At 38.8% G+C, this 69,582-nt stretch overlaps 1 protein-coding gene across 1 annotated transcript; it reads left to right on the forward strand.

Annotated features, from left to right (window-relative positions):
* Positions 1 to 2,628: 2,628 nt before the first annotated feature.
* bdg (sodium-dependent transporter bedraggled) lies at positions 2,629 to 21,363 on the forward strand. The gene is made up of 10 exons (XM_088260091.1): positions 2,629 to 3,121; positions 8,796 to 10,116; positions 15,107 to 15,501; positions 15,813 to 16,021; positions 17,822 to 17,956; positions 18,031 to 18,247; positions 18,354 to 18,892; positions 20,332 to 20,538; positions 20,618 to 20,886; positions 20,972 to 21,363. Exons 2-10 carry the CDS (start codon positions 8,822 to 8,824, stop codon positions 21,132 to 21,134), a joined length of 3,429 nt encoding a protein of 1,142 aa, XP_088116217.1. The 5' UTR covers positions 2,629 to 3,121; positions 8,796 to 8,821; the 3' UTR covers positions 21,135 to 21,363.
* The last annotated feature ends 48,219 nt before the right edge of the window (positions 21,364 to 69,582 follow it).

Consider the following 69,582-nt stretch of genomic DNA (forward strand, 5'->3'; position numbering starts at 1 on the left):
TTCTTCCTCAGACGAGTTGTTTACTTGAAATGACTGGATTCAATCTCTATTTGTGTTTGATCTGGGAGTTTTCCTGCTAAAGTCTTCTGTACTCCTTGTTGCATGCTTCTTGGGCTTCTTCTGAGAGTTACCCTAATGGCAAAATACATGCTTTAATGATATCTTTCGCATGATACAAAATGTTGTGCAGCCCACCAGCATGGGCATACAGTACCACAAATAACCCTTTAGGTACAGAGCTCTCGTTTCTCTTGCAAACAATGAAAGTTTTTCTGCATCAGTTTTGAATTCACTTGACAATGCCTCTAAAGTGACACGTAAATGTCAAATTAACTCTACGTTGTTAATACCTGTGATTTCAGCCAAGAGGGTGGTATTTCTAAAAAATCGTCTGGCTGTATTGCTGTCATTCTTATTAACCGATCCTTGTTTGAGCATATCTATTAAAATAAAGAATATTGTGCTGTCTTTCAATTCTACCTTCCTTATCATTACTGTCGTAGGATAGTAAGCAGGCAGCTGCGGATTGCTGGTTATTCCTTAACCCTTTGGTGACTAGGACTTTTGGTTTTACTATTCCAGAAAAACAACGATTTAAACATAAATAATTGAAATATAAAATGTGTTCGATAATTTATAAATACTCAGCGCCATTGTTTTATATATCAAACTAACTCTTTGATTTCCTTTGACTAAATGTATGCAACCTTATAAAAAAAATCACTAACTAAATGGCCAACAAGTAAACGCTGCTCGCTTAATGTCCACCTTATTTTAACGCCGTACGCATAACTATGCAGATAAAACCACGCCGACATCCGGTATTGAAAGGGGTATGAGTCATTTACAATTTATTTTAATTTTTTAGCTATGCAATGTATGTATTATATTTGTATCAATTTATTGCATATTGTTTATTAACCTTGACACGTAAAAATGTATCTTTTTGAATAATATAATATCACAGATTTATACAACTTACTTTTTACGGAAACTAAATTGGTTTAATGTGCTTTGTTTTTATCGTTTCTCTTTAAGTATTGTTGTAATATTACGACTAATTATAAGATATTAATGATAATTTTCGAAGTATAACTTATTGAAAAAAACATAAGTAGAATTGCCGAATTTGGAGTGGAGAAAACCCAGAAGCCTCTGTGGAGAGGGATTTAAACCATTAAGTCACTGTTTGGTGTGCTTTATGTGCAGGTGTAATCATTGGTCCATATTTTTACACAGATGGTGCCGGCCAGAATGTTATGGTCGATGGAGAGCGCTACAGAACCATATTTACTGACTTCTTCGTACCTCAGTTGAATGGCATTGATGTGACAGAGCTGTGGTTTCAACAAGATGGAGCAACTCGTCACACGGCGGGTGCCACTATCAATTTATAGCGGAAAATTTTAATTTGTATTCATCTAAAAAAAATATATACTTACGTAAAAGTATAAGTATAACAACAACAAAAAACGCTCTCATCTATGAAGCGTGAGGTGTACTGCATACCGGTATTGCTGGCGGTCAGCAACGCCAGGCTGGGCTGTGAGGGAGGGGAGGGGGAGGGGCTCTGCCAGGGGAGATGTAGCAAAGGGAAGCTATTCCAATTTTTTTTTTTCTGACAATTTTACTAAATAATTCCGATAATTCTGCTCGATCTACGAGTATGTTTGCGTAACAATCAACTTCTTCCAAGAAAAGGGTATTTTTCTCAGTCATTATATTGAAAATTTGCATCACAGTGGGTTGAAAATTATTAAGTACTACCTAACTAACTAAGCGTCACGCCGCTTCCCCGCAGGGGTAGGCAGAGAGAATAGATTGCCATACCACTCTGTCTTACGAATATTATTCGCCTCTTCCACATTCATGCATCTCCTCATACATACCCGCCGATTATTTCGACTCGCCTCAAAAATTTGTTTTGCCGATCTTTCCTCACTCATTCGTTCCACATGTCTAAATCATCTCAACATTCTTAAACTTCAACTTTTAAATACACTTTTTAAAAAAATAATGTAAACGAACGTCTCGTCACGACGTGAAGCGTTCATCAAAAAAACATAATACTGTAAATAATTAAAATACAGTGTTGTAAAAAAAGATAAAATAAATAAATTAATTTTAAAAAAAACACACCTTTCTTAATTTTACCGACAGTGCTGATCTCAGTCTTGCATTATTTTATTATTTTATCATTCGAACATCTATTGTACATTGTTTTGCCGCACAGTCGTCTGAGGGATCGCATTTCGTCTGCATTCAGTTTACTATCAACCTTTTTTTGCCGACTCCGTGCTTCGCTCCTATGCATTAGGGTTGGAATCAGGACTCCGCTGTGTACTGCCCAGTTTAGTTATCTATAAGGTATTATAAAACATTTATGTCGTCAAAAAAATATCGGCTTAAATATTTAAAGACTGGAACTTTGTAATTCAATGATAATCATAGTATACATGCGTGTATACTATGTGTTATACCATAAACAAAATTATTGCGAAACAATTTACGTTACGATATGATTATTGTATGGCAATGTTCATTATTGAACAGGCTTGAATACACCTGTCCCCCTCTCCGCCGGCAGGACGCGCCGCTCGGCCGCTCGGAACTGGTTGCCACAACAGTAGAGCCGTGCAGCGTACAGCGTACAGCGCCAGCGGTCACGGCGGCTGCCCCCGCGACTCGAGCGCCACTCTGCACCGCACTCCCTCGGCCGTGCGACGAGTCCGGGTGCTCCGTAGTCCACAGGCTGCCCGAGTCCCGTTGCAACGCGCCAGTTACCTGCCTACGCGCACAAGCTGCTCTATTGCACCGACAGTTGGCGACTCGCCTAGTCACCTCGCGGTTAGCACCTCTCGCCGGAGGCTGAACTGATTCGCGTCATCCTCCGAATAACAGTTATTCGATAATTATTTGTTATTGCGAAAAGTGTCGACCGGTTATGCGCACGTAGCGTCGCGGAGACTCGGAGACCAGGTCCGGGCTCCGGGAGCCACGTGGTGCCTTCCGTCCAGTCCGCCAGGAGCCGCCCAGCCGCCCAGCCGCCCTCGCGCGGCCGAGCACGGAGCAGAGCGCGCTCGAAGGGTACTGGACTCGGGACACCGGAAGCCTCAAACATGTATATTATATTTTTAGTCTCTCCCAAAGTTACACTTACTTATCATTGCGCAATAAATGGTGTTTATAACATTTGCATATTTTATGTTCGAAATCTCCTACGAGTATATATTCTTTTCGTTCTCTCGGGCTTGTGATTTTTTTTCTAGATGAATTACCCCAATACGGTAGTATTTTTTAAAAATATATCTTTATTTGAATTATGGTGTTCAAAATGGACCAGGCCGCCCCTGTTTGCGGATGTTTTGCAAATAATATGGCCATCTACAGTTGCATATATGGTATGTAAGAATTTCTTATTATCCCTTTTATAAGAAATGTTCCAATTATTCCTATGAACACAGTATTCAGTATTATGGTATATAAAATACAAAAAAAAACTACACAGAACATAGCTACACAGAACATAGTACTATCTATCAATAATAAAAAAGTCCTTGGATTTTGCGAATATTATCTATATGCATACAAAGCGCAAAAACCTCCCTAGTAAATTCATTTAAAAAATTGGATCATAAACATATTTTTTTAGATGCTTCCTTTTTATTTCCTCTTTTAATATTCCTGCAATAATTTCTGTGCGATACAAAATGTTTCGTTTGTGTTAATTTTCTTTTACCTCTTATTTACACTTTTTGTTAGATGATCAAATACAACAAATTAATAATTGCCGAAAAAGTATGCATGTTGTAAAAATCATCGGTAGGTTTGACAAAAAAGCTCACGCCTGTGTTCTTCAAGGCTTTATTTGCTCAATCGGCGTTACACCGCTGATAAACAAATCTAAATTCAATAAATTGTCGGTCGGTAGCGCAATCAAGGATTTGTGATTAGTAGTAACGATGAACATCAAGTATGCTGCGTTACGACGGTACTAGATGCTCGACACTACCCAGGTACTGCGTATTAGCACTCCGGTGACTGATGCTCCAATGCATACATAGGTTCTCAGCCTTATTTTGCCAACCGCCCACTTTAATATTTTTTCTAAAGCCTCTCTCCCCATTTTTTTACTCATCATCTGTTGCGAATCTTAAACAGCTATTGCCACAATTATATTTAAACGTGTAAGTATGTGCGCTGTACACTGCCTTCCTGAAAGTCTTGAACGCCCACCTTGAGAACCCATGTAGGTTCTAATGTGTCTATTCTATGAAAGTGAATAAAGATTACGTTTTTAACGTAACGAAAACAAACAAAATAACGTACCTTTCACGGTACTGTGGCATAAGCCACAGTCAAACTGACTTTTCTTTAAAAAAAAATTTTTTATAAATATTTACTTATTTTCTTTAGAAATATCGCTAAACAAACAATTGTATCGCATTTATATACGAGTATATTTATATTTATTAAGTATACGGGTACTAAGCGCCGATGAATGGTAGCGAGTATCAAGACAAATTATGGTGTTTGAATGGATGTGGGTATGATACAGGGGGTGATGATCCACGCAATGTATTTTGTGGTCTTTTCTTTGCAATGCCATTTGAAACGTTTTGTGAGTTAGAGCATAAATATATATTTTTTTATCGGTTAGTTATGCATTACATATAAATACTAGAACAAATACCAACATAATACTAGTGACTAATAATTGTCAAGCTGTGATCACATCACATATTCCTCTGGCATAATAATATTGCAGATGTTGTTCATTGTAAACACATTGTAGAGTATGTAAATGTACACATTTTCTCGCATATGCAGGGCCGTTCCCAGGGAAAACGGGGCCTGGTGCGAGGCTGAAAAATAAAAATATATAAAAGCATATTTCACGATAGATAATCGATAAACGATAACAGTCAATCCAAATGAATGAATGTAATCGTTTTTTTCTCAACGTCTCAGTTTTTCATTCAAAAGTTTGCAACGAATATTTTTTAACCGTCACCACAATCGCTCGGACCTTTTTACGTTTTTGGGGCTTCCCCGTCTGATGTCGTCCCTAAGCAAGAGGTCTTGCTCAGTTTGGGGCTTCCCCGTTTGATGTCTTCCCTAAGCAAGAGGTCCTGCTCAGTTTGCGGCTTCCCCGTCTGATGTCTTCCCTAAGCAAGAGGTCCTGCTCAGTTTGGGGCTTCCCCGTCTGATGTCTTCCCTAAGCAAGAGGTCCTGCTCAGTTTGGGGCTTCTCCGTTTGATGTCTTCCCTAAGCAAGAGGTCCTGCCCAGTTTGGGGCTTCTTCTCCGTCTGACGTCGTCCCTAAGCAAGAGGTCCTGCTCAGTTTGGGGCTTCCCCGTCTGATGTCTTCCCTAAGCAAGAGGTCCTGCTCAGTTTGGGGCTTCTCCTCCGTCTGATGTCGTACCTTAGCGAGGACGGTCCCTGCGTACGATACTGTTATGACTATATTGATTTTGGCAGGTATTTTGATGAAAGAAAAATTAGCATCGACTATTTTTCATATTTACGAACACACATTTTAATATTGTTTTCCGAGTTTTCGGTATGATAAAATAGTATTGGTTTTATAGAAAACTAGCAGATAATAATAACCGTCGTATGGTTATCACGCCAGGTTATCATGCCTGCATTGATAGTCTTTTTGGGCCAATCTCTATAATCCCTTAGGGCTTCCGTTGGTTAGTCGTATATATAGGTCAGCATTGGTTGATTCTTCAATTGGTTTGACCATTGCGCCTCTGTTGATATTTTGTCAGGCCGGCATTAATTGTCGCCTTGGGTCCAATTAACAGTTCAGGTGAATTGAGCATATTTTAGGTCGAACCTCAGAATAAAATACATAGTTTTGATTTTTGGCATAAGGGTTCCTTAGGACCCTAGAAGTGTCCCTTCGTAACTAATATAAAATTATTATATGTGCAATTATAGATAAACATATAATCGTTATAATTGAACTAGCTGTATATTTTTAATACTGGATAGTGAAGGTTAAATGCTTAAGTTTTGTAATATATAAACATCTATGATTTGTGTAAATCTCAAAACATTACCTGATTGTTTTTTCTTTGTCCGTCTACGTAGAGGTAGTGGTAAGGATGCTTGATACGCAATATTATATACCTTATAACTACTGGGACCTCAATGCAAATAAACATTTTTAGGTAAGTAACGATACGATCATATATTTACCAAGAAAGCATTAGCATCTCCAAATTCATGTATGTTTAAACATGATGACCCGTGGAAGTGTCCACACAGTTGCATTAGAGCCAGGCACATACCCATTCATATCCATTGCGCAAATTATATTGCAGTTCCAAGGCACTAAGCCACTTATGAAACGGCAAATGAAGAAACAAAAGTAGCTATTGATAAATGATACTTCTTACACGCTCCGGTGTGGACTAAAACAGATAAATTCCTTTGAAAATGTAAGGCAAATATATCCATAGCGCTAAAAGGTCTTCTTTTATCATCGACTGGGTAGTCAAAACGCTAATTCTAAAGAGAATGATCGCAGATTGTCAAAAAATAATCCCACATGGCACTTGAAGGGCGCGGCATATTTAAGAATAAGAAATACCACTTCCCGAGAGCTCAGCACCTTCCGTTCGCGTGTTGTCTAGTATGTCTGTCGCACGGATGGAACACGCGTGTAGTTGCCGTTATATTATATTATAGTCACTAAACAAACGAGTTTTATCAAAACTATAATTATGTATATATGGTATGTAGGACATTTTTTTGGCTCAAATGCTCTTGGTTGGGAATTGGAGTGCAGGACAGATAACCTTGCTTTCGTGTAGTTTACTATCAAGCTCACACTGCATCAATTCAGTCCAGTGCCCTATACTTATATTTAGTCCGAAGAAGGGTTAGAAGGATACACATTACCATTTTTTTATTGCGTAGTCGTGTCTAACCGTTTACAACGGGTTTTAAGTCGTTGGATTTAGTTTTGACATGAATGTTTTTTTTTTACAATTATAGTCAGGACCAAGAAACTTTTTATACTTACTTATAGAATATAAAGAAAAAATGTTACCTATTACTTAGAAAGAACTTGATGTAAATACCCTTTTGTTATAACATGTCTTTGTTAATCAAAAATGGAGGTTGGGTTCCGGGTAATCGCAAAGAGAAAGGAACCTTGAAGTTATTAGTCATCTCGTATCAAGTACCCGCTGCCTACTGCCTGCTGCAAGCACCGCGCACCGTAGTGCTACATCCTACAGCTCTCGTCATTCTTAGTCACTGCGGAATGCCAAGTTTATTCCTATTCGGCAGACCTCTGACCTGTGACCGGTGACCTGTAACCTGTGACCTGTCATTTGATGAGTGGTGCAGTGAACGTTCCAATGTTTTGGCCGTAAAGACTAGTGTCGAGTTCTCGATGAGTTCTGTATAAATGTGTGAAGACTGGAAGCTGAGGGATAAGAAGGGGATATTATGCCTTCTAACATGCATTTACGCAAGAAAAGTGATTTAATCGAATACCATACGTGCGTCACAGGATGAAAACAATGAAAACTTTGCTACAATAGAAGCAGATACCAGAAATAGTGATACGCGCGGGTCTGTGCAGGTTGAGTAATAAATATTATCTAGTTTGTTTATTTTCAGGCTTACAATGTTAGAATAGATATTAAATATCAATGTCACCGAGCGCAGCTGAGCGAAGTCAGAAAAGGGAAGATTTTCATTGTTGATAAACCGACATTGTGGCCTTTCTTTCATCTTCGGTTGCCGACTTGTGTCCGATTATTTATCGTAACACTCCTCTTCCATTGGTCCGTGCATTTCGCAGTTCGAACAGCACCCACGAGTCCTTGACCCGGGCGTTTATCGATTTGGGGGGTATACATTTTTCCTTCCACATTTCTAGTTAGCACCAATCTTTTTTGTCATTAATCAATTTTGATTTTCGAAATATAGGCCATTTATCCGACATTTATTTTCTTGTATTCCTTAGAATGATAATGGATTAACAATAGGCGATTCTCCATTCTTCCGTAGAGATTACTATCGAGTGCGTAGGTTGAGTGCAGCTCGCATCTGGTTATTTTCGCTAACTCGTTCCTTATCTGAGCACATACCCATTCGTATCTCCAAAATCTACAATTACAAACAAATATCCGTAACGCTTAGAAACACTTTTTTATCTCGTTTTTATGCAAACTCAATTCTTTCGGTTCCTTTATCCGAAGGTGTAGAACCAGACAATTAATAGGGTCAAGGGCGATATTTATGATAGTTTTACCTAAATAATGTAAACATAACGAAACTGTAGAGTCGTAAGACGCACTATCCCTTCTTTTCCTTTCACGTGACGGCTTTCATCTCCTTGTTAGGTCATTTCTGACCGACAATTCAGCAGAGGCGAATCGGATCAATATGATTTGAATTTTCTTATTACCGTATTTTCAAAAAGAAAAGCTTAAGGCTTTACTCGCAATAGTATATGGTAATTCATTACGCGTCCAGTTGCGCGGAGAGCCGGTCGCCAGCTCACGCCCGATTTATTATTTAGAATATATATATAACTTGGATTTTTGTTTTTGTTTTTAGCGTAAAATTTATTGAAAAAATCTATATTTTTTAACTTCTTACCCACCTCCATTATGATGAAATATGTATATAAATAAATCATACTAAAGTTCCCTATTTAAGTATCTGCGTGGGTAGATACAACATACGTACTTCAACTTTTTTTAAATTTATATATTTTACAATACATAAGTATATTTTTTTAAAGGTTATAAAATAAAATTTCAGATGCAAACCTCCCACTATCGCCCAGGATGCCGTGTGCCCCCCTCGCGGAGGGCTCGGAGCCTCCCTCGGCTGGCGCCCCCGTCCCGTCCGAGAGCACCTACGTCTTCCCCCCGCTCCCGGAAGACGCCCAGACAAGTCGGGAAGCCGGGCCCCCGCCCCCGCCCCCGCACGCGGACCATGGCTCTGATGACGAGCAAGAATGTAACGCGACTGAATTTTGCGAAGAGCGCGCATTTGAACAGAAATCTCCTACAAAAATGAGTGTTGTAGATTTTAATTTCGATAGCAATAATGACAGTAATATTAGTATTAACGAGTTCCGTGACACGATAGGTTTTTGTAAAGTTAGATTGAGTCGCGACAGTGAAACGCCATTTGAAAATGTAGATCCCGATGAACTATGTACGAATAAATACGGACCGTTGCCGATTTTGAACGTCACATCTGCGGAATGCGGAGAGTCGGGATCTCGAGATAGCGGGAGGTCGTTCGTATCCCTGAACAGTCAAATCATGGACATATTAACAGATTTGGATATCGTACTAGATATGTCCCTAGAAACGGCGACCCGCGAAACGGAAGATATACCCTTATTGACCGCCAGCGACCCTTCAGCGTCCAGTGCGGACACGAACGCGGAGATTACGGAACTGACTTCCGCTCAGAATAGTAAAATAGTCGAAACGGATTTGCACGAATTGAAGCGCGAGTTAATCGAAGTAAAAACTGATTTGGCGGATATCAGACAGGATTTGGCAGAAGTGAGAAACGATTCGACGACGACGGACAGTGAAAGTGGCGAGCAAAACGGGGTTCCGGATGTCGCGATCGTCTACTCGTCGAACGACAGCGACCCGTGCCGGAGTTCATCCGAAGAAAACATCGCTTCGTCTATGGAGACAGTCTCCGCGCGAGAGACGCGAGTCGATGGAACGGTGCCGGAAAGTTATATCGAAATACGGATCGAAGACTTCAAATCCGCGCCGACTTCTGAACCGGTGTCTACGAGAGCCGACAGGAGGGCTTCGATGAGACTTCTCCGGCCGCTGGAGGAGGCCAGCGCGCCGCCTCTGTCGGCGCCCCCTTCCCCCGAGCTGTCTCTGTCGGCGCAGCTGTTCCTGCAGAGCCAGGAGCCTGGGCGGGCGCTGCGCCCGCACAGCGCGGGGCCCGCGGGGGCCACGCCGGCGCGCCGCGGCCGGCGCGCGGAGCCGGCGCGTCGCTGCGCGTCCCTGCGCGTGCTCCCCTCGCCCGCCGCCCCGGCGCGCCGCCCCGCGCCGCCCGCCGACAGGGTGCCCCCCCCCGCGGCCGCGGACACCGACAGGTATGGCAAATAACTACATATATACATTTTATAAACATATTATAAACAATATTATAAACATATTTCGTGAAATAATAGACGCCACATGCGAAACTCACGTTTTGTATAGTTGTCGCCAGATAACCTTTCCAAACTCTCAAGAGTGACCATGGTGAAAAAATATAAATACAAATACATATAAGAATTAATTTTTTTAATTATTTACTCCCAAGTTTTCAAGTAAATAATGTTATGTAATTTCGTAAGAAATAATGAATATATAAAATAATAACCACATAATATAAAATAACTACAACAATTGAAAATATTTACTACTCATCACAATCCAATGTGTTATCACTTCGTCATCAGACACGTTAAAAAACAAAGAACCGCGAAATCATCATATACACCCCGTTCCCAAAATTCATCTGTATTTTTATTATTATTGATATTTATTCCCTGAAAAGGGTCATATTATTGTTGTAATATATTAGTATGAAAATGTTTACATATTAATATATTACAACAGTCACGTGACTGTTTTTGGTTTAATCGATACAGAAAGCCGTAACACATCATTAATTCCTTCTGTGTCCAAACGGCCAGACTATGGAATGAATTACCTCTCCATGTAAAAAATGCACCTTCTCTAATAATTTTTATGAAACGTCCGAGACATTACTATTTATCATTAGAATCCTAACTGTCCATCAATCCTCCTCCCTTAGTTTTTCCCTCTACCTCCTTGCTTAAACTCCTTTTTTCCTTTGCCCTCCTAATTATCATCTTTTGTAATTTATGTTTTTTTTTGTTAATTTGGAATTTATGTTTTTTGTAATGTTCAAGTACTATCTACCCTCTGATTGCAAACAGCTATATATGGTATCAAACGTTTTGATCAATATCACTAGTCTGTTTTTGGTTGGTTGGAAGATATTGCTTTTTAGCAATAAGCCCGCCAATGTACTTATTTTTATTATGTACATGAAGTTTAAATAAATAAATAAAGCAACATTGTCCATTAGAGAAATAAAAATAAACAACGAATACCTCAATATTAAGTATTAAAAAATATATTAAATTAACATTTAACAAATATTTGTATTACTCTATATATTTGAAAATATGTATTTTTACGTCGTTAACTTTTATTCTGAATTTATAAACATTTAAAACGACTTCCTCGGTTTGTCCAGACAAAGGCCTTCCTTGTCCCGATTTCGAAACCTCAGACATGGTCACTGTATTATTTATCAAACAAATAAACGTGCAGCCAATCGAATCTCGTGATTTTACTACCACATTAGCATGTTTGTTTCTCCGCGGGTAACGAGCCGGTACGGAGGGCGGCGGCGCACAGTGTTTCAGAATGCGATATTACGAGCTACTTATGGTGAAAAACCCAATGACATGGAAATGGTTAATTATGAGTGATTAGGGAAGAACATTAGTCATCCAGTTAAAACTGTAAATTTGAGGCCGATTCCTTGAAATTTTGACCCCTAAATTACCTACCAAAGTGCATGTTACAACAAAACCGATTCAGTCGCATTGTTTCGCCGCTAACCTCCACACATCTTTACGCTAGTCCTACAAGTGCATTATTATTATAATCGTTGTAATTTTTGGTTCATCATGGCTTCTATTTCCACAGGTAAGATACAATATGTGAAAATAGTCATATATTATTTATTTCATTCGAAAAAAAATAAAACACAAGTTCGAAAAACCATCACAGATTTTGCATAAAGTCATCAAGTTTCATAGAGTAGAACTTTTTCCCGGCACTCTGTTACATGCCTATAATTTCTATTATTTTTACTTGTTTATTAAGCTTTCAAACGAATCTAATTTTAACCCTCGACAAGCCTCGATTTTTTAGTGATATTTTTTTTGTCCCCAGGTGTCACACAGAAAATAACACATCTTCACCTTTTCGATCTCCTTTATCGTGATCATATTGTCAACCAAGCAAATAAGGGAACATCCATTGCCTGCATGATGAATTATGTTTCGTTTAAAATGCTTGGACTTTCAGCAGAGGTCATCTTTAATAAACTTAAGGCGTTTGCTGCTGCTCTGAAGAGAAAATGGAATTCAATTCGGAACAAAGATTTTTTCCTTGTAAAGTACAAGGACTGGCTGCAAGAAGAGCTCTGGCCAGCGCAAAAACAAGGTGCTAATCTTACATCTGTACAACCTGGTGGTACACTTCATTGACCTGTAGCACGACGAAAAAAACATTTCGTGGAGCTAAATTCATCGGGGGAGCTTGTTTATGCTACTCAAACGAGCTATACAAAAACTTGCAAGCGAAATCTGGCTTCAATCATAAAAACTGCAACAGAATCATCTCCTCGTTCTCTTCGAATAATTAAACAAAGAGCAAAATAAAAACCATTTACGACCATACACTCCCGAAGAAGCACTAGCCCATACGGTGAATGCGAAATTAAGCATAAATCAGTATAAGCAGCTTCGCATAGGTGCTAAGGAGAGAGAATTTGATATGTATCCTGCAAGCTCGAAAAGAGTGCTACCCCGAGGAGATTTCGTTAACCGAGACGAAAGCAGAAGTTAAGCTTCAAAGTTTGCTTGACCATACGACTCAAAGATTGGCTAAAGTACAACAAGAAGTGATTGCTCGTGTTACGAAATTGGAAACAACATTTTTTTTAAACAACAATTGGAAACGACAAAGTTTACTCAATAACGAACAATTCACCTTTACATCATATTTAAAAAAAAATAAACAACATTATCCGGTTACCTATAATTTTGTATTAAATATATATACAAAAAATTGTCTTATATAATATTTTTATAGTATTAAAATAAAACTTACTCTCAATAAATTCTTGTATGTACATAATTGTTATGAATATTGTATTAATTTTAAAGCCATAAAAATTGTTTTCATTGTATCCTAATTGACATTTAACTACATTGCTTATCTTTACTTTCATATAAATCCACATTACCCACCGAAATACCCACCATTATATGTACCCCTAGACTTAATAATAACAATAATTGTTAGTATATAAGCACATTTTGTAAATATTTTTAGTCATTGTTTGATAATGTCTTGATAAGATGAAACGTGTCACATTTTATCATATATATGTAAATAAAAGTACAATTCAATCCAATAACCGTGTTTAATTTTGGATAATTACCAAACAAAGCGAATAGTTATTATCACGGTTAATATATTATGTATTATTTTTAAGTACCTATGTTTATTAAAAAAGTCTAATAAATAAAGATTTTTTAACTTTTATTGCCGCTACCTATGAATTTAATATTCAACATTAAAATAAATACTGGTTTTCTATCTATATAGTCGAGTTCGAGCTGCAAAGGGCCTTTAACGGTCTTTAAAAATACGATACTCTATTCAAATACCTATTTTATGTGAAGACAAACAGACAGATATGTGTGTTTTTATCGTAGAAGTCAACAGACATATAAATTTTTTAAGAATAAAGATTTTAAAATAATAATTTTACAGAATGATTCAAAGTAGCTCGTAATATTGCGTTCTGAAACACTGTGCGGCGGCGGCGGCGGCGGCGCTAAGGAAGGCGGATTGTTAACAACATTGGAATATCGATAGGAAATCGCCAACTTACTCGTATGTAATGCCTTTACGATAAGCGAGTTGAGATGGAACGATTGTCGCCTTTCTTTCTAGTAACGAGAGTTTGTTTCGTTTTTATGGCCGTTTATATTGGTTCTTTCGAACCAATTTTTAATCAAATTACGCGTTTTTAGTTTTCGGTAAATGTTCACGAAAAGGATCACGATTATTACGCGTGATATAATGTTATTATATATTCAAGTGTACACTATTAAACTTGTACTCACCTTTACAACGTACTATTAAAAAATGTCGTTTGAAGAAAAATAAAAGATACCCAAACCAATTTGGTATAACATAATATTTGGAATAAATTTTTATATAAAATATAAAACTCTCGTACTATTTACCACGTGGTGTCACCATAAAGCTCCGCTCTTTGGGAAATCGTCAGTACTTCAATATCAAGGGTATTTGTAAAAATCGCCTTGTCCGGGGCGGTCCGAGGCCGGCGGCCGCCCGGAGCACCGCGCGGAGCACCGCGCGGCACCGACCGTGTTTACCGTCGCTTAGTATTAGAACGGTCACACCTGGACTCACTCTCCAGTCCAGGTCGTATGTTACGATTGTGATTGATTTTATGATTATAAACATTTTTCTGTTTGTTCGGCATACCAGCCGCCACATCTTGGCGGCTAAGAATGTTTCACATTCGCATATCAGCCGCGGTTTGAGCCACACGTCCGTCCGTGGGTAGTTCGTATTATAAAGATACTTTCGTGTGATATCTACAAATCGGCGAAGAAAACTTTTGGCAATGCGTTATATTCTTATTATTTTTATAAAAAAAATATTAACGGAGCTGGACCAAATATGTTCCTGCAATGATAAAATTATCCTTTTAATTAAAATATCAACTCATTCAAAACTTTGCATCCCGGGCGCAATGTTTTACCGAGTTACTTTTTCAAGTTTTCTTGTCAATTTATCACGTTTCTGATCTAGACACTCGATAAAAATACATACGTGCGTAATAGTTACACCTATCATATTTATTGGTAAAACAGTAATAATAATAATAATTTTACGAGACAGTTTATTTTTATAACTCGGTTGAATTTGAACGCCTTTGACGCTTCAGAAGTATGAGCCACACGTGAGCTCTATGATTTGTTGGACTGATTTATACCACAAAAATCAATCTGTTTAGTGCGTGCTACCTTTTTCTGCATTTAAAGATTATTTTTCTGTTTGTTCTCGTTATCAGGTGTAAAACATTAACGCGACACTGTTTCGAACCATGTCACCTCCCCTCCGTTAAAAAAAACTACTATGAATAATTATAAAATGTAACTTTGTAAAATGTGTCCTCGGCACGGGAAAACTCAGTGCGGGCGCATTACCGTAATCTGTATTTATTTGTAGTTCTGGCGGGCGCGCGAGTCGCAAGGCCGCCGAGTCGGGCTGGCCGTGGCGGGGCGGCGAGGCGCTCGCGCTGCTCGGCTGCTGCGTGGGCCCCGCGGGGCTGTGCCGCTTCGCGCTGCTGGCGCTGCACTTCGGGGCCAACTTCGTGCTGCAGTGGCTGCTGCTGTCCGCGCTGCTGGGCGCGCCGCTGCTGGCGCTGGGCGCGGGGCTGGGCGCCGCCGTGCGCGCGGGGCCGTGGCGCGCGTGGCGCGTGGCGCCCGTGCTGCGCGGCGTGGGCGCGGCGCTGCTGGCGGCGCAGGCGCTGGCCGCCGCCTCGTCCGCGCTGCCGCTCGCCTGGCTGCTGGCCTACTTCCGCGACTCCTTCGTGCCGGCGCACGGCCGCTTCCGGTGGGCAGGTAACCCAAACCACCCATCTTTTCGATATTTCTTCTCCCGACGGTTCGCACGCCGTGTGATCATCCTTCGTGCATCATCCTGGGACACTCGACCCCCTCGTTACACTGTGGAGGCGGATAACCATATAAATCGGGCTTGTCAAACTCGCGGCTTTCAAAACTTCTTGATTAAAATCATTTTTTTGTACGGGAACGTATGATATTCCTTTACAAAATTTTGTTAAACATGTAAAAAACCTCGATTTAAAAAACTTTAGTTGTGTTATTCTATATACTCGTGAGTATGTAAAGTGGTATATTGCGAATAACAGAAAATGCTGCCGGGAACAGTTCGGCGCCGCTGTCCGTGCTAGTGACCCGCTACTGGAGCTCCGTGGTGCTGCAGGAGGGCGCCGCGGGGCCGCAGGAGCTCGGGGCGGCGGGGCTCGGCGCGCTGCACTTCCAGCCCACCTTCCACCTGGCGCTCGTGTGGGCGGTCGCGGCGCTCCTGGTGGCCGGGGGGCTGCGCTCCTACGGGAAGGTGCTTTGACTTATTTTGCTCTGTTCTAAATTAAATTAAATTTGCTCTAAGATGGTAACACGTGTGCGTTATAAATTTATTTTGGGTATTTTCATTGTGTAATATTTGCGTATTACCCATTTGTATTAGTATTCTTAATTACTAATCGCACTGTACGGCCAACCCCATGGTAGACGACTCCCGGGCAGACCACCAAAGAGATGGGTCGATAGCTGGGAATCGACGTCGCAGGAGGCTAATCCCTCTTAAAAACAGGCCGCAAGGCCTATAATAAGAAGAAGAAGAGAATATTTTTAATTGCTGCTTACAAATGAGGTGGAGCTACGCTGATGTGTATCTTTGTGATCAAAGCCAACGCATAGGAAGCCTTTGTTATAATTTTATCTCATTTGTAAAAAAAAAAGTAATTTGTTATCGTGGTATACATCTAATCCCGCAGGCATAAAAAACGTAGGAGTTTTTGGCCCTTTAACATGTAGTTTATTGATAATGTTTTGGGTTTGGAACTGTGTAAATGAAATAACAAAAAAAAAATTAAGTATTAAGGTCCAAGCAGTCATAGGTATAGTATTCTTACAAATCAGGATCTGACTGCAGATAAGATATATATACATATGCTTGTGTTATTGTAGTTGTTTAAAAATCTGCAAAAAATAGCAGCTGAATCGAGAAAAACATATATATGTATGACGTTATGAAATGCAAAGGTCCCAGACGGGACCCTTGTGGTACTCCGCTGGGCGCCAATACCCAAATGGAAATAAAGTTGTTAATCACCACTGATTTTGTGATGCTGTCTTTATAATATGAAAACCATCCGAGCAGGTCGCCCCCAACACCAAATTTCATCTATTATTTATCATTTTAATGAGGCTTATGGTAAATTCTTCCGAAGTATTTGCCATAATTTGTGTGCATGACGTTAACCAGACGGCTGTCATCAATTGAATCTGTCATGTATTTTTTGGAGAAATTCAGAATTAAAGTAACTTGTTTGTTTAAAAATTGGACTACATGACTCCCTAGTATGCAGATTTTGTATGGAGGATAACAAATCATCAATCTGCATTCTCCATAATTGCGACGCACTCGCTCGTAAACAAAGTCACATTCTTGGAGGACCACACTGGACTACTCCGAGAACGTGAAGCTCTTACCACCAAGACAGGTTGTGAGGTACATGACTCGTGTAGGCCTCGAGAGTGAGCTTTGATACAGAGGGAGGTCAAAATAGGCCTAATATGGTCGCAGTGACATAAGGGATGGAAGATCCCTTAACCTCATAATAAAATAAAATAAACTCGAGTGTTTTCTTCTTCTTTATCAGCCGTCTCTCCACTGCTGGATGTAGGCCTTTTCTAACAACTTCCAAACTTCTCTATTTTAGACTTTATCCACCCATTTTTTACCCGCGAAGGGGATAATGTTATCGGCCCATCTTTTTTAGGGCCAGCCTATTTTTCTCTTCATATCCCATGGTCTCCACTGCAGGACATAGCGTCTAACCCAGAATGGGTGGCTATACGCAGTGTCTGTTTTCCATGTTAGGGGCTGCTAAAAAAAGTTTCTGATGCCTATGTCAAGGGTGGCTGAAATTGAAATCACCAACTTGTTTAGAAAGCGTGGTGTTTAAATGCTAAAAATCTTCTAGATAACAAATTGTTTTAAAATAACAAACATATGTATATTAAAGAAATAAAATGAAAGTAATACTAAAGAGAATCTTACAGTCCTCAATGTATAAAACGTACAAATATAAACCCGAGATTATTTACTAAACAACTAAACTAAACTAAACAGGTGGTCGGTGGCATGACGCTCCTGCCGGGCGTAGGACTATTAGCGCTGACTGCTCGCTTGCTGTCGCTAGATGCCGACACCCTGGGCGCCTCGCTACCGCGGGTCTCCTGGCCCGACTTCTTTATAGACAGCAAGGTAGATACATAGAGTACCGGATATGGGAGACGGGAGACCGTTCGGGTATACTGACGTATTGTCCATATCCGCAGAGCTGGTCTGCCGCATCCCAGGAGACGTTCCTCACTTGGGGGACGCTCATGCCGGCCGCGTGGGCCATGTGCGGCGCACGCGGGCGCTCGGGGAGGCCTTCGCTGCTACCGGTGCTGCTGGGTGCTCCGCTACTTCTCGTGCTGAGCGCCCTTCTCGGAGGCGCGTGCCGCCGCGTGCTTTGGCAGCACGGCTACTACTACACCTCCATTGGCCAAGGTATTTAAAGTTAATGGACTTGAACGTTGAAAGTATCTCATAAATAATATCTTGACAGACAAACGGGTAATCCGAGAGTTGATCATTTTCCCACTAAATTGTGCAGACTTCTTATCCCGGGAGACGGTGAGCGTGCGCCACTTGTGGCATCACTCGTCGCAGCTCGGAGTGCGCGTGGGAGCCGCGACCGAGGGACAGCCGTTGCGTCTCGCCACGCAGCTACTCCCCGCGGCACTGGCCTTGCTGGGCACGGGCCGTCTATCCTCTTTCTGGGCGGCCCTGTTCTACCTCAGTCTGCTGGTGCTCGGGCTGGCGCAGCTCGGGGCCCTACTGCTGGCACTGCAGCTGGCGGCGCGGAGGGCGCGCGCACCGCTCTTGGCGCTGGCGCTGGGCGCCACGGGCCTGCTGCTCACTCTACCGCTGGTGTGCGAGCGCGGCATGGCACCCGCGCGCCTGTTGGCCTACGCGTGCTCGGCTGCGTGGTGGCAGGGTCTGCTGCAGGTGGCGGCACTGCTGGGCATGTTCCTGCTGCGCGGCCGCCCGTACACCGGTGACACCGTAGCTGCCTCCCTCTTGGGGCCCTCAGCCGCACTCGGCCCACTGCTCGGCTTTACTTGGAATGTCGTCCTGCCGGTGGCTATCGTGGTGAGTGCAGTTGATCGAAAAAATCTTATATCTGTCACTGACAGATCTACGTGAATATGACAAAATACATCCGATTTTACAAAAATATCATGTATGTATTTTTTTTGAAGTTTTAAAAACTGCAGATTCATTAGGCTGGACTGCGGTTGTATGAAGAAAAAAAATGTCCGTTTTCTATCAGGCACTTTTTTTGGTGTATTTTCTTGTAATTTATGTGAAGAACTATAACTAATTAATCCTGGCAAAAATTCTTCTTGCTTTTGAATTTCTTGGCTTTTCGATATTTTGTTGGGGTTTTTATAAAGCTTTCTTTTAATTGAACCTTCCGTTACGGTATTCACTGCCCTTTTAACTGTTTGGGTGTAACGTACGAGATGCAAAAACAACTGTTTTCCACCTCCTTTTGTGCGACAAATTGTTATATATCAAATATCAATATAACTGGTTGTGTTACACTTTCTCACCAGTCAATAAAATCAGTATAAGATGATGCGTCATTCGAAGCGTAATTAATGTTGTGAATTTTCAAAATCCAACAGGTTCTAATTCACTAATGGGTAGTTTAGAGCAATGCATGAGAAGTAACTATTTCATTGAGTTATCAAATATATTTTGGTTATCAGTTCTGTTAAAAGATTTTGTTTTCCGTCTTTACACGGAGAATGCATTTTAAAATAATACTACATTGAAGGATAAACACTAACAATATACTTTGCAGGAACTCAGAATTATTCAGAAACAGATTCCATTGAAACATTCAAACTTAGAATTTGATTGGCAGGAGTTAGCCATTGGTTGTGAGATATTTAGTTATTAGTTTCATATATCATTTAGAAATATTTATACAAAAATTGTCACTACTCTTCTTTATTTCTTAAGTATTTCTAGTACATATTGATCTTGAGTGGAACACTTAAAATTTGTAAAAACCGAATAACGGGCTTTTTTTCTAACATTTTGAAATAATTACCAACTGTCTCTAAAAATGTCATATAAACTGTTAAGGTGCCAATAAACTGTCCAAAGGATATTTTTTTTAGAAATAATTTGCTGTATAACGAATGAAATGTCAAACAATAATTTACTAATGTGGCAAAACTTTCCTAAATTCTTCTAAGTATTGTAGAGTGTAATTTTTACAGTATTTTCTTTTATATTTGATTCTTTTTCACTTGTTTATGTTTAATAGTAGGAATAGAAGCTTCAAACTATTTTGTTAAATTTTAGACACGATAATATCTTTTATTTCGTTAAACGTGGTTTAATTGTTAATTTCATAAGGATGTTTCACCTTATATCGGTTCCATACGGGTAATTTAATTACCTCTTCGGAGTTTAATAATAAATGGTATTTAATATCACATAATCGAAAACAAATTAAAATGGCCAGCATAATTACATGTAAGAGACTTAATAAATACGTATGTTGTTTTTTTAAGACACTTTGTGTGGTGGACTGGCGCGTAGGGCGCTACCGCCAGCTGCTGTACGGGGGTTCCGGCGGGGCCGGGAGCCCCCCGGAGTGGGGCGAGGGGGCGCGCCGCGCGGGAGCATGCATCCAGTTGCTGCCGCTGCTGCTCGTGCCGCTGCTCGCGCTCGTGCAAACCTACCGTTACCTGTCCTCCGGACCGCCGGATATTCTCGACGTCAGTTTTCTTTTCCACCATTCAGTGGGATACTTGGACATTACGGCTGAATGATTTGCAATACCGATATGTTTTACAGCGAATTCAGTCATTGTACCGGCCTCGACTGGACTCCGAGGGAATGGTGGTGCGCCCCCGCGGGTCGCCACCCGCGCCCGAGCCTCCTGCGCCCCTCGCGCCCCCCGCCCCGCCCGCCGCGCCTCCGCCGGCCCCTGCTGACGCGGCTCCCCCGCCGGACCCGCCGCCCAAGTACACCCCGCCGCCCTCCTACTCCACGGCTACGGGGGCGCGTATCGCCAAAATGCTCCGGTCGTCCATACGCAGAAGTATCCGCCACGTGCGCCGCAGGTGAGTGGTACACGGCCGCCGCACGCGATGTGCGTGTGTGTACGTAGTCGTGGTCGTTGTCGCTCATCTTGTTTTTTTGTTGCAGTTTCCGGGTGACGCGCGCGGATGACGGAGGCGCGGAGCCGCCGCAGTACCTTCGTCTCGGAGCCGCGCTGCCGCCGAGCTACACGAACCCCGCCTTCGCCGAGGACAGTTCTTTGCCGGATGCGGCGGGGCATATCTCGGGTCATGTTTCTTCTGTGATATAGTTTTTGTGGATAACATTGGCGTCGTTTATTCCTGTAAATTGACAATCGAAATCCTAGTCTACTTACGCTTTTGTAATTTTAAAAAGTTAAATGTACCTAATACTTATGATAAAATAATGCATTGTTAATTTGTTTTTTAATTTATTTTTGGATAAAAATATTGCGTGTTAGTTTGATGGTGTCAGAAAAGGTCAAATATGAACTTGGAGTAAATAAATCTTAAACACAGTTTTGTGTATTTTACTGACAGTTGTACAAAAACCATTTTTCAATGTTTACAATGTAAGTATAGATATTTTCAAACAAGCGCGACTTTTCTATACAGAAAACGTACTACATAATGTTTTCTTAGGATTTCCTGTGTTCTGTCTTCCGATTGTCGAATCACAAATCGAAAAATCTGGGGCCAGATGTGACTTGTGGTTTGACGTGGAAATTCAGCGTCAAATTTTAAAAACTGGCTGCTGAAATTTTAAATATTTTTTAGACTGAATGCCAAAAAGACCAATATCATGTGCAACTCAGCTTATCTGGACCGAGATCAACATTTTATTTGTGAGGGACGAGCGCTCGTTCCAGTCGACGACACCTTCAGATTCCTTGGAACACTCATGGTGGAGGATGGTAGTGTCCAGAAGGAATTGGAGGATTCCAGAGCCCCGGAAGGCCGCTGACGACCATTCACCGACTATACTCAGCAGAACTGAGTAATTTGGAGACGTCTCGTGTTGGCCATATGCTCCACCTAGGGAGCGAACATGGAAAGAAGAAGAAGAAGATTTAAAGATCAACCTGTCAAATGAAATAAAAGAGATAGGCCTATTTAAATACTTTTTTTAAAACCATTTTTGATATTTCATATATGACTTATGACAACGGAGCATGGAGACAGGTAAATTTTGAAAAGTTATATGAAACGGATGAACTTTTTATTAATTGGTAATTGGCAACAAAATAAAACATAAACATAGATGAAGAAGTATATTGAGTTGAGGACATGGTATGGGGGTCTGGGTATTTATAGGTTTGAGTGATAAATTGAGTTGTGTGGTTGTCAATTATAGGTAGAATTGGTGAATGTTACATGCGTGTAAAGTGATCACTTAACCAAACCTATGACGGTCCTAAGTCCTGTAAATGCCCAGACTTCTATATTCTTCTTCATCTATGTCGAGATGACAAAAATTATCAATAAAATTAAGAAAGGTGTGTTGAAATGGTTTTGGCATGTGAATCAAACGAGTGAAGAAAGAACAGTAAAAACAAATTTATGAGGTTGTTGGTGAACGAAGCAGAGGAAGACAGAGGAATATTTGGCATGATCAAGTATTTCAAACATATTCAAGTTGTAGATCCAATACTCTGAGCGCGGGATAATGGCTTTATATAATTGACGATTAAGTTAACACCGCGTAGATCCGACGCGCTACCATAGGGTGGAAATGAAAGAAGAAGTGAACATACAAGATACAAGGTACAACAGTCGGAAACAAGGAATAAAAATATATTTAATACAATATTTTCATATAAAGGCGTGTCAACTAAGATATTTGGGTCTAGTCTATGTTATAATAAATTTTATGTACATATAACAATTTGTCCTTCTCCATAGTTTAATGGTCAGTGTATTTGGCTACCGTGCATGAGGTACCGAGTCCGATTCCCGGGGGATGAAAATAAATAGGTACTAATGTATTTTTTTTCTAAAATTTGCCTCGATAATAAAAATATATCTATATAAATATATGTAGAATAAAATGATGGATGTCTATCGTATTTTTATTTTGATATAAAGTTTTAAAAGTAAGTGACGTATGGGCATACGGTACAGTACGTGCCGGACTTGAATGCAATTGGATTCGTAGACACTGCCACGGGTCATAATCGTGTATAAATAATGTACATTATGTTGGAGATGATCATACTGATGCTATGAAATAATCTTTTCTAAGTTAATGAAAATATTTGCTTAATTTATAAATGTTTCTTTACAATAAGATCTCATTTGTCAATATACATATTTTGGTCAAATTATAATGATCACTTAAAATCAGACGGAGTTAAGTCACAAATTGCTAAAATTTAATTTTGGCCCAATCAGAACTTTTATCTTAAGGTTAAGCGTAAAATGCCAGACGCTGCGATAATGTATTATGTACATGTTGTTTTGTAGGTAAATATATATCAAATAAGGTAGTTTAATGGTGTTTATTTTTGGCTTTGACAGTTTACTTTTAACTCTGGCCATTTTTGTGGGAAACAAAAACAATGACAGGGATACATTTATGGGTGGAGAGGGGGAGCCGACACCTGAACGTCCCCGCCCCACTCTTGAGGGGATACTTCTGGGGACCTAAGGAACTTATATTTTGTATATTGAAAGCATTGTCAACTTGGTGGTATGGTAATATAACACTCTCCTTATCATTCATCAATCACTTTGTGTAATACCACTTAAAAACACTACTTTATGTCTACTGGTTTTGCAATAATCATTCCATCATCAGGTTGATTTGAAATGTAGATATTTGACTAAGGGTGCATTTATATAAGCACTTTTTCCTATCTGTTGTGTTCACATTTAATCCATGAAAAGCATATATGTGCAATTTTTTTTTATACACCCGAATGCGAACACAACACATATTATTTTATGGTCCCTTGGAATCAATAACTAAAGATGATTTTTTCTAGTAATAACAAAAACAATTACATTAAAATGAACAACAAGACGTCACGATGTCCTTGTGGAATTGTTGTGAATGAGTTGTTGGCTTTCGTCCTGCAAAAGATGGATGTTATGGAAGAAGTCGGCTTGGGCCAACTAAGTGAATTCTGCAAAGAAGACGAAATAGATGCCGCAAAGGCAATTTTAATAATCTACGTGCCTGCTGCACAAACCAGAAGAGTAGGTGTTAGTTAAATGTCAAAATAATGTAAACGACCACTATAATGTAGGTAGGAAACATCATGCAAAACTCACACCGAATGACTGGCGTTAACTAAGGGTTAACTCCATCTGGAAACAGCGACCCAAAGCCGGAAGTGAATTAAGAGATGTAACTTTAAATAAAACTCAAAATATAAATACTAATACTGAATCTAGCCAGTGGACAATCATTAAAAACGTGAAAATAACAATACTAACAATAAAAATATAAAAAATTTAAAAAAAGCCATATGAGGCAGTAATGTCTCGTTTGGGCTTAAGGCAACTTTTCTTCTTCTTTCCATATTCGCTCCCTAGGTGGAGCATATGGCCAATACGAGACGTCTCCAAGTCACTCTGTCACGCTCCATCTCCTTGACTTCCTCCCAGGTCAGTCCGGCATCTCGAAGTTCCGCTGAGTATAGTCGGTGAATGGTCGTCAGCGGCCTTCCGGGGCGCCGGAATCCTCGGGGTTCGAAAAAGAGACATAAGGGGTTGATGCACTCAGATAGCATTCTAAGGACATGTCCCAACCGTGTCCACCTTCTCCTCTTTATGACTTCCAGTATGAGGGGCTGTTGAGTTCTTCTCCTCACATCGTCATTCCTGACCAAGTCATACCACTTTATACCCAGTATAAGGCAATAGAAAATATAAAATATTTAGTGGTATCGAGATTAAGTCTAGAAACGAATTGCAATATTATCGGTGATTTTTTTGAAAACAAAAGATGTAGACGTACGTAAATGTGAGGAGTTACAAACGAAATCGGGTCATTTTAAGACTTTTAAAATAGGAGTACTTGAATCTATGTATAGTACCACATGGTACTACCAGATGGGTGGACGACATCAGGAAGTTTGCTGGAAGACAGTGGATGGGGACGGCGCAGGATCGGGAGGAGTGGAGGCGGAAGGGGGAGGCCTTTGTCCAGCAGTGGACCTCAACGGGCTGATATGATGATAGTACCACACTAAACGGAGATATTTGGCCTCAGTAATCTTTTGTCCGACGGTTTTTTTTATAGCGAAGAAAAAAGTAAGATTTCATCATGAACAATACCAAAAGAATATGTTCCTGCAACTGTAAATCAGCACATCGTATAGCACCGGGTTTACACAAAATTTGCAACAATGTTGACATTCTTCTCCTACAAGACACCTGGTTGATGAAGTACGATCTAAATTTTCTAAATAGTATCCATGAGGAGTTTTTAGCCACCTGAACATCGGCAAAGAAACTCTTCCGAGAAAATAATTCAGGGAAGACCACACGGAGGCGTAGCTATACCTGTAAGGAAGCAAATTACTAATGTAAATATTATCGCATGTGGTAACGATCGGATGGTGGCAATAACCATACAACATAGCCACGTAGTCACTCTATTGGTGAATGTCTACATGCTAGTATGTTGCAATGAAAACATGCTTGTTTTTGTGGGCATCTTTTGCCGAGTTACAGCCATCGTAGATGAACCTCAAGTGAATGAGTTCATTTCTATGGGAGATTTCAATGCGTCGATACACTGCAAGTTTATGGAGGAATTAGATGCCGTTTCTCAGGAAAACAAGTAAGATAGAGTCGCCAAATAACATTCCCTTTTTGTAAAATAAAAAAAAATAAAAAAAATATCTCGAGTAAAGTAATAAATAAAACATCAAAATTTAGAAGGTGGAAAATTTCTTTATTTATTTAAATATTAAAAAACCCATTCACTTTGTTACTATTATTACAAAAAGAGCTTCAACAAAAAAGTAAAAATTCTAAAAATATATTTTTGAGCACTTAATTTTGTCCCGGTGAGGGTGTTTTTGGTTTTCATTTTGTTGCTTCTTCTTTTTGTTGTTGTATTGGCTTTGCCTCGCCTAGTTGACTTCGAAGGTGTACATAAGCTGGAAGTATAAACGGGAATGAAGAGTTGCTCCCTGGTAAAGCAATTGGTGTTTTTGGTCTTGACCTTGTGGAATCCAAAGGCAATGAGACATAATTTACGGAAGATGTCGCGCTGTTTGCATCAATGAAAGGAGGAACATTTGGTGAGTCAAATAAAATGTTTTCATTGACTGAAAATATTCCTGTTTTCCAGAAACCATTTACAACCGCATTAATTTTACATGCTTTTGCATAAGCTTTCCCAAATATTTATCCGAGTTAACCACTGTTAACTCACTAGTACCGACTCATCCGGAGTGATTCGTCAACCAATTTTCTTTATCTTGGACATAAAAAGTTTGTAACGGAAACATGAATGAAACATCCAAAGGCGTCCATAGGCTCTTTAGCATCTAAAATTAAAATCAATAAATATTCGGAACAGTTATAGAAAATGCACAACTGACGAATGAAAATGTGATCTAAATATCGTCCCGAGGGTGATAATAGGCTCACGTAAGGGGACGATATTAGGAATTTGCCTATTGTGTTGATAACCTCCATGAAACAAAAAACACACGATACGATATGCGGACGAAAATAACCTAAATATAATAACCTAAATGAAATTATAAAGTCATAACCTAAATGAAATTACAATCGATTTAAATCTAATGGCGGGGACTGACCGTAGAAATTTCATCGTAATGTAACAAGTTACAGTGCGAGCATTCGTATAGTCAGTACAGCAAACCGAGCGCTCCATTCATAGTCGGAGCGCGGCCGCGAGCAACGTTACGACGTAACATTACCGTAATGATAATATTTATATTAATTAATAGATACCTATACATATGTTCAGAATTCATTTCGGTTCACAATCAGGGAAATGTCTTCTTCTCCGTCTTAATCCTCATTGCTGAGGGTTGTGACCCTTGCAGAAGCAATGACTCTTCTCCAGTTATCCCTTGACTGCGCTGCACGTAGCGCTCCAACCACTGAGGTGCCTGCTGCTGCCTTAATTTGATCGGTCCATCCTGTGGGGATCTTCCTCTCCCTCTCTTTCCCTCCAGGCTACCGATCACAACTAGTCGTTCCAGGCTATCCTCGTTCCCACGCGCAACGTGTCCAAAGAACTGGAGAATCCGTTGGTTACAGATATTGGCCAGAGACAAGCCATCCAAGCGTAGTTCCTGGCGAATGGACTCATTGGTGCGTCTAGCTGTCCATGGAATTCGGAGCATGCGCCTCCAACACCACATTTCGAAGGCATTAATTTTCCTCCTTTCTGCTGCTTTTATAGTCCATGTTTCAGCAGCATAGAGAAAAATGGAGTGGACCAAGCTCCTGACAAGCTTCATCTTGGTGTTGTTACTCACACCCCGGTCTTTCCAGATTTTGTCTAGCTTAGACATGGCACTTTTGGCGATGGCGATACGACGTCTAATCTCTCCTTCACAAGTTCCTTCATTGCTGATTTGAGATCCAAGGAACTGGAACTCGTTTATTATCTCTAAACCTTCGAGTGAGTTCCCGAGATCACCAAACTTCTTAGATCGATCTATGATCATGAACTTGGTCTTGCTTTGGTTAATCTCTAGTCCCAGTGCCTTGCTCTCAATCTCTACTCGTTTAAGGAGATCTACCATCTCTTTTGGGTCTTTGGCCAAAAGTGTTGTGTCGTCCGCATATCGTATATTGGACAGCTTTACGCCACCAATGGACACTCCTCCATTCCATTCGTAGAGAGCCCTGCGCATGATGTATTCCCCATAGATGTTAAACAGGTCAGGGGAGAGTATGCATCCCTGTCTTACACCTTTCTCAGTGGGGAAACTTGCAGTGTTTATGCCATTGATTCTTATGATTGCCTTACTTTGGGCATAAAGTCCATGGATGAGTTTTATCAAATGGGATGGGACTCCCATCTCCATGAGTACTTTCCACAGATGTTCCCACTTCACGCAGTCGAAAGCTTTTTTGTAATCGATAAAGCATAAAACTGTTGGCGTCAGGAACTCTCGGCTTTTTTCGATCACTTGGCGGATGTTGAGGATCTGCTCTCTTGTTCCTCTTCCTTTCACAAAACCAGCTTGTTCCTTTGGTATTTGCCATCCAATGTAACTGTGTAATCGTGCTTTTAGAACATATAGCATTATCTTGCTGGTGTGAGAGATAAGTGCTATTGTCCTATAGTTTTCACACTTTTTGGATGAGCCTTTTTTGTGAAGAGGAATGAAAACAGATTCAGCCCATTCCTGAGGCCATGTTCCCGTTCTCCATATGAGGTTGCAGAGATCCAGCACTGTTTTTATGCCCTTATCCCCTAGTTCTTTTAGAAGCTCGGCCTGTATGCAGTCATTGCCGGGGGACTTGTTGCATTTTAGTTTTTTCAGTGCATTTCGAATCTCTTCTTCCAAAATGTCGGGTTCCATGGTTTGATTCTCAAAGGAAGGACTTCCTGCTGTTGAGGTCTCGGCATATAGTCCGGAGCAGTAACCTCGCCATCTCTCCAAGACGCTGCCAATGTCCGTCAGAACGCTTCCATTTTGGTCCTCTATTGCCCATGTCTGAGGTTTGAAGGCACGGGTTAAGAGTTTAACCTTTTGGAAAAGATCCCTTGTAGTGACGCTATTCGCTTTATCTTCTATCTCAGCACAGATATCCAAAATTTGTTTATTTTTGTCTCGTCGGCAATGTCTTTGTATATCTTTATTGAGCCTAGAGTATTCTTGTCTCGCTTCTGCAGATGAGGTTCCTTTTACTCTCATCGCTTTTCGCTTTGATATCATATCCCATGTGGGGTCTGATATCCAAGATTTCCTCTTTTCATTTCTCGGCTCCTGATATTTCATTGCAGTCTTGACAATTTTCTCTTTGAGACTGTTCCAACGCTGTTTGACATTTTCTGAGGAGTTTACGTTGAAATCAGCGTCTTGTTTCCTGATATCTGTGCCACAACATTTAATTGCTGGCTCATTGAGGTTTAAAGTTTTAAACTTATCCCTTTTTATAATTTTGAACTTGGCTCTGATTTGTGCAATCAGCAGTTTATGATCAGAGCCGCAATCTGCACCAGGATAAGTTTTAACATTACTTACTGATGAGCTCCAGCGGCTATTTATCATGATGTAATCAATCTGGTTGCGACATCTATCACCCGGTGATATCCATGTGTATAGGCGTCTGATGTGCTGTTTAAACCAAGTATTCATGATAATCATTTTTTCTTCAATAGCAAATTGGATCAAACGTTCACCTCTATCATTTTGGGTGCCAATTCCATAATGGCCAACTGCACCTTCGAGGTAACTGTTTGATCCAACTTTTGCATTGAGATCACCAATAACCATTGTTATTTCTTTATTGGGTATTTGAGCCAGCGTTTCTTTGAGAGCAGAATAGAAAAGATCAATATCTTCATCTGGAGCATCGGCAGTCGGTGCATACACTTGTACAATATTCATTTTGCAGGGTTGAGTGTTCAGTTTGATGTGGATCATTCTGTCATTAATGGGGTTATATCCAATGACAGACTTACTTAACTGAGATGTTAAAATTACCGCTACCCCACTAAATGTTGCATTTGCATTGCCTGAGAAGTATATTGTATTACCGTTTGCTGTTGTTAAGTGTCCATTTTCGGTGCAATGTGTTTCTGAGACTCCTAATATGTGTATGTTATGGTTGGTCATTTCTTTTTCTAGAATATCCGTCTTTCCTGGCAGGCGTAATCTTCTGACATTCCAGGTGCCAACTCTGTGTGTATTACGCACGGATATTCTTGTATTGGAATTAGCTTCACCAGTCGCACATTTCCCACATGGTGCCTGGTGCGTCACACCGATGTGCCTGGTCACCGATTTCCCACCTTGGGGCCCGGACCCCCAGGGGCGCCGGGTGTCAACCGGATCGCTCGACGGCCTTCCTATTTGTTTGCTTACTTTCATTGGGTTGTCTTGGGAAAGTAGTGCAGTGGTTTCCCGTTGCCTTCTGCACCGCAGTACTCCAGTCGTTGAGGCTGTTGCAGCTGCGCCTGGAGTAATCTGTTGGGCAACCGTTCTGGCATCAATTGCCTCCGCTCGCTTCCAGTTCTGATGGGTACTGCTGCCCTCCATCAGTGCAGTAGCCCAGCTAACTCGGGCTGTGGATGCCGGCTGTCCAGTTTCCTGGCAGCCACCATCCTTAGGTACACGGCCTGCACCGGGACCATCCAGGGAGCTCCTCGCCAGTTCAGTACTGATGTGAGCCCTCCAGACCCCCGTCTCCCGTCTGCTCACCTACCCAGGCTTCCAAAGGGGTTGGTTACCGCAATCTCTTCCTGGGTTGCAGAGAGGCCAGTATGTACACAACTTGTATAGTTACATTGTATTGCGCATCTGCACCCACGAACCCCATTTATGCAAGATAATTATTTGAGTAGTTAACTTGCAAATCATGTTGTGTTAACCTTTCCGGGAGTATGGACGTAAATGAACGTCTGTGCGAATTTTCCTTAAAGAGTATCGACGTTTGAACGTCGAAGTTCGTCTGTCAGTTAGTATGATGTAACTTGTATAGCAATGACATCTGTGGTTATTTGTGTATGATTTTGTCATAATTAAAAAATATTTCGAAGAGGCGTTTTTTTTTTAAAATATATTTTAAAATAATTTCTATCTTCATAATACTGTACATCGATTTTATGAAAAAAAAAATTTTTTCATGTATTAAGAACCCACTCATAAGAGGAATCGGACATAAATTTTTGTACTTCTGGAAAGGTTAAAAAAGCAATTAGTTTAGAAAAGTGATGAAAATGTTAATCTTTATACCGTAGTTAATATATAAAGGCGCATTCATTTGCGTATTACATAACGCTCACTCCTTTCAAGAACGTCATAAATCAAAAAACTTGATTTTTCAGGAGAACGTTTTTAAAGTTTACAAATATAACACAATGTATTGAAAATAAATATCAAGTCACTTATTGAACTTTTTACTGTGCAACAGATCTTTTTAGGTAAAACCTGAAGGTTTTTTCTCCATTTGAAAAATATTTAATATATGTAAAAAAATAATTAAACAATACCTTTTCTACAAAATGCAAAAACAACATTTTCTGCCCTGTAGCGGGTAAATATTAAGTTAAAAATATGCCTCTTTTGCTGGGATTTAGTACATTTTCTGGGCATTCCGAAAACATGTACAACTAAAAATTGTAGATTTTTGATTTATGACGTTCTTGAAAGGAGTGAGCGATAAGTCTAGGATAATTTTTGCATTTTAAAATTAATCATAGACAGTTTTGCATGAAGTACTTAGGCAGTTTTGACACAGTTTCAGATTTAAACTTCTATCCTGCCTACTCTAAAGAAATTACAATTTTAATCTATTATTACACTCTTCTATCCATTTCTTCATGCATTAAAGTCTCTTCACTATCAGTTTCTTCTACAGTATTTTCATTTTGTTCTTCTTGAAGAGAACTGTAATAGCGTAGGAATAGAAAATCATAGGAAGCCCAAACTTCCCGAAATGTTTGATCAGAACATTTTGTACATTATTTAACTAAGGAGCTTCAACATTCATTAAAACGGGTTCAATATTTTCCAATGATTTGCCTCCTTCCCAAATGTTTCCATAATTTATGATTTCGGATATTCTTATTTATATATTTTCTTAAAAATAATCTTTTAGAGGCGTTGAATTTATTGTCTGCCTCCATAGTGTAATGATCAGCACGCTCGGCTACTGTTCTGGAGGTCCCAGGTTCGATTTCCAGGAGGGGGTCAAATAAATATAAGTGATTTTTTCACTCCAATATTTATTACATATTACCCTAGACTGGTGCCTGAATCGGAGGGCTGATCATCTTTCCTTCATGTGTTAACAATCGAGATAACACTGCGTTTATATGATGCAGTGAGTGCCCTATGCACCATTGGGGTGCGGATAAGGGTTTGAAGAATATGAAGAAGAAGAAATTTAAAGTGCCAAGATCTAGGTAACGTAAATACGTTTTTGACGCTCGATTTGCACGATTTTGCACAAGTCACTTACGCAAGTTTACGGTTACTTTTTTTTAAAGTGTCGATCGGCATAGCGAGTCTAGCGAGAGTATTGATTTTTCTATTCCATTTTATTCCTAATTTAATGAATTTTGGCAGATAAAACGTTAATATTTTAAATCTTCCACCGATTGCCGCCATTAGCTAATTTTTTAACATAAAGTGGTTTGCAAGGTGCACTCGTCATTAGTTCATTCACATCACACTATTAGATATCTTTCTTTTCTAGTGCGGAAGCTCTATGATATATTTTACTATCAAATCACACAAATCATAATCATTAATGTCAATATAATTGCAACTCAGTGGAGTTATACTTATTTATGTAGTGACGTAAATAATAATAGTAATTAAAGTTTTTTTGTTGCTATTTCATTATTTATTATTTTATTCTTAATTTGTAACTGGCGTGACGAAAACAACAAAGAAAATATTTTCTTCGTACGAAGCCCACACGCGCAAAGAACATCAATAAGCATTTTAAAAAGTCGATTGGTAATAAATCCCAGTAAACTATCCAATTTGTGAAGGTATGAAGGTACTCGTAACAAATTTTAATTAACTTTTTTTCTTAAATATTTTTATGTAGGCGGTCGATGATAATTCATCAATTATCATATCACATATCGCTCACTCCTTTCAAGAACGTCATGAATCAAAAAACTTGATTTTTCAGGAGAACGTTTTTAAAGTTTAGAAATACAATACAATGTATTAAAAATAAATATCAAGCCACTTATTGAACTTTTTACTGTGCAACAGATCTTTTTAGGTAAAACCTGAAGGTTTTTTCTCCATTTAAAAAATACCCTTTTTTCGAAATGCAAAAACAACACTTTCTGCCCTGTAGCGGGTAAATATTAAGTTAAAAATATGCCTCTTTTGCTGGGATATAGTAAATTTTCGGGGCATTCCGAAAACATGCACAGCTAAAAATTGACGATTGTTGATATATGACGTTGTTGAAAGGAGTGAGCGATTTGTCAGGGACAAAGAATAGAGACTTTGAAATTTTTTAATAGGAAAAAATGTTTTCATGAATTCGAGTGAAAGTATTTTTTTTAATCAGCGAACAAAAATAATTACAAAAATGCATTTCAAACGAACTACTACTACTACTACTACTACTACCATCACGCCGTTTCCCCGCAGGGGTAGGCAGAGAGGATGGAACGCCACACTCTTCTGTCCTGACATACACTCCTCGCCTCCTTCACATCCATACATCTAGTCATACATGCCTTCCGATTTCGCAAACGAACTATACGAGTACATATACAAATAGGCAATAAAAATCCAACAAATTTCGGTTTAACATGAATAATTTTACCGTTCAATTTATCAATAGACTCGACCGGTTTATTAGAAAATACATTGTGTTTTTATTTTAATAATAATTTAGTATGGCTATGTTTCTATGTTTTCAGATGCCAGACGCGCCAATGAGAGACCGATTGGTGACCGACTGCCGCAGGAGTCGGACGCACGATTTATGACAATTTTTTTAGTATGTATTGTATGTATATATGTATATAAATGTATGAATTGGAATTTCACACATATTTCAAAAAATATTTCTATAACTATTTTCATTTCAAAACCATAAACATACTTATTTCGAAGACGAATCTATTTTGCAAGCAAAACATGCATGTAATCAACTTCGGTGTCGGCTTGTGGTCCCGTAGTTAGTGTTGCGGGCTCTCAAGTCAGAGTTTCTCGGTTCGAACCCACTCTACATACCTTTTTTTTAATAATGAGCCGCTCGGGCTCACATAAATAGTATGAAATTGAAGTATTTTTGTAAATAAAAAAAAATAAATGCATATTTAGTATGTAATATATAATAGTAAGTAAGTTGTGGAATGCGGGAAAATGCCCATAAATGGCCATGTTGAGGTTCGCCACCCAGTTGGACGCTTTTCCCGCGGAGGCGCAAAGAAGAGGATAGCGCATGAATGCAGGATTGCGACGTGGAATGTAAGAGGACGTATGGATGAAAGAATGATTGAACTGTGTGATGTAATGGAAAGTAAGTGTTTGGATTTGTTATGTGTGACTGAAAACTGGAAAAAAGGTAGTGGATCGATGGAACGCGACGGCACTTTGATTCTCTGGTCTGGACTCTTGGAGTCAGATAGAGCTTGTCGGGGCGTCGCCGCGTTTCTATCACCCAGGATGGTAGAATGTATGAAAGAGTATGTGTTCGTCAACGCAAGTCTCATGTTTGTCAGATTCAAAGTCGGGTTAACAAAGCTACTTGTTTTAATAGGATATGTCCCATCAACTCCGACGGCGAGTCTGAGAAGGATGAGTTTTGGTTGAATGTAATGAGTGTGATGAATGGAAAAATGAAAAATGAAAAGGTAATTCTGGCCGGTGATTTGAATGGCTGGGTTGGTACAAGGAAAGACGGTTTTGAATCAGCGCTCGGTTTGTATGGAGACGCGAGAGTGAACGATAATGGGAAGAGATTGTTCGAGGTGTGTCTGGAATGGAATCTCTTTGTGTCAAATACTTTTTTTGCACACAAGGGAATCCATCAATATACTTGGGAAAGATGTGATGAAAGGTCTATTATCGATTATGTCTTCATTGACTCTAGATTGAGATCCGCCACAGTAGACACAAGAGTGTTCAGGGGGGCCGAAATGGAAACAGATCACTTTTTGGTGGTTTCAAGAGCGATTCTGTTCCAAGGGTGGAGGGCCAAAACAAACAAGGTGGCGGCTCCCTCTAGAGTCAAAGTAGAAATACTACAGAATGATGACATAAGAGTTAAGTTTGAAACAGACGTATGCAATAGGTTGATTGCGGAAGATATAAATGAACTTAGTATAAATGAAATGTGGGTACATCTGAAAGGAAGTGTGTGTGAATCTGCAAAGGTAGTGTGTGGTACAGCGGTACAAGGAAGGAAAAAAGGCGATGCGTGGTGGGATGATGATGTTAATGATTTAGTGAAAGAGAAGAAGAATGCGTGGTTAAAGTGTTTGGCAGTGAGGAATAAAAGCTCCGCTGAGTATGAATCGGTTAAAAAAGTGTACAAGGAATGTAAAATGAAAGTTAAGGAAGGGGTGAGTGAATGAAAACGTTTGTTGAGGAAGGATAAAGGAGTAAAAATGACAAAAAATTTCCAAGAAAATATAAAAATTTTCTGGAAAGAAGTCAAAAACTCCCGAAGTCTAAGCTTGAATGGATGTACGAAATAGATTGCAGCGAAAGACGGAAAAATGGTGACGAATGAAAAAGATATCAAAGAGAGATGGAAAGAATATTTCGAGGAGGTGTATGAAACACATACGATTAATAACGTTAGTGACGCAAGTACATTTCCCCGAATATGTGTGAATGATGTTTCAAGAGAGATAAGTATGGAAGAAATTAAGAATGCCACTAAGTCCTTGAAAAATGGAAAGGCTCTAGGATTCGACAATTTTGCCGCAGAATACGTCAAGAATGGCGGTGAAATAGTTCTCACATGGTTGCATAGGCTCTTTAACCGTTGTCTGGAGGAGAGTTATACTCCAGTGGATTGGAGAAGGGCAGTTATAATGCCTCTCTACAAGGGTAAAGGTTCTAGGGTGGAATGTGGGAACTATAGAGCAATCAGTCTATTGAGTGCTGTTGGCAAGATGTATGGTCGAATCCTTATTGAAAGAGTGAGAACCATAACAAAGGACAAAGTGTGGGATGTCCAGAGTGGATTTATGAATGGAAGAGGATGTACGGATCAAATTTTTGCCTTGCGCAACATTACGGAAAAGTTTTTGGCCAAATCCAAAAGCTTTTCTGTGCTTTTGTGGATTTGCAGAAAGCGTATGACCGAGTTGATAGAACGAAGCTATGGAAGGTGTTATCTGAGTATGGGGTAAGCAGTAAACTTATCCAAGGCATAGCATCCTTGTACGAGGATAGCACTGCATGCATAAGGGTAAGTGGTTCATTTTCATCCTGGCTTAGCATCTCTAAAGGTGTTAAACAGGGATGTGTAATGTCACCGTTGCTGTTTGACCTATACATGGATAATTGCATGAAAGAACTGAAAGATTTAAATGTTGGAGCTAGAATGAATAATTTGACTGTCTGTTGCCTTTTGTATGCTGACGATGCTGTTCTTCTTGCCGATAGCAGAGAAGACCTGCAGGCGTTCGTGACAAAAGTGTATAATGTGTGCAAGGAAAGTGATTTATTGATGAATGTTAGCAAATCCAAGATTATGGTTTTTGAAAGAGAAGAATGTAGATCTGGGTGAAATTTTGGTAAACGGAAAGATTTTGGAACAGGTAGATGATTTAGTTTATTTGGGTAGTATGTTTTCTAGGGATGGAAAGATTGATAAAGAAAGATAGAAAGCAGAGTGAATGCTGGGAACAAAGTGAATGGTGCACTGAAATCAGTTATAGCAAATAAAAACCTATCAGTGGAAGCTAAACTGGCAGTGCACAACGGAGTCCTGGTCCCAACTCTAATGTATGGAAGTGAAACATGGAGTTGGCAAACGAAGGATGAAAGTAGACTGAATGCAGTCGAAATGCGATCTCTCAGAAGAATGTGCGACAAAACGATGTATGATAGATGTGCGAATAGTGAAATAAGGAAGGAATGCAAAGCTGAGATAAGCATTATCGATAAAATTAAGAAAGGTGTGTTGAGATGGTTTGGACATGTAGAACGAATGAGTGAGGAAAGAACGGTAAAACAAATTTATGAGGCGAATGTTGGTGGGAAAAGAAGCAGAGGAAGACCGAGAAAAACATGGCACGATCAGGTATGCCAAATACTTGAAAGTGGTCATGTTAGGAGTCGTAACAATCGGCGGGTATGTATGAGGAGATGCATGAACGTGGAAGAGGCGAAGAATGTTTGCAAGGACAGAGTGGTGTGGCGCTCTATTCTCTCTGCCTACTCGCCGCATCTTTTCCCTTTAAAATAAGTGTTTGTTTTTTAGTTTTAATAACTATTTTACCAAATTTATTCATTCATTTTTTGTATTTTTGTTTTCCGAAATCACAAACCAGATGTTATAAAAAACAACATTTTCTCTGCATTTTTACAGAGTGGTGCACAGGAAGTAAACAGTTTCTCAGTGGTTACCATTATGGTATATAGATCTTCGGTGTATGAACGTACGTACATAACGTTTATAAAGAAATATTTGTATTATGTCATCATCATCATCATCATCATCGGCCTGTGTCCGTCCACTGTTGAACGTAGGCCACCCGCATGAGTCTCCATCCTCTTCGATCCTCCGCCTTCCGCATCCAGGTCAATCCCGCTATTCTTCTTATATCGTCAGTCCATCTTGTAGGGGGTCGGCCGATGCTTCGTTTACCAGTTCTTGGGCGCCATTCCAATACTTTTCTTCCCCATCGACCGTCGTCTCTTCGACAGATATGTCCTGCCCATTGCCACTTGAGTGCCTATTCGTCGGGTAGCATCCACTACTCGAGTTCTTCTGCGTACTCCGAGCATGGATCTCTCCATAGCACGCTGGGTGACTTTTATTTTATGAGTAAGACTTGCTGTTAGATTCCACGTCTCTGCGCCATAAGTTATGTATTGTATTGTATTATGTATTCTCCTAATATTATTATATGTATTTGTAATTCAAATAGATGAAAATTGAATTCAATTAATGTCACTCAAATAATCAGATATTTACTTACATAATACACACCCCTGTATTCAATACATACATACTGAGAAAAGATATATTATAGGTATCTACCTATAACTATATAGGTAGTACCTATATAGATGAGTCCCGTCAGTTCCAAAGAATGAACTATTAATTAAGATCGAATTTCGCAACAACTAAACCGGCGGCCATTTCATTCCTGTCTTCAAAATATAAGTGCAGAACAACTCGGAATTCTTTTCGAATGATTCGAGAGTCCGGCATTTCAGTTAGCGTGATATAATGGATGATGGCTTGGCTTGTGCTTTGTATCTCTTTCTTCGGGTCGGTGCTCTCGATCGGTGCGTGATCACGGTGCGCGTAAATTCGATCACGTTAAACTGTCGTAAGCGCTTTTATTTTTAAAAACCGGACTGCCGGACGGTAAAACACGGTAAAGCACAGGCGCTCTAACAGTAAAATTCTAAATAAAAATAAGATGGCGAAAAGAAATGGCGCCGACACCTATTTATAGATTATTTATTATTACACTACTTAACAATACCGCTTCCCTTTCCTGCAAACAAAACGTCCATACGCTTACAAAATTATATACCTACATACAACAATTATACAAATAACCCTTGATAAAACCGGATGGCAAAATATGTCAATAGATAAAGAAGATCAATGCTGTGCCTTGTATTTTCGATTTTGATAGAAGCAATGTTTTATCCTTTTTCTGTGGTCTCTCCCAGCAATTTATTTTTCTTCCTTTTAATGTTTAATGTTGGAGATGTTATTTACTGTTTTTGCAAATTCCTAAATTTGTGTATACGAAATTCAACCTAATACCCTCAAAAATGTTCGCCTATGTAATCTATATTCGCACGCCTTTTTAATACGCGCTTAAGTGTTTGTTTTTCTGCACTTTGGTCATTATTACCCTCGAGAAGTGTACGCGGGCCATGCGCCATGCGCGGATGTCGTGTTTTGTAAATAATATTTATTTTGACAAATTTATATTACGCAATCATCAGCTTCCTTTCGCGTGCAATTCAATTTTCATCAGATACATTATGTTCATAATACTTACATTAAAAAAATGCATTGTATTTTTATTATAGTAATATTATTTGTTATTTAAATGTTTAATGTGGATATTAAAATAATTCATTCTTCAAACCCTTATCCGCACCCTAATGGTGCATAGGGCACTGCATCATACAAACGCAGTGTTATCTTGACCGTTAACACACGAAGGAAAGGTGATCACCCCCCGCTTCAGGTACCAGTCCAGAATAATATTAAATAAAAATATTAGAGTGAAAAAATCACTTACATTTATTCAATCCCCCCCCCTGGGAATCGAACCCGGGACCTCCAGTAAGATAGTCGAGCGTGCTGACCATTACACTAGGGAAGCGGATTAATTAAATTGCTAATAATTGATTACTTAGTTTTTTCTATTATTTATTATATTCAAATTGGACAATATAAACATTTTAGGGAGTTGGATTACGAATAATTATTTTTGAAATACCCATTTGCGTCTATTATTGTGTGATTATAATAATTTAATTTTAAAAATGTATGTTGTGTGTTCCTATTACTATGATTGTGTGTTGTGTTGATCTCAACATTGATTGAAACTTCCATTAATTGATTCGGCAGTCACTTAGTGGTAAAATCTATCCATTTTTTATTTAAGTTTTACTTAGTAAATACTACTTTTTCTACTAGTGGTATTGGTACTACTATAGTGGTATTTAATCATTTTAACTTTAATTAAAAATGGATTGATTTAAACATCCGCATTTTTGAAAACTGTAAGTGCCAAACAATTTTTTTTAATTACCTAACGTCCAAGTGACTCAGAAATCTAGCTACACACTTAGGTCTGACTTCGTTATTCGGCGTTTGATCTAATCTATGTACTATAGTAAAACAATACATATATGTAAAGTGACCATACGTCCCGTTTTTAGATAGCCTGAACAACATAATTTTTTCATATTTATTCCTCTTATTTTCTTTATCAACATTCCTTTTCATTTTATTAATACATAAAAACTATGAAAAAATACATGTTTTCTTGAATATACATACTAATACGTAAAAATTGGTACATGTCCCGTTTTGAGGACAAACATAAATGGTCAGTTTAGTTATAGTACATTTTACGCTCACCACGTTTTTTTCCCTCCAAATTTTATTTTATTTTTATTTATTCGGGAATTGTACAGCTTACATATAAAGAAATGATGTAATAAACAATAGTTACATTAACAATAATTGACATTACATTACATTAACAAAAAAATAGTTACGTTAAAAAAAGCCTATTAAACAATTCCACATTTATGTTATAAAACTATTAAAAAACATTCAGAGATTTAAAAAAAGGCTATCTTAATTTATTTTTCTTCCCAAATGTTGGAGATGATATTTACTGTTTTTGCAAATTTCTAAATTCGTCATACGAAATTCAACCTAATATGTTTTGAATATTGAAAGCATCAACTTTGTGGATCATATTGATATATTATTTCGAGAAATAAAAATACTTTGTGTTTTGATCCCCTCATATTTTTATTAACCAACTAGTTTCGGCAACAACCTGTTGCCCTCTTCAGCCTAATAACTTCAAAAATGTTCGCCTATGTAATCTATATCCGCACGCATTTTTAATTTGCACTCAAGTGTTTTTCTGCAATTAGGGCATTCTTACCCTTCAGAAGTGTACGCGGTCACGCACGGCTGTCGTGTTTTGTATGTTATATGTATTTATTTTGACAAATTTACTTTACACAATCATTATCTTCATTTCTAAGTTTGTCTGATATATTATGTTCATAATACTTGTATTAAAAACATTTGTGCATTGTATTATCATAATACGTAGTAATATTATTTGTTTTTTTTTAATGTTTAATGTGGATATAAAAATAATTAATTACCATTTTTTCCTTTGTCCTCTATTATATTTAAATTGGACTTTAATATAGACATTTTAAAGAATTGATTACAAATCATTATTCTTGAGATACCCGTGTGTGTCTATTATTGTGTGATTAAAATAATTTAATTTATAAACAAATGTACATCGTATGTTCCTATATTATAATTATTGTGTTTGGTGTTGATGTAAACATTACTTTATACGATGTTCCATGCGGACACTAGCAACTAGCAACTCGGCTGTCCAAATTTAAAACACAGTAAGGGACATTTTTTTGTAGTAGGTTTTTTTTTTGCATTTATGGACTAAGTAGACTCTACTTAGTCCAAAAATGCAAAAAAAACTACTACAAAAAAAATCCTTACTGTGTTTTAAATTTGGACAGCCGAACTAGCAACTAGCACCGACTCCGTTACGAATAACGCCGAAGCGTTTGATCCAATCTGTATTTGGTATTGACTCGTTCATCTAAAACTAAATAAAACGGCGCTTCCTATAAAACTTTACATTAAGCACTAATCTTACATTTATACGCGATTTTAAATTTGTTACGTGACATACTTCAAGGGTGACATGTAATTCATTCTTGTAATTACTTGTAACTCCAGCACTCTCGAGAAAAGACTCCTCATTATTCCTACATGAGCCCGTTGTGTGCTCGTGATGATTTAAATCATCCATGTTCGATGATTAAATATTATGTAGGAGTTAATACATTAGTACAACAAAATCAGTCATATTGATGAATATTGAATTTTATTTTCTCACAGTTCAAATTATATTGATTGTTGATTGTTGGAATAATTATTATTGTAATTAATTGATTTTAACAGTTTTCCGAATGTCCCACTTTTTTTTAATTTTCGTGACCACCGGCTAAATTCAGTAAAAAGATTTCATTTCGCTAGTAGTAAATTATGCGGCAAATCGAACTAGGTATCTAGAAGAAGATGAATAAGATGGTGGTACTCACCAAACTAACACAAAAAGTGAAGTAAAAAATCTACAAACAAAAATATATCTACGTTGCAATAAAAAAAACTCTGGATGCGATGCTTGTCCATGCTTGTTCCGACTCGGAACAAGAACAGCATGATCGCGTCGCCGCGCGCCGCATTGGCCGTCCGACGCCATCGTCCTCCCGCCAACCGACGAATCTCCGATCACTGTTGGATGTTTGCGTTCGTATTTTGTTTATCCGAGTTTAGCCGAGCCGTAGCCGAGGCGAAATCATTCAAATGTCAACATTACGTCGGACTCGAAGATGTTGCGACGATTTTTGAAGCAGCGAACTAAACCGTATAGATAAGCTCAACAGCGACTTACCGTCGACGGTGACTTGTAAGTCACCGCTTTGTTTAACAGCGACTTGGGTCGATGCTTCACTTCGTCCATCTTCGCGTCTGTCTTTGGTAGGAATCACATTCTTTATGGATTTCTATTTCTCTCTCTCTCTCTATATATCAAAAATATTTTATAAAAAAAAAACATATTTCACAACAGTACTTATAATGTCGTAACACGTATTGAGGGCCCAGCTCATTTGTTGTCCGCAGTGATATAACAGTATCTCACTTATATGTGATGTTTATGGCTTAAAATATTTGTGAATTACTTTGATAACCTGTTTTTTATAATTTTTTAGTCATAATATTTGTGATAAAAATTCTCCAGCCTTATCGGTGCTATTTATACGACGAAAGATTTATTGTTTCGGTACTAATACCGAATAGTACGGATTTACTGATGCGGATCATTTAAATGATCGGATCTTACCAAATATAATCCATACGATACTTTGTGGTATCAACCTCAAAAAAATATATTTTCAAGTGCAAAAGTTTTATAAAGTTAGTCGTCTCTAGTCGAGTCACGCTGCCAACACCTGCGCCTTACTAAGCAAGTAGGTATACACAATCGCAAATTTAAAATTTTATTTGTCTACATTTTCTTCATGTTTTCGGAATAACGGGGAAATCAATTATACGGGATTTTTACATCCCCATATACATCCCGGAAAATCGGGAGTGTACTGAATAAGAAAACTTATAATATGTAAACACTTTTTTTTAGATGGGAGTTGCATAATGTGACCATACGTCCCGTTTTAAAGTTTTGGAACGTCAAAATGTCCCGTTTTCAAAAAAGAGCAACACACGGTAACAAGTTAAAAAAGGGCAAAAAAATCGACGGTAGTTTGTAGTACATATAGCCGTTTCATATAACTTTGCTGAACAAACCCTAGCTTGATTTCGGTGTATATGGCTACAGCAGGTGGCTGGTGAGTCATGTGTAAAGACAAACTAATTTACAAAAGCAAACCGCCTTAATTAAATTTCTAAAAAGTATTTGAGTACAAGAAAATTTGTTCATCACAAAAATATAAAACAACATATTTTTTTTCATATTCGTATTATTTACTTTTCTTATTTTTTTATCAACATTCATCTTCTTTTTATTAATATATAAAAACTATACAAATATGTGTTTTCTTGAATATTTATACTATTACGTAAAAATTGGTAGATGTCCCGTTTTAAGGAGAAAAATAAATGGTCAGTTTAGAGTTGCATCTATTTTTTACCTTGTTTATGATGATGTACAAGGTTTATAAATGATTTAAAGATCATTAAGTGTTTTTTTTTGTTCTAACTTAAAAAAAGATATTATATTTTAATCTGTGTTGGGAACAGGAGGTTGGGATCTAGTGTAGGCCAATCAGAAACTTGCTCATTACTGAGAGAAAACCACGCAAAAGTCCTCAGAAGCCGGACTGTTGACATTCGTCAGCAGACCTTCCGTTCCACTAGAAGAGGGTTGTCCTAGCTTGGTTTATGGTACCAATGTCCTTTGCTAGTTATATCATGTATGATACCACCTCTCGTAAAAGTTCCTTATGAACTATAACGGATCCGATGTCGGATGGGTCCTCACCCAGGCTCCTGCAACGCGCCTCCAGGCGTTGTTGTCTTTGAAGTTCACGTTCGTTTAGTCGAGCTGTAATGATTCAAATATCAATATAACTAGGACCAGGGTCGTCACTTTGCGGAGAATCGGCTTGCCGGTAAAAGTGGTGACCATCAAAGTCATCGGTAAAAATCACCGATTTAAAAATATCGTTCATCTTAGTATTCAAAAGTTTTGTTGTTGTTGTTAAATTGGAGAAATTGCTATAAGCAACTATAAACCAGACGTAATTTTTTTTTAGCTTTTCTGATTTTGATCCTAATTTCTTCATTTCTTATTTTTTAATATACAAGGATACCTACGCTTCAGGTTTAGAGTGTGAATTCACTAATATTTATTTTCACAAGGTAATCGAACCCAGGACCTCCTACACGGTAGCTAAACACGGAAACCATTACACCCATTTTAATATAATTGTTTATTTATATTATTAACTTAAAATACAATTTTTTCTTCTCCAATAATAATTATTTTATTATTAATTTACAGTGATGCCTCGCATAACGAACGCTGCGCACAACGATATTTGTGTTCGTCCATTACGCCACTCACGGACTGCATTTCGATGCAGGGAGAAGCAGCTGAGGACACTCGAGTGGTTCAGCGCACGAGCTCGTTGAAGAACACTAAGAAGAGCTGACAACTGTAGTGCCAAGTACTAGTAGTCCAGCAACATGATGAAACTCGAAGAGAAGCTGACAACGAGGAGGAGCAATCAAACCAACCCATCTCAACGGCCGCCATTGAGAACGTCCTGGTCAAATGGGTTTCTTCAAGGTATCAGAATTTAACATAACCTAACAAATCTTAATAACTAAACCAAATTAAACCTAACCTAATCTAGCTTTACAAAAATTACTGCAATCTTACCTAACCCCACAAATTTTCATAACTAAACCAAACTTAACAAGACTTTCCTCCCAGCAATGGGCAAATTCTGAGAAGCCAATGATTTAGCTCACACTGCATTATTCCTCCTGTTCTCAACACACATTAAAATAAAACAAGATTCTACATAGAAACAGGGTTTTTTTTAACAAAAAAGTATAAACCATATATATACATTTATATATATTTATATATATATATATATATATATATATATATATATATATATATATATATATATATATATATATATATATATATATATATATATATATATGTATATATATGTATATATATGTATATATATATATATATATATATATATATATATATATATATATATATATATATATAATATATATATATATATATATATATATATATATATATATATATATATATATATATATATATATATATATATATATATATATATATATATATATATTTATATTTATATATATGTATTACATCGTGTATTCTAATATACAATTTACATAAGCTTACAATAATAAGAGAGCCACCTTCTGTGGTCTCAATCCCATGGATTGGTCTGCAGCAACAAATGGCACCTCCTTCGCCACTCTGGTCTATTTTGCGAAACCCTCTTCAGCTCCTCGTGCGTTGAGCAGCCCATGTCCTCGTGGCACAGTGATCATTGTAAGAACATCAACTGGAAACTAGAAAAAAATTCATGGTCCTGAAAAAAAATCAAAATGTACACAACCGACATAAAAACGCATTACGCTTTATATATGTAGTAGAAACAGTATTTGTAAAACATATATTTGCTGTTGCATAGATTTGGCAACGTTGTAAAGGGTAAAATCAATCTGTATCGTCGAAGGCAGCGCGGTGTAATTTTGCGTATCTGTGTTTTAACACACTAAGGACGGGTGTTTTGTACGTCGTTTTTGTAAATATTGATTCTACTTATTTTTTGTGATACAATATTTTGTTCAGTAAAATTACACTTTGCTCTTAATTATTTTATTCATCAATATTTGTCTTTCATTAGGTGTATTTTGTAATACTTTGTCAACAAAAATACACTTCCCTCTTAATTTTCATAAATTTTCGTAAATCAAAAGTATGGATAAAAAATCACTACTGATATCAATATAACTACAACACGGGACCGATAGTCGCGAGTAGGTGCCTTCTTTCTTCGATTATTCGTAGTACGATACCTCGTGGTTCGAGATGTGGTCTCTCCAGGATATCCCAACCATTATTAGGTAGAATTGGTGAATGTTACACGAGTGTAAAGTGATCACTTAAACCAGCCAATGACGGTCGTCAGCCCCGTAAATGCCTAGACTTCCATATTCTTCTTCATCTTTGATGAGATATGAAAAATGTAGTTTATTTACATTTACATTTTTTTAACAGCTTCTTCTTCAACTTCGGATATATCTGCAGGCGCTGGATGTATTTCTTCATTATCACACATCAAATCACATATCCTCAGGTAAATCTAGGTACGGTACACATAATTTATAACAACGCAATTCGATTCATTGATTTTTTTTTAATGTGAATAAATTTTGAATAAATTTGAGTTAACTGTCCGATTTGTGTTGGTACATTACTTTTTGACAAAGAGTTTTTTTTTCATAAACCATAAACTTAACTCGACACTGGCTATAACACCCAAGATGGGTGAAAAGCCATTAAAAAGAAGAAGAAGAAAAAGTAAACCATAAACTTATTTTGCGGGCGGTGTATGACATTCTTCATCATCTCATATCAGCTTACGTTCCAAACCATTAAAATAACAATAACAAAGCAATAACGAATGCCGATTTATTTTGAAATTTAAATAAGGACAAAACTTGCTTATTTTATTTATTATTTAGTTGACTTTTTATCGCAAAGTGATAGTTTGCAACAACTATAAGTATTTATAATGATTTGTTAGTACAGAAAAAAAACAGTCCGTCTCAAAGTTATCTCATTCATATCCTCAATCTTTAAATCTCACTTGCTCAAATTTCTCAATAGTTAACTTATCAGCCACGTAGAAACGAAATGGCTTAGTTTTCACAATTCACATTAATATTTCATTTAAAAGCACATACAAAAAAAAACAATTTCTAACATATCGTAATTCATTCACTTTTCATTCACCTATTACTAAACAAATTGATAAGCTTAAGCATTGTAGCTAGGACATAGCTCTCCAAAATATAGTAAAGCACCAACACACTCAAAGCCACCATAGCGAACAAGTTTGATAGCGCGACACTGGCATAATGGGTAAAGTGACCCGTCCCGTTTTAGATAGCCTGTCCCGTTGTCCCCGAGTAAAATTTTTTGGACGTCGAAATGTCCCGTTTTAGAAAAAAGGGCAACACACACGGTTACAATTAAAAAAAAAAGTGCAAAAAAATCGACGGTAGTTTGTGGTATAGCCGTTTCATTTTATGCTTGCCCGGAACAAATACGCCCGTAGAAAGAGTCTCTTCACAGATAAATAAGTTGTGGACGACAGAAAAAACACAATTACATCGGAGTACTTAAAGCGATGTTGTTAGTAAAGATTTTTTTTAAATCCTGCCAATAATTCCATTCTTATTTAAAAGCAAACCCACTTATACTTAAGGAATTTGTTCATCAGAAAAATATAAAACATCAAATTTTTTTATATGATTTATTCCTCTTATTTACTTTTTCAACATATCTTTTCTTTTTATTAATACATAAAAACTATGAAAGAATACGCGTTTTCTTGAAAAAATACTATTACGTAAAAATTGGTAGATGTCCCGTTTAGAGGACATAAATAATTCCCTTTCAAAAAAGTGCTTGCTTTTTAGTTGTAACAAGTATTTTAGCTAATTAATTAATTAATTGCTTGTGTTGTTTTCAGCAATCACAAACTACATAGATGTTACAAAAACAAAAAAAAAACATTATGTTTACATTTTTACAATGTGGTGCACATGGAAGTGAACAATTTCGCAGTGGTTACTATTTACATACATAGGTCTTCGGTGTTTGAGCGTACGTACATAATGTTTTTAAATAAATATATTGATTCTCTTAATATTATGTGTTTTTTTATTTTTATAAATCAAATAATTATTGTTAAATCAATAATATTTTCGACCATATACAAAAAATACATGTGTAGGTATGCAGTTTCCCCCATCTACCACAACTTGATTAAATTTTTAATTACGGACTGCTTACGCCTCACCATCCATAATTTTCTCGTGGTTTTAGGTAAAGTAAATAGCAAATTCTCCAAATAATATCTTTATGACCCTTATCCGCACCCAATGGTGCATAGGGCACTGCATCGAATTGACGCAGTGTTATCTTGATCATTACTTACATGAAGGCAAGGTGATCACTCTTGCGCTTCAGGAACCAGTCCAGGGAAATATTAAATAAATATTACAGTGCAAAATCACTAATATTTATTTTCACCCCCCTGGGAATCGAACCCGGGACCTCCAGCACGGTAGCTAAACACGCTGACCATTACACCACGGAGGCGGACAAATAATATCTGTGTATGATATTCCTACTTTTATACTACAACAACGTAGTAAACGCCGTCGAGATATAATACCTATTGAGTATTTTCATACTAAATCTAAGAATATGCATTATGAAAATATTTAAGTATTACATTTCAGATATCGCATTTGAAGTTAAAATATTTTTAGATTAAAAAAATGAATTCAATTAATGTCACTCAAATAATCAGTTATTTTCTAACATAATACATACTTCTATAAATATTCAATACACACTCGTACATACTGAGAAAAGATTGATCACCTACCACAGACTACAGGTAGATATGTCCGGTCAGTGCGGTAATGATATTAATACATATAACATATTTCGCAACAACAACAAAAACGGGCCATTTCATTCCTGTCGTCAAATTATAAGTGCAGAACAACTCTGAATTCTTTTCGACAGATTTGCTTTTAAAAGATTAACAGTAAAATTTTAATAATGAAATAAAAAAGATTAATAATGAAATAAAAAAAATAGATGGCGAAAAGAAATGGCGCCGACAACCTATTTATAGATGATGTATTATTTCATTACCCTCAAGCAAAACGTCCATACGGCATACATCGAAATTATGTACTACATATAAACATTAAATACAAATAACCCTTAATGAAACCGGATGGTAAAATATGACAATAAGTATAAAAAATCAATGCTGTGCCTTGTATTTTCGATTTGATCGAGGCAATGTTTCAATCTTTTTCTGTGGTCTCCCCTAGCTTAATTTATTTTTCTTCCCAAATGTTGGAGATGTTATTTACGGTTTTTGCAAAATCCTAAATATGTGTCATACGAAATTCAACCTAATAACCTCAAAAATGTTTGCCTACGTGATCTATATTCGCACGCATTTTTAATACGCGTTAGTGCTTGTTTTTCTGCACTTTGGTCATTATTACCCTTCAGGAGTGTACGCGGATCATGCACGGATGCCGGATGTCGTGTTTTGTAAACAATATTTATTTTGACAAATTTATATTACACAATCATCAGCTTCCTTATTCAATCGTGAAAGGAACTTTCACGTCAAATTATTTTATCATCTGATATATTATATTCGTAAAACTTATAATAAAAAAAGAATGTGCATTGTATTTTATTATAGTAATATTATTTGTTTTAACTTACTAACCATCACGCCGCTTCCCTGCAGGGGTAGGCAGAGAGAATAGAACGCCACACCACTCTGTCTTTGCAAACATTCTTCGTCTCTTCCACGTTCATGCATCTCCTCATACATACCCGCCGATTGTTTCGACTCCTAACCTGACCACTTTCAAGTATTTGGCATACCTGATCGTGCCATGTTTTTCTCGGTCTTCCTCTGCTCCTTTTTTCACTTACATTCGCTTCAAAAATTTGTTTTACCGTTCTTTCCTCACTCATTCGTTCTACATGTCCAAACCATCTCAACACACCTTTCTTAATTTTATCGATAATGCTTATCTCAGCTTTGCATTCCTTCCCTATTTTACTATTCACACATCTATCATACATCATTTTGTCGCACATTCATCTGAGAGATCGCATTTCGACTGCATTCAGTCTACTTTCATCCTTCTTTTGCCAACTCCATGTTTCACTTCCATACATTAGAGTTGGAACCAGGACTCCGTTGTGCACTGCCAGTTGAGCTTCCGCTGATAGGCTTTAATTTGCTATAACTGATTTCAGTGCACCGTTCACTTTGTTCCCAACATTCACTCTCCTTTCTATGTCTTTATCATTTTTGAATTTTTTTAAATTTATATGTTTTTTAAATGTTTTATGTGGATATTAAAATAATGTATTACTTAGTGTTTTTTTTTAAATTTGTTATTTATTATATTCAAATCAAACAATATAAACATTTTAAGGAATTGATTACAAATAATTGTTTTTAAGATACCCATGTGTGTATTGTGATAATAATAATTTAATTTATAAAAAATGTATATGTATTGTATATTCCTATTATTATTGTGTTTTGTGTTGATCTAAAAATTGATTTAAACATCTGATTTTTGTAAAATTGTCGGTGTGAAACAAAGATTTTCCATGTGTGAAATTTCAGTCGCATGTCGCACGCGGCATGCGGACACTAGCTAAGCTCCGACTTCGTAATTCGGCGTTTGATCCAATCTATATGTGGTATCAACTCATTCATCTAAAACTGAATAAAATACCACGCATGTTGGTTCCTATAGAACATCATCAAATGCTAATCTTACATTTATCCGCAGATTTTAAATTTCATCAGCACGTGTTAAGTGACCTATACTTCAAAGGCGACATCCGAGTCATTCTTGTTTTAGTTGCAACTCCAACAGTAACGAGAAAACTTGTAAGCAGGGTTGCCAGGTCGTTTCCAAATAAATACCGAACAGTGAGCAAATTTTTTTTTATCGCATACAGTCGAACTCGGTTATTACGAGCAAACATTCGTTGACATTTTGGTTTCTGATTTTCTCCATACATTTATTCACGGTTATAACGAGGAACTCCTCGGCTTGTAGGGAGCAAAAAGATATTTGCTCTTTTTTTTATGTTGAAAATATTTGAATGCTTTAAAACATTTTCGACCTTAAGCAATAAAATTCGAGCGGGCAATTAGACCGTTGCCGCCGGGATCGGATTACGTTAGAGTCATAACTCTTAATTACTAATTTGGTGTTGTCACCGACAGTAAAAAAAGGTTTCACGCATATAGGTTTTTAATTGCATGTTGCAAATTGAAAGCTTTGCCATGTCTGTAAGGACCTACTTTGTTACAATAACTTATCATATAGTTTTCGAACGTCATGCTTGTTTCGGGGATTTTTACGATAGTTTCCATATTTTGTATGTTCTATGCTTACTATGGGCATTGCATAGTAAAAAACATTTCGAGGTGGGGAACGTCAAATCAATTCTAGAGCAGGTCAGTTAAAAACAAACCCTTGAATTATCAACATATGTACTAATAAGAAAAAGCGTCTCTCGTGAACAGGTAGAAATTAAAATTGAAGTTTTCAAAAAGTTTTCGTCATTCTCAGTGTCAATATTGTATTTTTATCTGCATTAAAAAAAAAACATCACGGATTTAAAAAAAAACATACGGGAACTGTGATCGCACGAATTTTAATCAAACTGCTTCAATGGTATGTACTTAAGCAGCACGAGATTTTCCATTTTTATAGGAAAACTGGATTGACTGAAAAATATGACATGTCTGTGTGTAATGGGTGAATTGTATGAATTTTGTTTCAATTGTGACATATTGTGTTATGTGACCGTTCCAGATAAAAAACTTCATGTGATAGGTATTTAAAAAAAAAACATTCTCTGACATAACGAGGAACAATTATAACGAGCAAAATCAGTCGGTCCTTTCATTCTCGTTATAACCAAGTTCGACTGTATTTATATTATGAATTAAGAAGTATATCGCTCACTCCTTTCAAGAACGTCATAAATCAAAAATCGTCAATTTTCAGTTGTGCATGTTTTCAGAATGCCCAGAAAATGTACTATATCCCAGCAAAAGAGGCAAATTTTTAACTTAATATTTACCCGCTACAGGGCAGAAAATGTTGTTTTTGCATTTTGAAGAAAACGTATTGTTTAATTATTTTTATAAATAAATTAAATATTTTTCAAATGTAGAAAAAACCTTCGGGTTTTACCTAAAAAGATCTGTTGCACAGTAAAAAGTTTAATAAGTGGCTTGATATTTATTTTTAATACATTGTGTTATATTTTTAAACTTTGAAATCGTTCTCCTGAAAAATCAAGTATTTTGATTTATGACGTTCTTGAAAGGAGTGAGCGATATGTGTTCATCTCCGTGTTCATCTCGGTCTTCATCTCCGTCTTCATATCCGTCTTCATCACCATATCCATCTCCATCTCTATCTTCATCTCCGTGTTCATCTCCGTGTTCATCTCCATATCCGTCATCATCTCCGTCTTCATCTCCATCTCTGTCTTCATCTCCGTCTTCATCTCCATATCCGTCTTCATCTCCTTGACTATCTCCATCTCCGTCTTCATCTCCGTCTTCATCTGCGTGTTCATCTCTGTCATCATCTCCGTGCTCATATCCGTTCTCACCTTCGTCTTCATCTCCGTCTTCATCTCCGATTTCATCTCCGTGTTCATCTCCGCGTTCATCTCCGTTTTCATCTCCGTGTTCGTCTCCGTTTTCACCTCCGTCTTCATCTCCGTGTTCATCTTCGCGTTCATCTCCGTGTTCATCTCCGTATTCATCTCGGTGTTCATCTCCGTGTTCATCTCCGTTCTCATCTCCGTGTTCATCTTCGCGTTCATCTCCTTGTTCATCTCCGTTTTCATCTCCGTGTTCATCTCCATTTTCATCTCAGTGTTCATCTCCGTTTTCATCTCCGTTTTCATCTTCGCGTTCATCTCCGTTTTCATCTCCGTATTCATCTAGGTGTTCATCTCCGTTTTCATCTCCGCGTTTATATCCATGTTCATCTCCGTGGTCATCTCCGTGTTCATCTCCGTGTTCATCTCCGTTTTCATCTCCGTGTTCATCTCCGTTTTCATCTCAGTGTTCATCTCCGTGTTCATCTCCGTTTTCATCTCCATTTTCATCTCCGTGATCATCTCTGTGTTCATCTCCGTGTTCATCTCCGTGTTCATCTCCGTGTTCATCTCAGTATTCATCTCCGTTTTCATCTCCGTGTTCATCTCCGTTTTCATCTCGGTGTTCATCTCCGTGTTCATCTCCGTGTTCATCTCCTTGTTCATCTCCGTTTTCATCTCAGTGTTCATCTCCGTGTTCATCTCCGTTTTCATCTCCGTTTTCATCTTCGCGTTCATCTCCGTTTTCATCTCCGTGGTCATCTCCGTGTTCATCTCCGTGTTCATCTCCGTTTCCGTCTTCATCTCCGTGTTCATCTCCATATCCGTATTCATATCCGTGTTCATCTCCATGTTCATCTCCGTGTTCATCTCCGTGTTCATCTCCGTGTTCATCTCCGTCTTCATCTCCGTGTTCATCTCCGTGTTCATCTCCGTGTTCATCTCCGTTTCCGTGTTCATCTCCGTGTTCATCTCCATATCCGTATTTATATCCGTGTTCATCTGCGTGTTCATCTGCGTGTTCATCTCCGTGTTCATCTCAGTGTTCATCTCCGTGTTCATCTCCGTTTTCATCTCAGTCTTCATCTCCGTGTTCATCTTCGCGTTCATCTCCGTTTTCATCTCCGTATTCATCTCGGTGTTCATCTCCATATCCGTATTCATATCCGTGTTCATCTCCGTGTTCATCTCCGTGTTCATCTCCGTGTTCATCTCCGTCTTCATCTCCGTGTTCATCTCCGTCTTCATCTCCGTGTTCATCTCCGTGTTCATCTCCGTGTTCATCTCAGTATTCATCTCCGTTTTCATCTCCGTGTTCATCTCCGTTTTCATCTCGGTGTTCATCTCCGTGTTCATCTCCGTGTTCATCTCCTTGTTCATCTCCGTTTTCATCTCAGTGTTCATCTCCGTGTTCATCTCCGTTTTCATCTCCGTTTTCATCTTCGCGTTCATCTCCGTTTTCATCTCCGTGGTCATCTCCGTGTTCATCTCCGTGTTCATCTCCGTTTCCGTCTTCATCTCCGTGTTCATCTCCATATCCGTATTCATATCCGTGTTCATCTCCATGTTCATCTCCGTGTTCATCTCCGTGTTCATCTCCGTGTTCATCTCCGTCTTCATCTCCGTGTTCATCTCCGTGTTCATCTCCGTGTTCATCTCCGTTTCCGTGTTCATCTCCGTGTTCATCTCCATATCCGTATTTATATCCGTGTTCATCTGCGTGTTCATCTGCGTGTTCATCTCCGTGTTCATCTCAGTGTTCATCTCCGTGTTCATCTCCGTTTTCATCTCCGTCTTCATCTCCGTGTTCATCTTCGCGTTCATCTCCGTTTTCATCTCCGTATTCATCTCGGTGTTCATCTCCATATCCGTATTCATATCCGTGTTCATCTCCGTGTTCATCTCCGTGTTCATCTCCGTGTTCATCTCCGTCTTCATCTCCGTGTTCATCTCCGTCTTCATCTCCGTGTTCATCTCCGTGTTCATCTCCATATCCGTATTTATATCCGTGTTCATCTCCGTGTTCATCTCCGTGTTCATCTCCGTTTTCATCTCCGTGATCATCTCTGTGTTCATCTCCGTGTTCATCTCCGTGTTCATATCCATGTTCATCTCCGTGTTCATCTCCGTTTCCGTCTTCATCTCCATCTCTGTGTTCATCTCCATATCAGTATTCATATCCGTCTTCATCTCCGTGTTCATCTCCGTTTCCGTGTTCATCTCCGTGTTCATCTCCGTGTTCATCTCCGTGTTCATCTCCGTTTTCATCTCCGTGTTCATCTCCGTGTTCATCTCCGTGTTCATCTTCGTGTTCATCTCCGTCTTCATCTCCGTCTTCATCTCCGTGTTCATCTCCGTTTCCGTGTTCATCTCCGTTTCCGTGTTCATCTCCGTGTTCATCTCCATATCCGTATTTATATCCGTGTTCATCTGCGTGTTCATCTCCGTGTTCATCTCCGTTTTCATCTCCGTGTTCATCTCCGTTTTTATCTCCGTCTTCATCTCCGTGTTTATCTTCGCGTTCATCTCCGTTTTCATCTCCGTATTCATCTCAGTGTTCATCTCCATATCCGTATTCATATCCGTGTTCATCTCCGTGTTCATCTCCGTGTTCATCTCCGTGTTCATCTCCGTGTTCATCTCCGTCTTCATCTCCGTGTTCATCTCCGTCTTCATCTCCGTGTTCATCTCCGTGTTCATCTCCATATCCGTATTTATATCCGTGTTCATCTGCGTGTTCATCTCCGTGTTCATCTCCGTGTTCATCTCCGTGTTCATCTCCGTTTTCATCTCAGTGTTCATCTCCGTGTTCATCTCCGTTTTCATCTCCATTTTCATCTCCGTGATCATCTCTGTGTTCATCTCCGTGTTCATCTCCGTGTTCATCTCCGTGTTCATCTCCGTGTTCATCTCCGTGTTCATCTCCATTTTCATCTCCGTGATCATCTCTGTGTTCATCTCCGTGTTCATCTCCGTGTTAATATCCATGTTCATCTCCGTGTTCATCTCCGTTTCCGTCTTCATCTCCATCTCTGTGTTCATCTCCATATCAGTATTCATATCCGTCTTCATCTCCGTGTTCATCTCCGTGTTCATCTCCGTTTTCATCTCCGTGTTCATCTCCGTGTTCATCTCAATATTCATCTCCGTTTTCATCTCCGTGTTCATCTCAGTTTTCATCTCCGTCTTCATCTCCGTTTTCATCTCCGTGTTCATCTCAGTGTTCATCTCCGTGTTCATCTCAGTGTTCATCTCCGTGTTCATCTCCGTTTTCATCTCCGTGTTCATCTCCGTGTTCATCTCCGTTTCCGTGTTCATCTCCGTGTTCATCTCCGTGTTCATCTCCGTGTTCATCTCCGTGTTCATCTCCATATCCGTATTTATATCCGTGTTCATCTGCGTGTTCATCTCCGTGTTCATCTCCGTGTTCATCTCCGTTTTCATCTCCGTGTTCATCTCCGTTTTCATCTCGGTGTTCATCTCCGTGTTCATCTCCGTGTTCATCTCCTTGTTCATCTCCGTTTTCATCTCCGTGTTCATCTCCGTTTTCATCTCAGTGTTCATCTCCGTGTTCATCTCCGTTTTCATCTCCGTTTTCATCTTCGCGTTCATCTCCGTTTTCATCTCCGTATTCATCTCGGTGTTCATCTCCGTTTTCATCTCCGCGTTTATATCCATGTTCATCTCCGTGGTCATCTCCGTGTTCATCTCCGTGTTCATCTCCGTTTTCATCTCCGTGTTCATCTCCGTGTTCATCTCCGTTTTCATCTCCATTTTCATATCCGTGATCATATCTGTGTTCATCTCCGTGTTCATCTCCGTGTTCATCTCCGTGTTCATCTCCGTGTTCATCTCCGTGTTCATCTCCTTGTTCATCGCCGTTTTCATCTCCGTGTTCATCTCCGTTTTCATCTCAGTGTTCATCTCCGTGTTCATCTCCGTTTTCATCTCCGTTTTCATCTTCGCGTTCATCTCCGTTTTCATCTCCGTGGTCATCTCCGTGTTCATCTCCGTTTCCGTCTTCATCTCCGTGTTCATCTCCATATCCGTATTCATATCCGTGTTCATCTCCGTGTTCATCTCCGTGTTCATCTCCGTTTCCGTGTTCATCTCCGTGTTCATCTCCATATCCGTATTTATATCCGTGTTCATCTGCGTGTTCATCTCCGTGTTCATCTCCGTGTTCATCTCCGTGTTCATCTCCGTGTTCATCTCAGTGTTTTTCTCCGTGTTCATCTCCGTTTTCATCTCCGTGTTCATCTCCGTTTTCATCTCCGTCTTCATCTCCGTGTTTATCTTCGCGTTCATCTCCGTTTTCATCTCCGTATTCATCTCGGTGTTCATCTCCATATCCGTATTCATATCCGTGTTCATCTCCGTGTTCATCTCCATCTTCGTCTCCATCTCCGTCTTCATCTCCGTCTTCATCTTCGTCTTCATCTCAGTGTTCATCTCCGTGTTCATCTCCGTTTTCATCTCCATTTTCATCTCCGTGATCATCTCTGTGTTCATCTCCGTGTACATCTCCGTGTTCATCTCCGTGTTCATCTCCGTGTTCATTTCAGTATTCATCTCTGTTTTCATCTCAGTTTTCATCTCCGTGTTCATCTCCGTTTTCATCTCCATTTTCATCTCCGTGATCATCTCTGTGTTCATCTCCGTGTTCATCTCCGTGTTCATCTCCGTGTTCATCTCCGTGTTCATTTCAGTATTCATCTCCGTTTTCATCTCAGTTTTCATCTCCGTGTTCATCTCCGTGTTCATCTCCGTGTTCATCTCCGTGTTCATCTCCGTTTTCATCTCCGTGTTCATCTCCGTTTTCATCTCGGTGTTCATCTCCGTGTTCATCTCCGTGTTCATCTCCTTGTTCATCTCCGTTTTCATCTCCTTGTTCATCTCCGTTTTCATCTCAGTGTTCATCTCCGTGTTCATCCTCGTTTTCATCTCCGTTTTCATCTTCGCGTTCATCTCCGTTTTCATCTCCGTATTCATCTCGGTGTTCATCTCCGTTTTCATCTCCGTGTTCATCTCCGTGTTCATCTCCGTTTTCATCTCCATTTTCATCTCCGTGATCATCTCTGTGTTCATCTCCGTGTACATCTCCGTGTTCATCTCCGTGTTCATCTCCGTGTTCATTTCAGTATTCATCTCCGTTTTCATCTCAGTTTTCATCTCCGTGTTCATCTCCGTGTTCATCTCCGTGTTCATCTCCGTGTTCATCTCCGTTTTCATCTCCGTGTTCATCTCCGTTTTCATCTCGGTGTTCATCTCCGTGTTCATCTCCGTGTTCATCTCCTTGTTCATCTCCGTTTTCATCTCCTTGTTCATCTCCGTTTTCATCTCAGTGTTCATCTCCGTGTTCATCCTCGTTTTCATCTCCGTTTTCATCCTCGTTTTCATCTCCGTTTTCATCTTCGCGTTCATCTCCGTTTTCATCTCGGTATTCATCTCGGTGTTCATCTCCGTTTTCATCTCCGTGTTCATCTCCGTGTTCATCTCAATATTCATCTCCGTTTTCATCTCCGTGTTCATCTCAGTTTTCATCTCCGTCTTCATCTCCGTGTTCATCTCCGTTTTCATCTCAGTGTTCATCTCCGTGTTCATCTCCGTGTTCATCTCCGTTTTCATCTCCGTGTTCATCTCAGTGTTCATCTTTGTGTTCATCTCCGCGTTTATATCCATGTTCATCTCCGTGGTCATCTCCGTGTTCATCTCCGTTTCCGTGTTCATCTCCGTGTTCATCTCCATATCCGTATTCATATCCGTGTTCATCTCCGTGTTCATCTCCGTGTTCATCTCCGTGTTCATCTCCGTTTTCATCTCGGTGTTCATCTCCGTGTTCATCTCCGTGTTCATCTCCTTGTTCATCTCCGTTTTCATCTCCGTGTTCATCTCCGTTTTCATCTCAGTGTTCATCTCCGTGTTCATCTCCGTTTTCATCTCCGTTTTCATCTTCGCGTTCATCTCCGTTTTCATCTCCGTCTTCATCTTCGTCTTCATCTCAGTGTTCATCTCCGTGTTCATCTCCGTTTTCATCTCCATTTTCATCTCCGTGATCATCTCTGTGTTCATCTCCGTGTTCATCTCCGTGTTCATCTCCGTGTTCATCTCCGTGTTCATTTCAGTATTCATCTCCGTTTTCATCTCAGTTTTCATCTCCGTGTTCATCTCCGTGTTCATCTCCGTGTTCATCTCCGTGTTCATCTCCGTGTTCATCTCCGTTTTCATCTCCGTGTTCATCTCCGTTTTCATCTCGGTGTTCATCTCCGTGTTCATCTCCGTGTTCATCTCCTTGTTCATCTCCGTTTTCATCTCCTTGTTCATCTCCGTTTTCATCTCAGTGTTCATCTCCGTGTTCATCCTCGTTTTCATCTCCGTTTTCATCTTCGCGTTCATCTCCGTTTTCATCTCCGTATTCATCTCGGTGTTCATCTCCGTTTTCATCTCCGTGTTCATCTCCGTGTTCATCTCCGTGTTCATCTCAATATTCATCTCCGTTTTCATCTCCGTGTTCATCTCAGTTTTCATCTCCGTCTTCATCTCCGTGTTCATCTCCGTTTTCATCTCCGTGTTCATCTCCGTTTTCATCTCAGTGTTCATCTCCGTGTTCATCTCCGTGTTCATCTCCGTTTTCATCTCCGTGTTCATCTCAGTGTTCATCTTTGTGTTCATCTCCGCGTTTATATCCATGTTCATCTCCGTGGTCATCTCCGTGTTCATCTCCGTTTCCGTCTTCATCTCCGTGTTCATCTCCATATCCGTATTCATATCCGTGTTCATCTCCGTGTTCATCTCCGTTTCCGTCTTCATCTCCGTGTTCATCTCCATATCCGTATTCATATCCGTGTTCATCTCCGTGTTCATCTCCGTGTTCATCTCCGTGTTCATCTCCGTGTTCATCTCCGTCTTCATCTCCGTGTTCATCTCCGTTTCCGTGTTCATCTCCGTGTTCATCTTTGTGTTCATCTCCGCGTTTATATCCATGTTCATCTCCGTGGTCATCTCCGTGTTCATCTCCGTTTCCGTCTTCATCTCCGTGTTCATCTCCATATCCGTATTCATATCCGTGTTCATCTCCGTGTTCATCTCCGTATTCATATCCGTGTTCATCTCCGTGTTCATCTCCGTGTTCATCTCCGTGTTCATCTCCGTGTTCACCTCCGTGTTCATCTCAGTGTTCATCTCCGTGTTCATCTCCGTTTTCATCTCCGTGTTCATCTCCGTTTTCATCTCCGTCTTCATCTCCGTGTTTATCTTCGCGTTCATCTCCGTTTTCATCTCCGTATTCATCTCGGTGTTCATCTCCGTGTTCATCTCCGTGTTCATCTCCGTGTTCATCTCCGTTTTCATCTCCGTGTTCATCTCCGTTTTCATCTCAGTGTTCATCTCCGTGTTCATCTCCGTTTTCATCTCCGTTTTCATCTCCGTGTTCATCTCCGTGTTCATCTCCGTGTTAATTTCCGTGTTCATCTCCATCTACATCTCCGTGTTCATCTACGTGTTCATCTCCGTCATCATCTCCGTTCTCCTCTCGGTGTTCATCTCTATCTTCGTGTTCATCTCCGTGTTTATCTACGTTTTCATCTTCGTGTTCATCTCCGTGTTCATCTCCATCTTCGTCTCCATCTCCGTCTTCATCTCCGTCTTCATCTTCGTCTTCATCTCCGTGTTTATTTCCGTGTTCATCTCCGTCATCATTTTCGTTTTCATCTCCGTGCTCTTCTCCATCTCCGTCTTCATCTCCATCATCATCTTCGTTTACATCTCCGTTTTCACCTCCGTTTTCATCTCCGTTTTCATCTCCGTGTTCATCTCCGTGTTCATCTCCGTGTTCATCTCCGTGTTCACCTCCGTGTTCATCTCAGTGTTCATCTCCGTGTTCATCTCCGTTTTCATCTCCGTGTTCATCTCCGTTTTCATCTCCGTCTTCATCTCCGTGTTTATCTTCGCGTTCATCTCCGTTTTCATCTCCGTATTCATCTCGGTGTTCATCTCCGTGTTCATCTCCGTGTTCATCTCCGTGTTCATCTCCGTTTTCATCTCCGTGTTCATCTCCGTTTTCATCTCAGTGTTCATCTCCGTGTTCATCTCCGTTTTCATCTCCGTTTTCATCTCCGTGTTCATCTCCGTGTTCATCTCCGTGTTAATTTCCGTGTTCATCTCCATCTACATCTCCGTGTTCATCTACGTGTTCATCTCCGTCATCATCTCCGTTCTCCTCTCGGTGTTCATCTCTATCTTCGTGTTCATCTCCGTGTTTATCTACGTTTTCATCTTCGTGTTCATCTCCGTGTTCATCTCCATCTTCGTCTCCATCTCCGTCTTCATCTCCGTCTTCATCTTCGTCTTCATCTCCGTGTTTATTTCCGTGTTCATCTCCGTCATCATTTTCGTTTTCATCTCCGTGCTCTTCTCCATCTCCGTCTTCATCTCCATCATCATCTTCGTTTACATCTCCGTTTTCACCTCCGTTTTCATCTCCGTGTTCATCTCCGTGTTCATCTCCGTGTTCATCTCCGTCTACATCTCCGTGTTCATCTTTGTGTTCATCTCCGCGTTCATCTCCGTTTTCATCTCCGTGTTCATCTCCGTGTTCATCTTTGTGTTCATCTCCGCGTTCATCTCCGTGTTCATCTCCGTTTTCATCTCCGTGTTCATCTTCGTCTTCATCTCCGTGTTTATTTCCGTGTTCATCTCCGTCATCATCTTCGTTTTCATCTCCATGCTCTTCTCCATCTCCGTCTTCATCTTTATTTCATCTAATTCATCATATCATCTTCCATCTCCATCTTCATCTCCGTCTCCGTCTTCATGTCCGTCTTCATCGCCGTCTTGATCTCCGTCTTGATCTCTGTCTTCATTTTCATTTAATCTTTTTCTTCATCTGCATCTCCGTCTTCATCTTCATCTCTTCTTATTTTTTCATATCAAAGGTCAAAGGTCAAAGGTGAAAGTTCAAAGGTCAATGTTAAAATGTCATACTTCAAAGGTCAAAGGTCAAAGTTCAAATGTCTAAGTTCAATGTACAAATGTCTAATTTCAAAGGTTAAATTCAAATGTGTAATTTCAAAGGACAAAGTAAAAATGTATTAATTTTAAGGGCAAAGGTCAAAGTTCAAATGTCTCAGTTCACAGGTCAAAGGTCATAGTTAAAATGCAACGTACGTGCAATTACACGTGTAAAAATACGTGCAATTACACGTGCAAGTACACGTGCGGTTACACGTGAATTAACACGTGCAGTTGCACGTGCATGTACGTGCAAATCCACGAAATTGAAAATGAACACACACTTGCACACGTAGACGTGGACGTGTCACGTTATGGTTATCAGCAGAACTCATGTTGGTTATAAAAGATGGGGATCGAAGGAATGTTCAGAGATTTGACGAATAGAAAAATCTCGAACATGACTGTAATCACTCTGGAAATGACTCCAAAAGGAAACGTAAGAGAAAACACCGTGTTCACGGAACAACGGAACAGAGTTGCGAGGATAATATAATCGAGAAAGGTATTTTTCTGTGGAAACAATTTTTCTTTGGGAGTTTTGAGGTTATCGTTTTCTGAAACGTCAAAGTAGATTGGAAATAATGACAACGAATATCGAGACGACGGATCAATAATGTATGTGTTAGAAACCGATTCTTCCTTTTTTATACAATATATACTTTATATTAACAAAACTTTTAATATTTCAGAAACTTTTACACTGAGAAAACAACGCGTCAAAAGGAGCTGTCAGTGACATTCGATAAACACAAATGAAGTCAGCAGCAAAACGATCAGCAAAAAAACAGCAGTAAAACAAGTATTACTAAAAATGGCAAGTATATTTTGCATGTCTTTGCAAAGTCTTTGTGCTTTGACCTTTTTGCACGTTCGTCCTTATAACAATCGTAATATAAGTTCATTCATTTCGATTTATGTACCTAACATATGGATACAACGTATATACGATGGCGTCTATTACGTACATGTAATGTATTAACGTATATACATCCATCATCGGGTGCTAGGTAAAATGAATCATCAAATCATATTCGCTAACGACGAATGCAACGTAAAAATACCATCAAGCCATATCATTTACACGTAAATAACATATCAACAAGATTTTTTTTACAAAACATTTTCATTTAGGCGGTTAATAAGTGCATTTACAAGTGCATTTACGCGTACACCTATACGTGCAGTTACACGTGCAATTACAAATGTAGTTACACGTGCAATTACACGTGCAAATACACGTGCAAATACACGTGTATTTACACGTACAATTACACGTGCATTAACACTTGCAAGTACACGTGCAAAAAGAAATGCAATCACACGTGCAATTACACGTGCACTTACACGTACATCTACACGTGTAATTACACGTGCAATTACACGTGCAAATAAACGTGCAATTACACGTGCATTAACACTTGCAAGTACATGTGCAAAAACAAATGCAATTACACGTGCAAATACACGTGCACTTACACGTACATCTACACGTGCAATTACACGTGTATTTACACGTGCAATTACTCGTGCATTAACACTTGCAAGTACACGTGCAAAAACAAATGCAATCGCACGTTCAATTACCCGTGAAATTATTACACGTGCAAAAACACGTGCTAAAACACGTGCAAAAACACGTGCAAAAACACGTGTAATCACACGTGCGATTTCACGTGAATTTACACGTGCAATGACACATGCAATACACGTGCAATTACACGTGCAATTATTACACGTGCAATTACACGTACAAAACACGTGTATTAACACGTGCAATAACACGTCCATTTACAAGTGCACTAACACATGCATTTACACATGCATTTATACGTGCAATTACTTTTGTATTTACACGTGCATTTACACGTACGTAACACGTGCAATTACACGTGCAAATACACGTGTAAATACACCTGTAGTACACGTGCAATTACACGGGCAATTACACGTGCAATTATCCGTGCAAATACACGTGCAAGTTCACGGACAATTTCACGTGGACGCACACGTGCAATTTAAAGAGAAACAAGTGTCACATGTTTATATTTATAGCATTTGTACATGGGTTCCTTGACCTGTAGACATTTGAACTTTGAACTTTGACCTTTGCGATTTGACCTTTGAACTTTAACCCTTGCATTTTGACATTTGATCTTCGGCAAAGGCCGTCAGAGGACGTGTGAATTTTGAGCGTTGATCTTTGAACGTTACCTTTGAACTTTGAACTTTGACCATTGAACTTTGACCTTTGAACTTGCCTTTGAACTTTAAACTTTGCCTTTGAACTTTGACCTTTGAACTTTGACCTTTGAACTTTGACCTTTGAACTTTGACCTTTGAACTTTGACCTTTGAACTTTGCATTTGAACTTTGACACTTGAACTTTACTTTTGAACTTTGACACCTGAACTTCACCTTTGAACTTTGTCTTTGAACTTTGACACTTGAACTTTGACCTTTGAACATTGCCTTTGAACTTTGACACTATAACTTTGCCTTTGAACTTTGACCTTTGAACTTTGAACTTTGAACTTTGCCTTAACTTTACCTTTGAACTTTGAACTTTGCCTTTGAACTTTATACGTACATTAACACGTGCATTTACACGTGCATTAACACGTACAAGCACACGTGCAATTACACGAGAACACACATTTGCACACGTAGACGTAAACGTTCATGTTTGCGTTGAGGTCATCAGCAGAGCTCATGGTTGGATATAAAAGATTAGGATCGGGGGATTGTTCAAAGTGATTTGATTCGATCGGCAATAGGAAACGTACACAGAGAATACACAATGTTCACGGGAACAGGGGTGTTGCGAGGATAATATCGAGATATTTCTTCTGTGCAAACAAACTGCGGAAGTTTTGGGGTTATTATTTTCTGAAACGTCAAAGTTAATTGGAAATTATGAAAACAATACGACGGATCAATAAAGTATTATTGTTAGAAATCGATCCTTCCTACTTTTATACAGTATATTAACTAACAAATCTTTTAATCTTATTTAGAAACCGATACCCGGAGAACAACGCGTCAAAGGAGACTGTCAGTGACCGATAAACACAAATGAAGTCAGCAACAAAACGATCCTGAGCAAAACAAGTATTGTTGAAAATGGCAAGTAAATTTTGCATGTCTCTGCACATTGCTTTGACCTTTTTGCACGTACGTCATTACGTATCATCATAATATGAGTTCATTTCAATTTATGTACCTAACGTATATATACATAATCGTATATGTATACTACGGTAATCGTACCGACGTACGTATACGACGTATCGACGTCGTATACGTATAAAAACGTATTAACGTATATGCCAACGACTAATGACAAATCTCCACGCATAAACAACACATCAGCAAGCATTTTTCACAAAGCATATTCTTGTGGGCGGTCGATATTTTTCATCAACCTATAATCATTTAATACACGTACAAACCAATTAAACAGTAAAAGTAACAGCAACAGCAGCAGCAACAGCAATAAAGCAATGATGAATAGGGTTTTTTTTTTTTTTTTTTTTTTTTTTTTTTTTTTTTTTTTAAGTCCCTGACGTTTCCCCTTACAGGACAAGTCTTCTACTATCTTTCTCCCTCGCCTCTTCGAGTCCTCCAATCGCACACGCATATTCCTCCATAGACTATAAAATCATATGTTTTTCGATCAACGACAATAGTGAAAAATAATGAATTCTTCTCACTTGTTCATTTCAGGCACACTACCGCCACCTGTCTACCGGTAGAAAGCAGAAAGCAGATTTCTTCTACCATACATCGATACGGAGTTTCCGACTATTCGTCTACAGGTGACAAAATATCTTCATAAAATGGTATGTTTAATTCATTTAATTATTTTTTTGTTCTTCGTTCATTTTTCGCTACTTAATTTAGTTTATTCTTTGAGTACAAGATAAGAGTTTTGTTGAGTTTCTTCTTGCTGTTTATTTATTGATATTTTCTGTTTGATTTTTGACAAATTTCGTGTTTACTTACGTTCTTGTGTAGATAATTTAATTTAACCTTTTTTGGCATTCGCAAAGGCGAAACATAGACATTTTGACTTAAAAAATCTGAACTTTAACCTTTGACAATATTCCGTTGACCTTTGACAATATTCTTTGACCCTTGACATTTTTTTTTGACCTTCGACATTTTTCTTTGACCTTCGACATTTTTCTTCGACCGTTGACATTTTTCTTTGACCTTTGATATTTTTCGGTGACCTCTGACAATATTCTTTGACCTTTGGCATTTTTCTTTGACCTTTGATATTTTCCTTTGACCCTTGATATTTTTCTTTGACCTTTGACATTTTCCTTTGACCCTTGACATTTTTCTTTGACCTTTGGCATTTTTCTTTTACCATTGGCATTTTCCTTTGACCCTTGATATTTTTCTTTGACCTTTGACATTTTCCTTTGACCCTTGACATTTTTCTTTGACCTTTAACATTTTTCTTTGACCTTTAACATTTTTCTTCGACCTTTGACATTTTTCGGTGACCTCTGACAATAATCTTTGACCTTTGACATTTTTCTTTGACCTTTGACATTTTTCTTTGATCTTTGACATTTTCCTTTGACCCTTGACATTTTTCTTTGACCTTTGACTTTTTCCTTTGACCCTTGACATTTTTCTTTGACCTTTGGCATTTTTCTTTGACCTTTGATATTTTCCTTTGACCCTTGATATTTTTCTTTGACCCTTGACATTTTTCTTTGACCTTTGACATTTTTCTTTGACCTTTGACATTTTTCGGTGACCTCCGACAATATTCTTTGACCTTTGGCATTTTTCTTTGACCTTTGATATTTTCCTTTGACCCTTGATATTTTCTTTGACCTTTGGCATTTTTCTTTTACCTTTGGCATTTTCCTTTGACCCTTGATATTTTTCTTTGACCTTTGACATTTTCCTTCGACCTTTGACATTTTTCGGTGACCTCTGACAATAATCTTTGACCTTTGACATTTTTCTTTGACCTTTGACATTTTTCTTTGATCTTTGACATTTTCCTTTGACCCTTGACATTTTTCTTTGACCTTTGACTTTTTCCTTTGACCCTTGACATTTTTCTTTGACCCTTGACATTTTTCTTTGACCTTTGACTTTTTCCTTTGACCCTTGACATTTTTCTTTGACCTTTGACATTTTTCTTTGACCTTTGACATTTTTCGGTGACCTCTGACAATATTTTTTTCTTTGACCTTTGACATTTTTCTTTGATCTTTGACATTTTCCTTTGACCCTTGACATTTTTCTTTGACCTTTGACTTTTTCCTTTGACCCTTGACATTTTTCTTCGACCTTTGACATTTTTCGGTGACGTCTGACAATAATCTTTGACCTTTGAAATTTTTCTTTGACCTTTGACATTTTTCTTTGATCTTTGACATTTTCCTTTGACCCTTGACATTTTTCTTTGACCTTTGACATTTTTCTTTGACCTTTGACATTTTTCTTTGACCTTTAACATTTTTCTTCGACCTTTGACATTTTTCGGTGACCTTTGACAATTTCCTTTGACCTTTGACAATTTCCTTTGACCTTTGACATTTTCCTTTGACCTTTGAACTTTGACCTTGACCTTTGAACTTTGACCTTGACCTTTGAACTTTGACCTTTGATCTTTAAACTTTGACATTTACCTTTTAGGTTAGGTTAGGTTAGGTTAGGTTAGGTTAGGTTAGGTTAGGTTAGGTTAGGTTAGGTTAGGTTAGGTTAGGTTAGGTTAGGTTAGGTTAGGTTAGGTTAGGTTAGGTTAGGTTAGGTTAGGTTAGGTTAGGTTAGGTTAGGTTAGGTTAGGTTAGGTTAGGTTAGGTTAGGTTAGGTTAGGTTAGGTTAGGTTAGGTTAGGTTAGGTTAGGTTAGGTTAGGTTAGGTTAGGTTAGGTTAGGTTAGGTTAGGTTAGGTTAGGTTAGGTTAGGTTAGGTTAGGTTAGGTTAGGTTAGGTTAGGTTAGGTTAGGTTAGGTTAGGTTAGGTTAGGTTAGGTTAGGTTAGGTTAGGTTAGGTTAGGTTAGGTTAGGTTAGGTTAGGTTAGGTTAGGTTAGGTTAGGTTAGGTTAGGTTAGGTTAGGTTAGGTTAGGTTAGGTTAGGTTAGGTTAGGTTAGGTTAGGTTAGGTTAGGTTAGGTTAGGTTAGGTTAGGTTAGGTTAGGTTAGGTTAGGTTAGGTTAGGTTAGGTTAGGTTAGGTTAGGTTAGGTTAGGTTAGGTTAGGTTAGGTTAGGTTAGGTTAGGTTAGGTTAGGTTAGGTTAGGTTAGGTTAGGTTAGGTTAGGTTAGGTTAGGTTAGGTTAGGTTAGGTTAGGTTAGGTTAGGTTAGGTTAGGTTAGGTTAGGTTAGGTTAGGTTAGGTTAGGTTAGGTTAGGTTAGGTTAGGTTAGGTTAGGTTAGGTTAGGTTAGGTTAGGTTAGGTTAGGTTAGGTTAGGTTAGGTTAGGTTAGGTTAGGTTAGGTTAGGTTAGGTTAGGTTAGGTTAGGTTAGGTTAGGTTAGGTTAGGTTAGGTTAGGTTAGGTTAGGTTAGGTTAGGTTAGGTTAGGTTAGGTTAGGTTAGGTTAGGTTAGGTTAGGTTAGGTTAGGTTAGGTTAGGTTAGGTTAGGTTAGGTTAGGTTAGGTTAGGTTAGGTTAGGTTAGGTTAGGTTAGGTTAGGTTAGGTTAGGTTAGGTTAGGTTAGGTTAGGTTAGGTTAGGTTAGGTTAGGTTAGGTTAGGTTAGGTTAGGTTAGGTTAGGTTAGGTTAGGTTAGGTTAGGTTAGGTTAGGTTAGGTTAGGTTAGGTTAGGTTAGGTTAGGTTAGGTTAGGTTAGGTTAGGTTAGGTTAGGTTAGGTTAGGTTAGGTTAGGTTAGGTTAGGTTAGGTTAGGTTAGGTTAGGTTAGGTTAGGTTAGGTTAGGTTAGGTTAGGTTAGGTTAGGTTAGGTTAGGTTAGGTTAGGTTAGGTTAGGTTAGGTTAGGTTAGGTTAGGTTAGGTTAGGTTAGGTTAGGTTAGGTTAGGTTAGGTTAGGTTAGGTTAGGTTAGGTTAGGTTAGGTTAGGTTAGGTTAGGTTAGGTTAGGTTAGGTTAGGTTAGGTTAGGTTAGGTTAGGTTAGGTTAGGTTAGGTTAGGTTAGGTTAGGTTAGGTTAGGTTAGGTTAGGTTAGGTTAGGTTAGGTTAGGTTAGGTTAGGTTAGGTTAGGTTAGGTTAGGTTAGGTTAGGTTAGGTTAGGTTAGGTTAGGTTAGGTTAGGTTAGGTTAGGTTAGGTTAGGTTAGGTTAGGTTAGGTTAGGTTAGGTTAGGTTAGGTTAGGTTAGGTTAGGTTAGGTTAGGTTAGGTTAGGTTAGGTTAGGTTAGGTTAGGTTAGGTTAGGTTAGGTTAGGTTAGGTTAGGTTAGGTTAGGTTAGGTTAGGTTAGGTTAGGTTAGGTTAGGTTAGGTTAGGTTAGGTTAGGTTAGGTTAGGTTAGGTTAGGTTAGGTTAGGTTAGGTTAGGTTAGGTTAGGTTAGGTTAGGTTAGGTTAGGTTAGGTTAGGTTAGGTTAGGTTAGGTTAGGTTAGGTTAGGTTAGGTTAGGTTAGGTTAGGTTAGGTTAGGTTAGGTTAGGTTAGGTTAGGTTAGGTTAGGTTAGGTTAGGTTAGGTTAGGTTAGGTTAGGTTAGGTTAGGTTAGGTTAGGTTAGGTTAGGTTAGGTTAGGTTAGGTTAGGTTAGGTTAGGTTAGGTTAGGTTAGGTTAGGTTAGGTTAGGTTAGGTTAGGTTAGGTTAGGTTAGGTTAGGTTAGGTTAGGTTAGGTTAGGTTAGGTTAGGTTAGGTTAGGTTAGGTTAGGTTAGGTTAGGTTAGGTTAGGTTAGGTTAGGTTAGGTTAGGTTAGGTTAGGTTAGGTTAGGTTAGGTTAGGTTAGGTTAGGTTAGGTTAGGTTAGGTTAGGTTAGGTTAGGTTAGGTTAGGTTAGGTTAGGTTAGGTTAGGTTAGGTTAGGTTAGGTTAGGTTAGGTTAGGTTAGGTTAGGTTAGGTTAGGTTAGGTTAGGTTAGGTTAGGTTAGGTTAGGTTAGGTTAGGTTAGGTTAGGTTAGGTTAGGTTAGGTTAGGTTAGGTTAGGTTAGGTTAGGTTAGGTTAGGTTAGGTTAGGTTAGGTTAGGTTAGGTTAGGTTAGGTTAGGTTAGGTTAGGTTAGGTTAGGTTAGGTTAGGTTAGGTTAGGTTAGGTTAGGTTAGGTTAGGTTAGGTTAGGTTAGGTTAGGTTAGGTTAGGTTAGGTTAGGTTAGGTTAGGTTAGGTTAGGTTAGGTTAGGTTAGGTTAGGTTAGGTTAGGTTAGGTTAGGTTAGGTTAGGTTAGGTTAGGTTAGGTTAGGTTAGGTTAGGTTAGGTTAGGTTAGGTTAGGTTAGGTTAGGTTAGGTTAGGTTAGGTTAGGTTAGGTTAGGTTAGGTTAGGTTAGGTTAGGTTAGGTTAGGTTAGGTTAGGTTAGGTTAGGTGTTAGGTTAGGTTAGGTTAGGTTAGGTTAGGTTAGGTTAGGTTAGGTTAGGTTAGGTTAGGTTAGGTTAGGTTAGGTTAGGTTAGGTTAGTTAGGTTAGGTTAGGTT

Source organism: Brachycentrus maculatus, unplaced genomic scaffold, assembly GCF_059751285.1.
Source record: "Brachycentrus maculatus isolate JH-2025_06_01 unplaced genomic scaffold, ASM5975128v1 h1tg000124l, whole genome shotgun sequence".
Lineage (NCBI taxonomy): Eukaryota > Metazoa > Arthropoda > Insecta > Trichoptera > Brachycentridae > Brachycentrus > Brachycentrus maculatus.

What these genes read in the sequence shown, in the direction of transcription:
- bdg (XM_088260091.1), top strand. Translation starts at nt 8,822, where the DNA reads ATGCCGTGTGCCCCCCTCGCGGAGGGCTCGGAGCCTCCCTCGGCTGGC. An exon ending in GGCTGCGCTCCTACGGGAAG is followed by an intron (nt 16,022 to 17,821) that starts GTGCTTTGACTT and finishes TAAACTAAACAG; the next exon opens with GTGGTCGGTGGCATGACGCT. An exon ending in CTACACCTCCATTGGCCAAG is followed by an intron (nt 18,248 to 18,353) that starts GTATTTAAAGTT and finishes TAAATTGTGCAG; the next exon opens with ACTTCTTATCCCGGGAGACG.